We start from the raw sequence: 72,089 nt of genomic DNA, 5'->3' as shown, positions 1-72,089 counted from the left end.
CTAGTAGGAGAACCACACAGGACAAAACGCACCAAATTCTAGGTGAATCTAGAACAAAATTAAGCACTCTTCCCCCACCCATCTTTCTTCATGCTCTAATACCAATTTGATGTGGATGTGAATCAACACTATGGTTAAGTTTTCAAAAATCCAAGCAACCTGAATAAAGATGAGTTCTTGATGGTTTCTTGGTTGAATCTTTAAAGAACACACTCGAGCACAATCAATAGAATTATTTGATTGAACACTTGTACTCCCCCACAATTTTAAAGAATTTTTATAAATATATTTAAGTATTTATGTAGTTATATTTAAATCCAAATGAGTTTGGAAAATGGTTTGACTTTTAAATAGGGTTGACTATTTTAAAAGTCAAGTGAAATTATTTTTCATAGCTTAATAAAATTAGAAATATTTTAATTAAGCATGTTTTAATAAAAGTTTTAAATATTCAAAAGTATATTGAAAAGGAAGTTTAATGGAATCGAAAGCCCAAAAGTGATAAAAAGGGAAAGAGTCATTTGATGACTAAAGTCTTAAATAGCCCATCTTATTAGTCATCAAGTTTCATTAATTAAAATCTCTTTTCCTAAGCCCACAAGTAAAAGCCTTTATATAAATATCCTAGAAACCCAAAATATTTTCACCCTACACATTACTTTTCCAAGTTTCACGTCATTCTCTCTCTCTTCTACTCGACTTTTTCTCTCTCCTCTTGGTTGTGCGTCGTTCTTCAGTTTTCTCCCAAAAGTTCGTTTCTTCTTCTTCAAGTAACGTTTCTTGTTCAACAAGAAACGTCACAAATCTTTTCAAGAGCTGAAATCTTGCTGCCGCCGGTTACTCCTTGCTGCCACTGTTGTCCGGCACCCCTTTTTCCTCCATTGTTGTGGTTGTTTTCTTTCTTCCTCTCTAAGATTTCATTAAAATACTAGTTTTTGTTATTTTATTATTATTTAGCATGTTTGTGAATTAAATTACTGTTTTATTTATACAAACAATTTCGGTCATCATGTTTATTAATATAATAAATTTCAGATTTATTATGTTAAGTTTATTTTTAGTTTTAATCGTGAAAATAATAGTTTCTAGGGTTTTAATTGCTAAAAACTAAATATATATATTATAAATCATGAAATTTATGTAGTACGTAATTTTAAATATGTTTTATATGTTTTAAGGATGGTTATTAAATTTTATAAGTGCTGTAATTTCATAAAAGAATGATTTTATGGTGTTTTAAGGATTTTTAATTGCTAGAATAGTTATACTATACTAGGAATTAAAAATAACGTAAGTATGGTACTTAAAAACGATTTTTAAAATGTGTTTCATGGGGTTTTAATCGTTTTAAAGCTTCTGGAATTTTTAGTTCAAGTTATTAATTTTCATTACGTTATTTTCTAGGCGGAGATTACGTTGTAGGAGACTTTTAACGACTTAAAAGTGGCCTACAGGCTAGTGTATTCAAGGTACGTACTTTTTTTACGTGCTATGTGATATAGAAGTATGCTCTAAGAGTATTTTAATATTAGTATCATGTATAGGAACTTGTTTGTTCATATATGTGGATGCTGGAATTTATTTTACATGTTATGTGCCCTGTGCAACATGTGATTTGGAAGTGATTATATTATCAGGTTATAAATGTTTGTATGGAATGTTTGATGCAAGCATGTTGAGTTAGTTTATTTATTAATTCGTGAGTGAATTAATATAAGTTAAAGTGAATCATGTATTACATGTAATCTTTGAGTATTATTTACTATCTTATAAGAACTGTGGACCTTATTTGGTAAGTTACAAGTTATACCTATATAAAGGTAAAGTTTATTGTTGGCTAGGTTCAACAAGTAAGTTAGTAAAGTATAAAAAGGAAGTTAAAGGAGTCTTGATTGATAAGTTGTGATCACTTGTTAATCCAAAGATAAAAAGAAACTCTGTTATGGCTGTTTGGTTATTAATTATGTGTTACCTGCTTGTTGGTGTCAACACAAGTATTAAAATGTAATTAATGTAAAGTGCAACGAGAATAAGTTATAGACTTTAGACTGGTGCACGTCTAGAGTTGGACATAAGGGTTGGGGTTATGGTGAGTGTGCCATAGCATTTCTAGGAATGGATTGATCACCATCCCTCTTTATTTCAAAGGTTCCTCGATATCGCAGGTCACTCTGAAATGCGGAGTCGCGCCCGCATTTCACATTAGTAGGCAAGACAACTCGTCCCAATAACTATTCTATTTAAGTGATAAAAAGTTAGTTTAAGTTTAGTTCAGTAAAAGTTGTCTGCAGATTATTATATACTTATGTTATTATTTATTCCTGCATGTTATTTTTGTAGTATCATGTTTAGGATTACTAGCTTATGTCTGATATGTAGTACTCAGCTTTGCTAATTACGTGCTTGTTTGTGTGTGTGATCATGGCTTTGCCTATTGATCCTGTGATGATCCTTCTGGAGAGCAGAGTCAGTATTGCATTGACATTACAGGTTCGCAGATGCATTTCATTGGGAATCTGGAATGAAGAGACTACTTATATACCTAGCATAGTTTAAGTTCTGTTTTCGTAGGAACATCTTTATTTCAGTTTGTGGTTTATTTAAGTTGGTGTGTTTAAGATACAAACACTTGTTTTTTTATTTAGTGAGTTCTAATAAAGTTGGTTTTTAGTAAATTGTTTTCCGCTGCAAAATTTTGAGTAAGCCGATACGTTATCACACGGGCGATAATGCCTGGGTAATTCTCTAAGTTTTATATTATAAAGTTATTTCTAGAAAGAGAGAATTATCAGGGTGTTACAACACTGCTGAACAATCAAATAGGGTCTTGAATCAATTAAATCACCCCTAACATAATTAATCAATCATTAAACTCAATTCATTGATGAATTAAATTCAATGGTTTGTAAGCAATAAACTTAAATGCAAGTATAACTCCCGAAATTATGAAATTCAACTAACTATGAAAAGAAATACAAGTCTATAAATACTCCAAAGAAACTACTACTATCCTTAGGACAAATTACTAACTCATACTAACAATAAGACTCTTAAAGATAATAAAACAAAATAACAAGATAATATAAAAGAGTTCTAAGATGCTCAAAATAAGAAAAACCTATTCCAAGTGGAATAGTAAACTTATGAGCCAAATCTATGAAATGAGATGTGCCTACATTCCTATATGCAATAGGAGTGTTTCATGCCACCCTTAATTCCTAACACAACTAGGAATCTATTCTAAACATCTATTTCTCAAGTATGGTCGAACGCATCCAAGTAACACAAGTGAGAAAATCTTGTTTAGAAGCAAATAAGTTGAACCCCATAGTATCCGACTTTAAGGTAATTGGTTCTTCATGTACTAATTCCTTTGAATCCACATCATCTACTGTGATTACTTATAAAATTATTGTCTGCTAGATCCACTTGGAAACATATCAGATGATCAATCAAGACTCTCTTGACTAAGTGATATATGAGAGCTAATCAGTCAGGTTGACACCCCTCTATATTTTGGGGGAGGGGATTTCGGGGGTGGCTAAAGAGAGGAAGGCAAAGGAGTGGTAGGGGATGAAGGAAAGAGGAAAGAGGAAGAGGAGGAAAAAGAAATCAGTTTACGAAATTAAAAATAACTAACTTAATAAACAAGTAACCAGTTAACTGGGATCCATTTTGTAAAAAGTGATGCGTAGTTGGAACTAGGGATGGCAAATGGGCGGGGCGGATGCGGATACCCCTAAATCCACACCCACCTCCACCTAAATTTTCCATACCCACCACCTACCCGCCAACCATGGCGGGTACAAGTTTCCATATCCACCTCCGCCCACGTGGGTATAAGGTTATACCCACATCCGCTCCACCACCCAAGTGGATATCCATTACCCACTTATACCCACCCATCACCTAGGTGGATTTTCCACCGGCCCACCTGATTTATTTTCTATATATAGCCTATTATATAAATTAATTATTAGAAACACCCATTTCAAACAAAAAAAAGTACACATTCTTAGTATTCATATTTCTTAATTATTTTTTTTCAATTTTTTAGATTTATGAACATAATTCTTTATTTTATAAAGGGTAAATTAGTAAATATTATACGGGGCGGATGGATATGGGGCGGGGCGGGCGGATATGGGGCGGGCGGGTGGATTTGGGGCGGATGTGACCTCATATCCACCACCTACCCACCACCCATGGTGGATTTGACTTTTCGTATCCATACCCACCCACTACCCACCAAAGTCATATCCATACCCGCCCCAACTGGGGCGGATGCGATGCGAAACCCGCCAAATTATACCCATCTGCCATCCCTAGTTGGAACTTCGAAAAATTATCCTTAGTTGGGACTGAAAATGGTGGAACATCCATAGTAAGGACTCTTCTTACCAATTTTTCCAAAAAACAAGGTCACCATCTGGCATGGATGACTTTAGTCTACACTAATATTGGCATAGACTAGGTCTATGTAAGATCTTATAGCATTATCATCAGCATTAATTATGTGATCAATTCTGTTAAATATTTAGCTGCACATGAAAACAAATAAACAATGCGTAAACATAGCTTGAGTTTTAATGTCAGTGGACGTTTTTGTTTGAAAAAATTAATTCTAATAATCCAACCTTTGGGTCATTCGCTCGAAACAATCCCACCTTTTGATTAATTTTTAATAATCTAACCTTTTAGCATCATCTACTCATTTTGAATTGTGAGACCAGTAACTTGCTGAAGTTATTAAATTAAATATTTATTTTTCATTTTTTTTCTAATCTCTGATCTCCCTTTGTTTTTCCCTCTTTCTTCCCTTTCTCTCTTCCTCCCTCACCACAACTCACCAACGCCTTACCACCTTTTCCCCCACCCCACCCTTACGAACGTCCACCACCTCTTGCAACCCCCACCTTATGTAAAAACCCTACCACCCCTTATCCCATGTAAACACCCTACTACCCTCTCCAACCTACACCCCTTGCGACCGCCTTACCACCCCCACCCTTGCAAACGCCCTACCACCTGCACCCCCTGCAAACGTTCGACCTCCACCCCCTGCAAACAACCTACCACCTCCTCCCTTGTCCACAATGCACTACCACCCCCTACCCCCTCTAGACAAGGATAACGCCCTATCACCCCTACCCTTGTGAACAACGCCCTACACCACTTCCCTTTCTCTTTCTTTCTCCCTAATTCGTCTTGTGCTTCTAGGTCCAAGAATTCATCTTCTCCTCTTTCTCCTCTACTTGTTGAGATCCAATTTTTAATTTGATCAGTTACCAATCACTCTCTCCCTCTCCTATTCTTGTTGTCCATGGTTATGTCGAATCAAAGCTCGAAGTTGTGCCACTATTCTTCGGTTTGGGTTTGTGTTCGAGCATTTGGTTTGTGTTGAAATCTAGGGATTTGGAAACTACTTTAATCGCTTGCACTACTATTTTTATAATTTAGAGAAAAGAGAGAAAGAGGGTATGGAATGTGGATGGTAAGTGGTAGTTGGTGGCGATGTTAATGAGTTTTGGTGGTTAGTAGTGGGTGATTGGTAGTGATGGTGGTGGGATATGGTGGATGGCAGTGGGTGTTTGATGGTGATGGTGGTGAGTTGTGGTGAACGACAATGGTTGGTTGGTGGTGATGGTGGTGAGTTATGGTGATTGGTAGTGGGTGGTTGGTGGTGAATTGTGGTGACATGGCATATGGTTGTTGGTAATCAATTTAAATATTTTGTGCTAAGGTTTTGTGGTGGTTGGTAGTAGTGCAAATGTGTGGTGGTGGTTGATAGTAGTGCAGCTATGTGGCGGTGGTTGGTTATGGTGTGGGGAGAAATGGGAATGGTTAGTAGTGGTGGTAGTGTTGTTTGGTTGTTTTTTGTTATAGTTGAAGTTAATTGAAATTGAAATTGATTAATTAACTTAGAATAAGCTAAGACACGTATCTAATTAACCATTATGCTGGTCACCAATCTGTCTCAACAAGTTAGGGTTCAAAATGAGCAGACGATGCTAAAAGGTCGGATTATAAATAAAAATCAAAAAGTGGGGTTAATTTGAGCGAACGACCCAAAGGTTTGATTATTAGAATCAATTTTTCCTATTAAAAATACAATTAATTATCAGGAATAATTAATTGCACCTTTATAATTGGACGTCGATTTAGTAAATAGACTTTATTTTTCCAAAACGCTTTTGGGCTTAGTTTGCTGAATTGCTCTACCTTTGGACTGGACCAATTAGGATGAATGTATGTTTCACCCTTGGGTACAAAATTGGGAGGTCTACAGAATCCCTCACTTTGACTGAGGTTCAGGAAACCGAAAGTCATGGTATACGGTGTCGGGGTGGAAATCAATTCTAATCGCTTTACGATTTAGAACTGGTCTATATATCTTTGCAAGACAATAACTACAAGTAACCTGATTACCTGTAGGAGAAGATGTTAGGAGATAGGTGCAAACAACTTAGATAATGATGCACATAAAGACGTAAAGATGCATACTTCGACTCTCTAAGGATGCATGAGATGTTATGCAAGGATCAGGGTTATGCAAAGCTATAGAGACATTTCAGGGTTTTGCAAAGATATGAAATCTGGATTGATAAAAGGAGATTGATTGATTTTTGAAAATTGTTTTGGTCAAAATCGAGGTCCACAAGAGAGATCCGCAGATTACAACTTTTCAGGAGTTTATAACCAACTACTAAACAGACCGTAAGAAAATATGATAAACTTTTAAAACCTCAAAGGCATTTCATGAAAAAGCCGTAAGATGTATAAAAAAAATTAGGAACTTGACCATCACCAAACCAGAAGCAGAAGCGGCATAACTAGAGCTGTCAGTTTGGTTAATGAACTGTTGGTTGAACTGAACAAACTGAAATTTAAACTGAATTAAACTGAACTGGGAGTAACTGTAACTGAAATCAACTGAAAAATGCTAAACTGAAACTGAAATAACTGTAAATGAAAAACCAAAACTGAACTGCAACTGAACTGAAACAAACTGTAACTGAAAATAACTGTGAAAAACTGAAAAGTTGATCAATCAACTGAACTGAACTGAACTGAATATTTAACTGAATTAACTAAACTGATTCAAACTGAAACTGAACTGAAACTGATTCAAACTGAACTTTTTTAAACTGATTTTTAATTGTACACGAACCGAATTCACATATTAGCCAAATTCATGATAGTACCTCCAATTCACATAGAAACACAGAAAACGAACTCACACTGTGTCAGCCTTTAATATATTTGAGCGTCAAAATAAAGCGTCGCCCATGCTTTAATTTTCAACGCTCAAAATTGGGAGATAAATTATATTTTGACGGTAGGTTTGTCGCTCTATTAGCGTCGCTCCAAGGCTAGGACGTCTAAATATCAGATTGTGTCCCCACTCCCCCATACTAGGAAGCATGTGCCACGAAATCTATATTTGTTGCCCATCTTGGGGCGTCACATTCATACACTACGTCGCCCATCTTGTAAGATTTTAGGATTTTACAGTTTAATTAATTTTACAGTTTTTGTTTCTCAAATTAGACAAGGATTGCTATTACCTCTTCTACTTTTTAGTTGAAATGATTTCAAATTGTTTGTTGTCAATATACATTATACATATGAAAAATATGTAGTGAGGAGTGAGGAGTATAGTACATACAATTGAGTCTCAAAAGAATTGGGAGGATATAATAAACTAATTTACAGCATAAAATTTTTACAAATTAATGTCATTTATGGATAAAATAAGAATTCAACTTAATCTCTAGAAATCCCAAAAGAAAAAAAAAAATTAAAGAAGAAGAAATAAGAATACTGAACAAAAATAGAACTCGGAAACTAGAAAAAAAAAGAAAAGAAAAAAAACAACTCCATCCATCATTTATCTTTTCCAAACAATTACTAGAGAAACCAAGAGATATAAAATTAATCTGTAAAAGAAGAGAAATAAGAAAGAAAGAAAAGGTTTATTTTGGTGGTATAGGAAAAGAAGAAGAGTAGTATTTTGGTTGCGTAAATCAGCGCACCTAGGTTGGGCTCTTTCTCTCTTTTACTTAGAAATTGGAAAGTTTCATTCTTTCTCTGCCAATTACCATGGAAGGTTGATGAGAGAGGCGCGTGAGATAGGCAAGGTCATACATATCACCAAAAACAACCAACAACGGCGAGTATAAATATCCAATTCATTTTTAGGAGAAAAAATCAAACAAAAATAACAACAAGACATGTAAATCTGAACAAAAAAATACTAACAAAAAATTGAAAAATATAAACATGAACTCTAAGAAAACTAGAGTTATCCTAATATTTAGATCTAACACTAAGCATTATATCAAGTATATAAACAATGAGATTTTCATATTTTCAGAGTTGTTGTTGGTGCTGTGGTGGTTCCCTCCCCTGTCCCGTGATTCTCTCTCCTCTAGTTCGTGGTTAGTTCTGACTTGCTGCTGCATCGAGAATCGACGAACAGCCACCGGAATCATGCCGCTGGTGTCGCGTTGCTCCTGTTCAGCCTCGTCGGCTCGCCGTCGCCGTCGCCACTCGCCGGAGGCCCGAACTCCCCTCCCCGGTTCTTGCTCTCGCGGCCGCTGTTATTGGGTTTTGATTATGAAAGTGTTCGATGGTTGATTATGTGAACATATGAAGGTAGGAGATAGAGAAACTGAGAGGTTGAGAGTGAGAGATGAGAGAGAAAATAGATCTGAGATTCAATGGTGTGCGTGAAGATGAAAGAGAAATGAGGAAAATGAAGAGGGAGGTTGTGAGGAACGAGTATGAGAGAAAAGAGGGAGGGTTTAGGGATAGGGAGGGATTCAATGGTTGGATTTTGATTTTTTAAATCAATGGTCTTAATTCATGATCCATGACATTCTTTTTTGACCAATGAGAATTGAGAATGTCCAATCACATGGATTGCTAACTTAATCAATGGTTGGATTTTTATCTTTCTAAAATCAATGGCCTAAACTACTAATAAACTAATATTGTATTTTGATATTATTTTGATTTGAGTGTTGTAAATTTCTAAAACTTTTTTTTTTTTTTTGAGGGGAAAGAGAAGTGCATTAATCAAAGGGACAAAGTGTCCATAAGTACATAAGGTGTTACAGTACTAGGGCTTGATGCTCCCAACACTGCTCAACACCAAAAGGCACAACTCTAGCAAGGTTATGGGCAACAGTATTCCCATCCCTTTTAACATGAGAAAAAGAAACAGAAGAAAAAGCATTACACATAGGAGAATGTTCCCAAGTATTGCATCCATGTCAGAGAAGAAAAATTGCTGCTTTCGATAACCTTTTCGTTACTACCAGAGAGTCGGATTCAAAGATCACATCAGCATACCCATGAGCTTTGGCCAAGCGGGTTGCCATGTAAATAGCCTTGCATTCAGCTACCCCGGGAGGCCAGTAGGCACGCACACGTCTAGTTGCAGCAAAGCACACCTTACCTTCCGAATCGCGGGCTATCACTCCAAGTCCCACCCATCCTTCTTCAGCCAAACTTGCATCCGTATTCAATTTAATAGCACCGACCGGGGGAGCATGCCATCGGCTTGGGCTCGGATCCGCGGGGGAACGCACTCCTCCATAAATCTTCACAGCATATGTATTAAAATCATCAACTTGTCTCATAATTCTCTGGCACACAACAGTGGTAGGGTGACTTGTATGCTCAAAGACTCTCCTGTTTCTTTCAACCCAAACGTTCCATAGGATATAACAACCCTTTTGAACCACCTTTGCATCCATCTCACTCCATCTGACGAGGGTATCACACATGGCTTCATCTTCCACCCCTGTCACTAATATATGACTGCCCAGCTCTTCCCACAACTTCAGCAACATCGGGCAGTGATAGAATAAATGTAATTGCGTCTCATCCTCGCTATCACAATAGGGGCACCATGCTTCATCGATGAGGTGGCGGCTCTGAAGTGTTTTCCTTACTGGGAGAGAACTTGTGCAGGCACGCCACATGAAATGACGTACCTTAGGCGACACATTTAAGCTCCATAAAATATTCCACACTCTATGAAAATCATCCAGGTTCCCCCCTTTTCCCAACATATAAGCAGTTTTCACCGAATAAGTGTCATCCTTAGAGTACGCCCAAGTTAAATCATCTTGTAGACATCTAGTGCTTAAAGGAATGGCCAGAATACATTGTTGGTCCCGTTCATTGAAATGGCTCTCAATAAGTTCCACATTCCAATCCTTCCTCTCAACATCCATTAAATCACTCACCACTTCTAGTCCCTCCACTCGAGCACTCTTGATGAATCTACCTTCTTCATCCCCCACCCATGATGCACTCCATATGTCAATTTTCGTACCATCACCAACCCTCCAAATTAAATCCTCCAAAACCAAACTCTTCGCACCCCAAATACTCCGCCACGAGTAGCTATGCGAGTATCCTAGCCGCGCTTGACAAACATCACCATGAGGATAATATTTGGCACTTATTACCCTGCTCAAAAGGGACTCTTTATTATGTAATAACCGCCAAACTTGTTTACCCAATAAAGCATCATTAAAGACCGCGAGGTCCTTAAATCCCATACCCCCCATACACTTGGGTTTGCACATTTTCTCCCAACTTAGCCAATGCATTTTCCGTTCATCCCCTTTCCCTCCCCACCAGAATCGAGCCATAGTAGAGTGGATTTCTTGTATGACAGCAACAAGAAGCTTATAAACCCCCAATAGATATGTAGGCAGTGCCTGGATAACAGACTAATATTATAATTTAATAGAAATTATAAACTAATATTATTAGTTTAGTAACTTTAAAAATTAGTAGTGTTATTATAACTTAATAGAAATTATAAACTTTCAAAATTAAATTAGTTTTATTGATTTTTAAGAAATTATTATTCTAAATTTATAAATTAGAAATATGTGAACATGTTACATGCAGTGATTAGGGATCAATTTAATGCTAACATGTAAGACGTAACACAATAACAGTTAACCTACTACTACTACTACTACTACTTGTATAGATCTTACATTAATACTTAAGTTATTGGTTATAAACTTATATTAATCTACGGTTATTTCTTCTATTGAGGTAGATTTCTTATAACCTTACTTATACATTATTACTATTACTCAGCTATAATTTGATTGTATTCAGTTAAGTGAACTTATATAAGTTATAACAAGCCTTAATCAGTACTAGACCTTAGCTTATATTATACTACATATACGAATTTTCGCTTTTCATATCAGTATCTTACTGATAAGCGATGAGGTTTACTACGACATAGTAACAAAATTAACTACTTGTTTCAATTCAATTAGATGATTTGGGTATCGAAATGAATTTAACTTAAAGACGATTACTTAACTTACATTGATACATTTGTTGATATTATCCAATATCCATTATCTTAAACGAACTTATGACATCTTGAATTAGCTAATCGACTTACATCGATCGATACATCGATCTAATCCAATATTAACTTGTTTCAATTCAAATTAGATGTTTTGAGTTTCAATATGAATTTAACTTAGAGACGATTAACTTAAATGAAGCATTGTTATATTGAACCAATCTACTGAGTTATACTGTTCTACTTCTGTTTGAATTAGATGGTTTCGGTTCCAGAATGAATTCAACTTAAAGATGATTAACTTAAGTAGAGTACTGTTATTATCTTGAATTAAACTTAGGGCACTGTTAAAGTAGATGTTTTGAGTTTCAATATGAATTTAACTTAGAGACGATTAACTTAAATGGAGTATTGTTATATTGAACCAATCTACTGAGTTCATTGTTCTACATTTGTTGCAACTCAATTAGATGCTTTCAGTTCCGAAATGAATTCAACTTAAAAAGATGATTAACTTAAGTAGAGTACTATTATTATTATCTTGGACTAGTTTATCGACTTACATTGATACACTCATTCAAATAACAACATGTTTCAATTTAAGTAAACGTTTTGAGTTTCAATTACTTTATCGACTTACGTTGATACATTCATCTAATCTAATATCAATTGTAATTTCTTTTAGTTTGGATAAGATATGTGAGTTTCAAATTGAATATAACTTGTTAACGATTAACTTAAAATGGAGTATTGTTATCTTGATTTCACTTATCGATTCACATAGATATCTTGAGCTAATCCATAATCAACTTATTTTACGTCGATTATAGATGTATTAATCCATTGAACTAATACACTAAGAGTAAGACATTAACATAAATTTGTCTTATTCCAAATCATATATATTAGTAATAAAGTACACTTTAACCGATGTCACTTTCATTCACGTTTTTATGAAGTACAACTGTTTTTTTAAGGCAATTGTGGAAGTGCCGACAACACTTATTTGTTGCATTAATTTTTAACCGGACCCGAAAAAACACTTGGCCAAAACCAACATGAAGCACAATTTTTCCCGAACAAATACAAGAGTGTGATTATCTTCTACCCGAACCGATGCGATAATCGTCGAAGTTATGTGGTTTTCGTCAATAACTGAAATAAACCAAAACGAAACTGAAAATAACCGCAACAAATTTTAACTGATATGGATTCAACCGTTGGTTAGTTTAACTGTTTGGTTAAAACTGATTTAAACTGCAACTGAACTGAACTGAAAATGGAAAGGAAAAAAACTAAGTTAAACTGAACTGAAAAGTTTGTTAACTGAACTGAACTGTTAATTATTTCAACTGATACAAACTGAACTGATATCAACTGAACTGTTTGGTTATAACCATAACTGAACTGTTGAACTGAATTGACACCTCTAGGCATAACAGTGTTCTAATCGCCAAAAATTTGACATAGATGTGTTACTTGAAATTGTTTTTCAAAATTATGTGAATTATGTCGAAACTCAAAATCCATAGTTCATACGGCTAAAAACAGTGAAGTTGAGATAATTCTGGAATTTCAGATGAATGTAGAAACAGAGCATTAGCGATCTGTGACCCCAATTGCTTTTGGTTGTTAATAAAAGAAGCTGTTTAGCTGGTATTAATACAGTGGGCGGAGGTGACAGGATAATATAGCAGAAGCACAAATGCAATGATAAATATATATACGAGCTAGTTTATTTCACCTTAAAGAACTGGAAACCAAATAGGTAAAGATACAACGGATCTTTCCCCCTTCTATTCATCCTCAACTCTCAAGCACCTTGAAACTGTGCCACCCCCAGATTAAAAGACTCCTGATGCCGATGGCGCACTTTATGCCTACGGCGAGCTCTTCTTTGTCTATGACTCTGCACTTTGGCAGAGTTTCCAGATTCATCAGGGTGATGAAGCTCCTCATTCGGTGATGAATGACCAAACAGAACATCAATAGGATCTCCATATCCAAAGACATGGATTCCAGATATTATCTGCAGAAAGTAATTACATAACGACATCACTGTTGAGAATACTGAAAAAAACAACTAACAGGTAGAACCAAATACTGTCCTTTAAGATGACAACTTCAGTTGATTCGATGCAACATAACCATAGATTAATAGAAGTAAGAAATACTAGCAATGGATTTCAACATCTGATGTTCAAATTTCGATGAAATCTATACTGGTTAATTTAGAGAAGCAAGTCCTTGTGCTCCATTGGTTAAATTGCAGTTTGAAGCATGATCATCACAATCTCTACCTTAGAAGTCGAAAAGCTGCCAAAAGCTAGTTCTCTAATAAACAATATCCTAAAACAAACAGACATGAAAAAAAAAGCACACAACAAAATGGTCTTGTTGTAAGAAAAATTTGCTTCACTTGGAGGCAACACTAAAAGATTTCCTTAAAATCTCAATATCTAATTTTCATAATCAAAATCAACATGGGCAATCATCAAACAGACAATAAGAATTAAAAATAGAAAAAGATAGGAAAGCGGTCCACAATAATCACAAGAACACTAGATAAACAAGGGCATGAAATTCTTATTTCAACATTGAAGATCCCAACAACAAATCCTCCACATCCATCTCAATTACGAAAGTTTAAGACAGCGCTCAAGAGTATTCACCATATGCAAGTGAATATAGACATAACAGACAATGAATATGACAAGCTTAATACTTGTCTTAGAACGATTGTATAGTACATGTGCACTCACATCTCTATATTGTAAGACAGAAAACATTCAAAGTCAGTTTTTCAAATGCATAATCAACTGTCTCTGAAATTTCAGAAGGTAAAAAGGCAGACATAGCATATCTGCAGATTCAAAGCTAAGTTTCCGTGTTAGAAAGATACATGAGATCTGGTGGAAATCAAGGTTACTAGGACCTAATTTGGTTATACAGGATATTGGAACAGATACCCAGAGCGATACCAATTACCATTTACTAATGAAGAAAAAAAACATTTACCCATCACTTCACCCCCCAACTGCAGCCTTGATGCCTCCTGTTCTCTCTCTCTCCCCCCCCCCCCCCCCCATTCACCCTTAGTTACTTTCACCCTCCCCGAACTCCAAATGTCCAACCTTGATGCGAGTGTTCTCTCTTTCTCTCTTGCTCTCTCTTTCTCTCCTCCCTCTCCCTCTCCCTCTCCCTCCCTCTCTCTCTCTTACACTTTCTCTCTCACTGCAGCAAGTCATTAGTATCAACAAAGGCAGTGGCTGACTAGGAGTTCTCCTTTAAGGTGAAACCCTGTACTATAATTCTCCATGCTCCACCCTTTTTAGTTCAAATCTAGATCTAATATTGGCTAGAATTATATGGAGTAACAAAAACATGGCCATTGGTTTTGGTAAAGGGTTTCGCATGCCTTCAAGGCTTCAACCCAAATCGCAAGTGGCCCATATTTCAGGATGTGTGACCCACTTTTCAATATGCAAGATTGAATCGCAACGCGGGTTATATTGATGCGAAAATTAGAGTAAGATCATTAGGGAGACAGTAAGAACATTCTTGCTTCGGCTACAAGAGTTCTTACAAATCTTGTATCAAATCTAACAAACTAACAGGCAGTTCCATAAAATACCAATTTATGCAAGTCAATAAGGAGTCACAGAAAGGCTGAATGTTGAAGCAATGGATCTTTGGTCTACATCTTTCAGCATCCCCAGAGAAAAGTAATAAAGTATAATTAAAGATCAGAATAAACCAAATATCAAGGAGATGTCAAACAAAATTTAATATACCACATCAATCGATAACATAACATGGTAAACAAAAGAAGAATAGCCAAATTTTTTTATCTTCGCAGACGGAGAATAGCAGATTTTTTTTTTACCGGAGGAGAATAGCATATATACGTATAACTGATGGCAATATCATGATCATGTACTTACAGGAACTTGCTTGATCTCTGCAGTAGGGTTTCTCATTTTGATGTTGGAATCATCATTTCTCTGGTTATGAAGCACACCTTTCTTATCAGACACCTGCGAAGAACTGCCGTCTGCTGTTCGCTGATCATCCACATACAAGTTCCGCTGCCGATAATATGATTTGGGTTGTCCCGGAGTTGAATCATTGAAAACTTCTTCACAGTAGAAATGCTTCGAAAAAAGCTGCATTTTCTCAGGATCGTTGCCAAACTTGTCCAGTATTCTGTCATTTATCATCCAGAATTCAATGTGATCTGAAATGGTGTCTACATAGCAAACATTACATGGCTACATGGAACATGGACTTCATGTTATCCTTACTGTAACGGGGGCACATTGTGCAGGAGATATCAATGATCTACTTGAGCATTAGTCACATAAGGTTCTTTTTGCGTTTTTAAGTCAGAAATGAGGAGTGTAACAATTTAGAGAGAAGAAAATCTTTCACTGGCGTAGTCCCAGCTTGATGTGAGAATAATTTCTTGAATAAGAAAACATTTTATCGTGAAACTTACAAAGACCAAATCAGACAAGTGCAAGAAACCCTTCTCCTCCGACTACTCGTTTAACCTATGCTAGAAGACAACCAAGGTCATCAGGGAGGACATTAGCAAATAGCTATTAAGTTGGTTATAAGAAAAGGTTGTTATGGCAGGTCAACGGAGTGAAATTATCTAGGGAATAAATCTAGGGGGAAGAATCTTTGTACCTGTGACTATAAATAGAGCCAGGCGTAGCGCTAATGATTATGCAATGATTAAGTAAAGGAATGGTAGAAAGGGAGAAACTCATATCTCAAACAAGTGAGTGGTAATTGAGAATTCCTAGCTCTAATTTCCTCAGTTTAGATTATTGCTCAGATCCAATCTATAGCAATGTGTCAATTTAGATAAATCATGGACAAAAAGGTACTAGCCTCATTGAAAGTTCATGACTAATTAGCTCAGCATATTCTCTCTACAACCCTAATCTAGACTAGATTATTAACACAGTAATCATAAAAGGTTCCTAATCTAGATCAGCTCTATCATGATCTTACATAAGCTATCCTTATACAATATCCAAATCATGCAAGCATGACATAAGCTTGTATTGCAAGCAGATTGTTTGACAATGTTCATCACAACTCAAAATTTCACAAAAAGCACCCTGCAGTTGATGTCAAACTCTGAAGAGGATTCATACCAGCCATACAATCAACCATTTGAAAACATCAACATCAAAATTAATAGCCACCTCCCAAGTAGCATCATGAGCACGAAGATTCACCCATTGAACCAAATGTTGGACTTGAGCTTGATTCTGGAACTTGAACTTTGCTGAAGAACTACTGTAAAATTTTGCCCTTGCAAGTTGCAACCAGTGAGGAATATGAGTAGCTACAGGTAAAGTGCCATGAAAAGCTTTGAGCTGGGACACATGGAATACATCATGTATCTTAAAGCCTGCAGGAAGCTGTAATTTGTAAGCTACTTTGCCTACCAAAGCCAACACTTGAAAAGGCCCATAGTACTTGGAGAGAGTTTATGATTACTCCTAGCCTGTACTAAGTATTGCCTATAAGGTTGAAGCTTAAGCCAAACCCAATCACCCACTTGAAACAACATGTCTGATATGCATATCAGCTTGTTGTTTCATTCTCGTTTGAGCTCTTAGTAAATGAAACTTCAGCAAATTCACCATTTCCTCCCTTCTTTATAGACTCCAATCTACAGCATCCACATTGGAGTCACCTGGAAGATAAGGGAGATCCAAAGGAGGTGGTTGGCCATACACAACCTCATAAAGAGTAAGTAATGTAGCAGAGTGGAAATGAGTGTTACATTACACCACCACTCTGCCAAAGGTAACCAAGCATGCCAATCCTTCGGCTTATCACTGCACATATTGATCACTTCAAGTAAAAATTCAGTTCCATGTAAACTGAATAAGCCATTCTAGATTGGCCAAGAAAATAGCATCTCTGTCACTCACAATGCTTCTTGGCCAACCATGCAACTTGAAGACATTATCCAAATAAGCTTGTGCTACTTGAATGATAGAGGAATAAAATGGTTGTACTTGCTTAACCTGTCCACAACCACAAAAATCACATCCATGCCAGCAGATCTAGGGAGACCAGTGATGAAATTCATTGAAATATCTACCCACGCAGCCTCACGCGTAGAAGAAATCCTCGGTGAGCAGCTGTGTCATATTTAAAGGCTTGACAAACTTGACATTGTCTCACGAATGGCCTGACATCCTTAGTTAACCCTTTCCAATGAAACAAACTCTTAATCCTCTTCATGGTTATTTCTCTTCTTGAATGACTACTTTCAGGATCAGAATGAAGCCATTTGATGATCTTAGTTCTCAAGCTGTCATCTGAACCAATCACCAATTTGCCTTTCCTTCTTAATAGGCCTTCATGCAATCCTACTGGAGAAGAGTGTTGCAACCTAGGTAGCACGGAAACGGATACGGGAACGGATACGGGACGAAAAACAGCAAAATCAAATTTTCAAAAAACGGGTACGGCATGGATTCGGCAAAAAAAAAAATTAAATCTGGAAAAAAATAGTTTATTTTTAATGAGTCAAACTGTCAAAGTATATCTAGAAAAATATTACTCCACTTTTTTTTAACATTTATCTTTTTGTTGTAGTTTATAATAAAAGCTGGCATAAAGCCATAAACTAAAAAATTTGAAAAGAAGAACCGGTCAAAAAAAAAGGGGATTCACTATACCACGTGCCAAAGGAGAAAAAAAGGGGCAATTCATTATTTATTCAAAGAGAAAAAAAGAACCGGTAAAAAAAAAAAAAAGGTGAAATATAGCTGGCAGCCAAACAACTTTTTTTTATAATGATATCACGTGATATTTTCCCCCCTCTCCTCTGACCTCTCTCCTCACTCCTCTCTATCCTCCCTTCTCCTTCAAACTCAACGCACGGCTACTGATTCTTGACAAACCACGACTTTCCGGCCAAAAGCTTCAAGAAATCCGGCCATGGCAGAATGGGTACGTCTTAAAGCTTCAAGATCCGTCTCCAAAACGTCCCCATCAACCACCCTAGCCGTCCCCTACTGAATCCGATGTCCCCACCAATCAAGAGTCGTCACGGGGACGTTTTTCCGGCGTATCCGTCCCGTATCCGTCCCCGGTACGGGAAACGGCACTCCGGGGAAGTACCCGTGCTTCATAGGTTGCAACTGATCCAAGAGATGAACCAAGCTAGCCATCATAATACATAACTAGCTTTAATGAGGCTAGTTGAATCTGAAGAGAGAACTGAAATAGCCAAGCATAAGATCTCTGCTCCTTGCACTCTAGAAAGGGCATCTGCAGCAAAATTTTCTTTGCCACCCTCATACTGAATCTCATAGTCAAAGCCCATGAGCTTAAAGAGCCAGAACTGCTGAAAGGGTGTAGAAACTTTCTGTTGCAAGAGCCACTTTAAGCTCTTCTGATCAGTTCTACTCACAAAATGAGTGCTCATCAAGTATTGTTCCCACTTTTGAACGACAAAAACAATGGCTAAAGGCTCTTTTTCATAGACAGAGAGTTTCTTCCATCTAGGACCAAGTGATCAGCACCTATGCACTTATTGGAAGCATGAGTCTCAACTACGAATTGCTTATCAAAGTCAGGAACAGCAAGGACAGGATCAGTCACTTTAAGCTCTCGCATCAGCAGGAATGTATCTAAAAAAATTGTTGCTTCTAGGGTTAAATTTGGTTAAAGACAACTACTTATTTGGTTTCATAAGAGAAGTAGGGAGGAGAGGTGGTTCATTACTGTTTAGAGCTTGGATAGGTTTATATGAAAAAGAAGAGGTAGGTTTAAATGGTTTTGTGTATCAGCCAATGCTTCTTCTTGCAACCTGGCAAATTATACGGCTTGTGCTAATGTAGCAGGTTTAAAGGCTTTGACAGATGGTTTAATTTCAGGCCTCATTTCTCCAATAAAGCTATCTAATATGAATTCTTCAGGAAGAGTGATGTGTTTGTGAAACATCAGATTTAAGTGCTTTATAACTCTATATTAGATTGAAGTGACTTCGGGAGGCTTACATAAACATACCAGATGCATGTGGGGAGCATCAAAAATGCACAATCCTAGTTCTGTTAGAATTCTTTATGAAGTGTCCTAGTTCTGTTAGGAGACTATGTATTTTAAGTGTTTTATAACTCTATATTTTAGGTGTCTGAGTGATGAAGCAATCCTATTATATTTAGGAGTCTAATTCCTTTGTCATTGAGTCTTATTAGGAGTCTTTTTGGTTTATCTTTTAATATAGGCGTGTGTTTAGGCGTGAACTAGCTAGGATGTTTATCTTGTTTTGTTTTATGCTTTATCTTTAAGCTTGTCAGTTGCATTAGAGTTAGGACTCTTGTATGCTTTATATATTTTGACTACTACGATGAATAAGAGGAGGTTTTTTGTTAAAAGTTAAACATGAGTGTGCTATTGAATTTGGACGGATTTTCCAGATTTGTTATTGTTTTTAGGGAGTGAACCTGAAATACAAGATCCTTGATTTAAACGAGTGAAGTTTAGATTAAGCTTAGGTGAGTTGTTTAGTGAGTGAAGCTAAATCAATCATCTCAATACCTTCCTAATTCAAGTTTAAGGTGAGTGAAGCCCTAAAAGTGAATTAGAACCCTTAGTGGAGATTAACTGAGTGAAGGTTATTCGAAGCTAAGCAGATTTCGTTCACGGAATCATATCAATACCATATACCGTGGCATGGAAAAGTGCCCCAAACTGCCATGATCATAGCACAGTAATGTACAGAATCAGATATTTGATTTGGCGCACGATCATTTAAGCCAAAAGAAGTGGAGGAATGATTATATATAGAGAAGACAGAAAGCAGAAAAAGAAACAGAAGATCAAGTTTGGTACCAGTCATTACCCTCGATATGTCCAACGAGGCTCCACCTTGAGAAGGGTGAATAGGGTCATATAAAACAAGCGAACCCCGCATGTAATCTCTTGTTCAAACAGGCATAAGTTCAAAAAGCTGCAACATAACCCTCCCACCTAACTTGTTTCCACCAGATCTTTGATAGGAATGTAATCTAAATGACAAACTATAGAACTGCTTTTCAATAGATAAAAACTATGCCAGACATTTGATTCAGTCAAATGCCAATGATTTCTTCAAGTTTGTTAAAATAGGACAGTAGAAAGATCAATGCAGAGACATATTACGAAATAGATAGTACTTCCCCTGTTTCGAATTGCTTGCAATGAATCTCCTTGACAAGCAGACTTAGAAGGATGATAGACAAATAAGTGGATGAATTAATCAAAAAAAAATCTACAACAGTAAAAGGAATGATTGGATTATTACGGGTTTAGCTTGATTTAATTAATTTGTCCATTTACCCTCTCTAACATCTTCCTAACATTGTATGCTAAGGAGAGGAATCACAATTTAGCACCTGGATAAAAAATAATTTGGAGCTATGCATTAAGATTTACCTATTAGTTAGTAAAGTAACCCCTCCCATTTGCCTTATGATTTTTTAAAAAAGAAATGGCAAAAGTAGGAATATAAGTTTCCTCAGACATCAATTGGACCCAATCTCTTAAGCCTTATGGGAATATGCTTTCAGAGATGTGTGTGTCATAAGGAATAATTTGTGCTTTTCTGGTTTTTTTCCCTTGCATCCTTCATAACCTACACACTAATATTAAACATTAATGATGATGATGATGAATAACTTTTGGTGGTTCGTGAAAGGGTTGTTTTTGTTTTGGTACTTTTCAGGTGGGTTTTTTTTTTTGAGAAACAAGGCAAAACCCCCTGCTACCAAACACGGGTAGGGGATAATTAGAGAAGGGGCATGGCAAAAATTTCACCATAGCATGGAACCTCACAAGCCATTAAAATTAATGGGAGAATGTGGGTAAGATACTTGTTATAATGGGTTGGGCCTACTATCTAATCCGTTAATGTTATTCAAGAAATTTTGTTTTGAAGCTTCGGGAAAAATTAAGAGTTTTAGTTTGCACTTTTTGTTTTAGAACAGGTAATTTGTAATGCTATGTGTCGATTATAAAATAAAAAATAATAATAAAAAAAAAAACAATGCCGGATTCGTATTACAAGTCTACTCACTGATTAAATTTCATTTCATTTTACAATTTTTATATTTCATAGTTTATAAAATTTTGTTGTTTACCGTATAGAATGTGAGTAAAACTTCTCTTTTTTCTAGAAGATGATAATTATGAAGTAATATTATTTTTTTAGAGGACATTTAGGCTCGTTAGCCCGTGGACAAGCCCCGCCCATTCATTAGGCCGGTATAGACAATGTGTGGAGACTCGAGCAAATTAAAAAAAAAAGGCTTGGTTTTTTTTTCCAGATAGCCCCATTGGAACAAGGCCCTAGACCATGTTCGACCCAAACCAGCAAATGATCACCTCTACTTGAATCTCCCCTCATACGGGGATATATGTAAAGATTAGATTTGAGTTAGGGTTTGATCAGATACATAGTATGTTCTGAATTCTGTAAAAACATTATAATTTAGAACTTTGAGTAGTTTGACATATTATATGTAGTGAACCCCCTCCCCCCATGCTATCATATCCTTTGAGGCCCATTTGATAGGCTGTATCAAATGGTTGGCATGCAATGAATTCTACCATAATCTTTACAAGGAAAACTTCATGTCAATATCCATATAAATTGGTGACATTTCTCCAACCCAAATACCTATATAAAATTTAATTATCTAGTACCACTTTGGAACTCAATATTGAGTGGAGATAAAACCTACATTTCTCCGACACCCTCTTGCACCCCGCGTGTCACGTGTCGACTCGACACGACGCGCGACATGCCTGGAAATGGGCGTCAATACACATATCGGAGAAGTGTAGCCTATCGGACACTCATTTGGCAAAAGTGAGAAAAAAATGAGAAAGCAATGCAGAGAGAAAAGGGGGAAAAAAAATCAGATCTAGGGTGTTTTTCTCAAAATTTTCGAACTCTCTAACCTGAAGTGAGAAACTAAGTCACCTACCGTCGTCGACCGCCATCTCTGGCAACTCCTCCTTCGCATTCCTGCTTCCTCGCACGATTTCTGCCATGAGAGGAGAAGTCCTTGTTGTAGAAGATGATGCGTGGTTTTTATTTTTTTTGCTGTAGATGACCTAAGTGTATTGTACTAAATTTTTAAAGAAAACGAGATGCAGTACACTTCATTTGACAGTTGTACTCTTTCTTTTAAAAGGTGATAGCTTAACTCTTCTCTCTTTTTGATTTCTTGTTAGCTTTCTTCACTCCTTTTTTCCTATGTTACTCCGACAGGGATACGGGTGTCGTATACAAGTAGGGATCGGAGGATCCAACACCCTACTTCATAAATTTGGCCAATACTCCGACACGATCAAGAGAGTGTGTTGACCAATATTATAGACACGTCTATCATTGAAAGTGTTGGGAAAAATTTCCCGGCACGTTATGTTGATAAAAAAAAAGTTAAATTGTAATAACTATATTATTTTAAAAATTATGAAATTCAAAAAAAAAGATTTGATTTAATAACTAAATTGTTATTAAAAGGGTTGAAAAGTCAAAGATTAAAGGAGTGAAGAAAGCTAACAAGTACACAAAAAGAGAGAGGAGTAAAGCTATCACCTTTTGCCTTTTGTTTTTTTTTTTAAAAAGAGTACAGCTGTCAAATAAAATAAAGTGTATTGCATCTCCATTTCTTTAAAAATATAGTACACTACACTTAGCTCACCTACACACTTAGGTCACCTACAGTAAAAAAAAATAAAAACCACGCATCATCTTCTACAGCAAGGACTTCTCCTTTCATGGCAGAAATCTCCAGCAGATACGAAGAAGCACAAAATGCGAAGGCGGAGTTGCCGGAGATGGCGGTCGACGACAGTAGGTGACTTAGTTTCTCAGTTCTAGATCCGATTTTCCCCCCCTTTTCTCTCTGCGTTTCTTTCTCATTTTTTTTTTTCTGACTTTTGCCAAATGAGTGCCCGATAGACGACACTTTTACGATACGCGTATCGACGCCCATTTCAAGGCGTGTCGCGTGTCGCGCGTCGTGTCGAGTCAACACGCGGGTGCAAGAGGGTGTCGGAGTCAAGTAGCTTTTTTTATCTAATCTTTGACTTTTCAACCCTTTAATAACAATTTAGTTATTAAATCAAATCTCTTTTTTTTTAATTTCATAATTTTGAAAATATATTAGTTATTCCAATATAACTTTTTTTTATCAACATAGCGTGTCGGAAATTTTTCCCGACACTTTCAATGATAGACGTGTCTATAATATTGGTCAAGACACTCTCTTGACCGTGTCGGAGTATCGGCCAAATTTATGGAGTATGGTGTCGAATCCTCCGATCCCTACTTGGATACGACACCCGTATCCGTGTCGGAGTAACATAGGATAAAACTATATGGAGAATAAGACATGGTTGAAGATGGAGTTTATTTACAAGGACATCACCACGAAAATGCTCTTACATGATTGAATTCATTTCATTACCTTTACTACTTTTTACCGCCTACCAAAAGAGGCAAAGAACAGAAGGAAAGAAAGAAAATGAAGAAATTTCAGAACTTTGTGATAAACATGCATGAAAAGTCATTCTGGCTCTAACAAAACAATGGGTCTTATTAAGGCCTAGAGCAATTATAAATATCTATTTCACCGCCAGATTCAATTCCTATATGGCAAAGAAACGGATTTTACATACCCATTTGGTAATTCTTCCCCTTCACCTCAAAATCTATGGAAGCAAGTCATTCTGACTAACTGTGTGATAATCCATCACAATGTAGCAGCATAAAGGTAATTTTTACTAATCCTAAGTTCATGACAAACCTAATTAATATCCGTTTGGTGATTCAACCCCTGCACATCAAAATCTATGGAAGCAAGTCATTCTGACTCTTAACTGCGTGATAATCCATCACAATGTAGCGGCGTAACGTAATTTCTACTGTTACTCAGTGCTAAGTTCATGACAAACCTAATTAATATAGTTCATTCTGTACTTCTAGAGTTGAGTACCTCCTCCTCACCCCCTCTCCCGAAAACACACACAAAAAAAAGATGTTAGAAATCAAACTGGTAGATGGAAAAGGAATATCACATTATCACCATTGACCAAGTTACGTACCAAAGTAAACACTAGCACAAATCTAGACACAAAGACCAGGAATACTGTCGTCTTGTAAGTTGGTCAATGCAACATCATGACTCCCATTTCAAATCAAAGATCATATGTTGGAAACATTCTAAGTAGTGTCCAGTGTGTGACAAAATACCTACATCTTTTTCAGCTCATACTGCATCCGACTCCCATCCATTGCAAGAATATGGTCAACACACGAGTCTACTGATTTATGTAAGCTCCATATTGCCGTAAGAAAACTTGCTCCTGAAGACAGTAAAGACAATGATTTCTCATGTAAGATGGCATTAATGCAACATTAGCATAGAAAGCTATGATGCCAATGGGAAATATCCAAGTCATGTAGTTCACCAAAGAATTAAGCACGGACAAACAATTTTAGTCGTCATAAACATAGACCAAAATCAGCAAAAAATGTCGAATTTGAAGCAACATGAACATAATATTTCGTCCAGTTACTTTGGAAGCCATTGCCATACAAGTGCAAGGGTATAGAATTTCATGGAGACATTAAAGATTTGCCCAAAATAATAGATGTTTATGCTGATTAAGTTTAACTCAAATGTCAAAAATATTTCAAAGATTTAAATCTTTTCACAACTGTAAAGAACAATCAAAATAAGTGGCCGTATAGGTTTGAGACTGAAAGAAAGTTAAAGTCATATATAAATTACATGTCATACCAGCAATATAATTATCTATGGGACCCAAGAATATTCTGGATTGAGAAATGACTAATCTGGCTGGAGCATCTCCAAAAAAGTCAAGTTGACAGCAGTTTGGCATACTCCTTAGTACAGAAAATTTAAAATTATACTCCTTAGTACAGAAAATTAAAAATTATAGCTGGTTCTATATGTTGTCTTTTTTTCTTGTTGACAATATACTCCTTCTGGAACACTTCCCTTTTTGTTTGTCCCGTATTAGTTTGAACATTTCCACTTTAGATATGGTCCCACTTTTATTATATTAGTTTTCTGAAACCCTTTTATCCCAAAAGGGCAAAGGCAACTCTTTCATTATAAATACTCAACATTCTCTCATTCTCTCTCATCCAATAAAAGTACCTGACAAACTCCTATCACATCTATCTCTATTATATAAGGCAACTCTTGAGGACTTTGGTGTTCACTTTAATACCTTAAATGCCCTTTATTTTCTAAAATGTTTTACATCTTTCAAAATATATCTCTATTATATAAGGCAACTATTGAGGACTTTGGTATCCACGTGAAATAAGTTAAATGCCCTTTATTTTTTGTAATATTTTACATCTTTTAAAATATTTTTATAACTTAAAGCACACATTGCGTGCATTTAAATCTAGTTTTTTAATAAAACAACATTTGATAACCACTAAACAACTTTCCTTATATTATGTGTGTTCAGATTATTGTGTGGGGCAGAGGGAGTACATTTCATTATCCGTAAAAGGATTAATATATAAAATGACAAATGCATTTTAAATCTCATCAAAGGAGTATTTATAAATTAAGGTAGCTGCTTTCCAGAATCTTTGGCTGCAAGCTAGAAATCTACAAAAACTAAAAAATGAACTGACTCGAAAAAAAATAGCAAGCTTGGGACTATAATGACACTATACAATAATCCAAGAGAATATTTTGTGAAAGAAATTTGATAATCATCACCTAGCACATCAGTGAAGAATTAAACATAAGAGCTAGAGCATCAACTACCTCCAGCAAGGGCCAGACGACTAAAAGAGTTCAGCTTTCTTGTTGCTGCAGAAACAAAGAGATTCTAATTAGACAGCAAACAGAATGAGATAAGATCAATACACTTCCTGTTGTTTGGCTTTGAATTATAATGGACAAAGTCAACATGATTTACTATGTTGCCTGTGCTTTCACTTCTTGTGAAGAAGCAAATGGTTGCTGCCTTTTGGAACAAAGGTCTAACAGAATAGTCTCTCTTTTATTGCAAAGAGTAGGTTGCAGACATCAAACCTCTTACATTGACTTTGGCGCATCTTGTAATGGAGTTGGAATAATGTAATGCAATACACATAGCTAAACAAATAACAAGTCGATCAAATCACCACACAAAAAAATTGCCAAGAAACAAGACCATGCTCTCATGTACTCCCTCTGTGTCTCTTGTTAATCTACACACGTTGTACTTTTGTACTCTTCATAATGTTCACATATACTTCACTTTTACCATCGTTAATTATACATGTAGGAGAAAGCGTAGTCTTATGATCTTGTTAGATCTATCTCAACTAGACCTGTTCAAAAATGACCAAACCCGAGAACTCGACAACTCCTCATCCGATTATCTTAGGTTTTAAGCCAGAGTTTCTTTCAATGGAACCCAGATAGAAAGACCTGAACCCGATGATGAACACACGAGTTTTGTGTTAGGGTTAGGGTTAGGGTGAGGGTCCAATCGAAACCCGACCCGATTGACTCAAAATTTTAGTTGAATCTTACGGAATAATATCTTTTAAATGTAAAATATATATTTTAAATAATTTAACTAATGAATGATCAAAGGTATTATATAATTACATGAAATAAATGTTTATTTTCGCATCAAATTCAATATCTTTAATTTGTTATGATAAATTGTCATTTAGATTCATTGACATGCTTTCTTGGGGTAGAAATCACAGGTGACGCTCAAATTATGGATGTAGTTTAGTCTCTTGGATTTTCATGAATTAAACTTATGGTTTCTTGAAAGGAATTCTAATTCTTTTGGTGTTTTAGGATTATAATGAACGAAATAGTAAAAGGGATATGGAGATAATCAACTTTCACACTTTAATATTAACTAGGGTTTTTGCCTTCTCAGCAAAATGCTGCTTTCTCAGTGAAACCTTAACTCACAAAAGCAATTAACTTTGATCAAAATTCAACTCTCTATTTATTATGGCCGAAAATCAGCAATTTATACATAAATAATCCTAATCTAACTCTAACTAGGAAAGCTTAAAACATAAACATAAAATAACTAGATAGAAGATACTTGGGTACCAAGTGTAGTCTCCTTTACATGCCTAACTACTAGGTGATAAACATAAAGAAACCTAAAGCTAATGAAACACCTAATAATAATTAAATAAAACATAAATCATATAATTCACTCCTAAAACAATTAAAACGTTATATTACATAGGACTAAAAATAGGAAACTACATATAGAGTCCTAATGGACTAGGACTTGTAGAAGAAAACTCCAATTCATGCTAGGCATCATACTCACCCTCTTGAAAAGAACTTGTCCTCGAATTCCAAAGTAGCCAAGCAACCATCCACATGTAAAGCCTATGATTGGCAAGAACAAGCGTGCCATGACCCAATTACCGGTTCCTCACAATCACTACTACATACGCCATTAATCACATATAAGGTGATGCATAACCATCGTAGACACTGGAGGAGAATCATAGGGAACAATCCATGAGTTGTCGCTTATGTTACCCAAAATAGGAGAAGAACGTGGGTAGAAGGCGATTCAACAATGGTAACAACCCAAGTCCCAAGGTTTAGTTTGTGTCGCATCTTAGAATATCAAAGATCAGATCTTGGTGAGTGACAATTCGAAGATTCAATCTTTAAGGGATCTTAATCCAACGATGAGTGAACTATAGAGTCGGAACCATCCAAAGATGCATTCTTTTCTTCAATCACTTGTGCCATTCCTTTAGTAACGTACTCTTTGTTGGAACATTGTTGTTGCACGTGACCAAGTCCTTGACACTTCAAACACTGCAACAACATTACAGGACCCATTTTATCGATCGTTGGAGTACATTCATCCGTGTTTGCCTTGCCTATCATGACTCTCTTTGATTTCCCTAGCAATTTCGGCAATTACTTGTGACTTCTCAAAAAATTCATCTATGAAAGCTCCTCGAATGGTTTGACGTCAGCAAGTGCGATGTCATGGAAATTTAAGGCTTCACATAGCTCGTTAACTCTTAAAACGGTGTAAAATTTTCACACGACAAACTTCAAGATGTCAGACATCCAACGAGCCAAAAATCATTGAAATCCGTTACTACACGTTCTGTCACACGTTGTCACGAACTACTGGTGACAAACTGGTCTTCCACAAGTTTGACACAATTGTTTTTGCTTTCTACGACTTCGTTACCGCTTTAATTACACTGAAATTAACACCAAGTAAATTCCGACTTGTAACGCACCCACATGAAGTGGTGGTTGTAGTTTAGGGTTAGAATCCCACGTTATGATCGTGGAGACTTGGCTCGGATCCCAGCAACCACACCACTTGATGTGTTTTTTCTTGGGGTAGAAATCAGAGGTAATGCTCGACTTATGAATGTGGTTTAGTTTCTTGGATTTTCATGAATCAAACGTATGGTATCTTAGAAAGGAATTTTATTTCTTTAGGTGTTTTCGGATTATAATAGAAGACATATTAAAAGGGATATGGAAATAATCAACTTTCATGAATAAATATCAACTACGTATTTTGCTTTTTGAGTGAAATATTGCTTTATCAACGAAATGTTGCTTTCCAGCAAAACGTTGACTAACAAAGGAATTAACATTTAGAAAAATTCAACTCTCTTTTTATTATGGTCGAAAATCAGCACTTTATACATAAATAATCCTAATCCAATTCTAACTAGGAAAGCTTGAAACATAAACATAAAATAACTAGATTCGAGATACTAGGGTATCAACTTATCAAGTGTAGTCTCGTTTACACATCCAACTACTAGGCGATAAACATAAAGAAACCTAAAGCTAATTAAACTCCTAATCACACGCCTAACATTAATTTAATAAAATAATTCACTCCTAAAACAACTAAAATAATATACTACACGGGATCCTAATAGAACTAGGAAACTACATCATAGAGTCCTAAGTGAACTAGGACAAGTAGGAGAGATTCCAACTCGTGCTACGCGACATACTCCCCCTCTTGAAACGAACTTGTCCTCCATTTCCAATGTTGCCAAGCAACCATCCACACTTGACACCTATGATTGGCAAGAATGAGCATGCCATGAACAGTGAGCGGTTTCTCACAACCAATCATATATACGCCATTAATCAGACATAAAGTGATGCCTAACCGACGTAGTCACCTAGTCTTGAACGAGAACCATAGGGAGCAATCCATGAGTTGTCGCTTATGTTACCGAAAATAGGAGAAGAACGTGGGCTAGAAGCCGATTCAACAACGGTGACAATTCAAGGTGTAGTTTTTGACGCATCTTGAATGTCAAAGATTGGATCTTGATCCAACAACGAGCGAACTATAGCGTCAAAACCATGTAATGACACATTCTTTTCTTCAATCACTTGTGCCCATATCAAACATGTTCTTCCTTCGAAAAGTACTCTTCTTTGGGACATCGTTGTGCCACGTGACCAAGTCTTGGACACTTCAAAAACATTGCAACAACTTTACAGGAAACATTGTATTGACCACTGGAGTAGATTCATGCGTGATTGCCTTGTGAAGTTCTTCATATTCAAGGCGCAATCTAACTTGCCTATCATGACTCTCTTTAATTTCCCTAGCAATTTCGGCAAGTACTTGTAGTGACTTCACGAAGAATTCATCTATGAAAACTTTTAGTGATGTGTAACGTGGAGAAGTAATCTCACACCTTACAATTCGAAAGATAAAGAATCAAAGAAGAATACTCTATTCTTTGAAACGTTTAGTTTGGGTTCAAGAACTCGATTCTTGGATCCTAAACTAAGGCTTTAAATTTGTTAGTATTGGAATACTCATAACACTCACAAACTCTTCGAAGATTTACTTGGAAACTCACAAGAAAACACTCGGTAATTTGATCAACCAAGCAAACAAAACTAGTCGCCAATTTGATGAACAAACGTTTCTTTAAACTCTTGATATTATTTCGTGTTAAAATAACGTACATTCTAAGCTATTTATAGGAAAATAACATAACCCTAATTAGGCTTAGAACATGTCTCTAAGTCCTAGACTCCTAACACCCTTAAGTCACGTAAAATCCACTGTTTTAAGAACGTAGGCAAAACCATGACTCCTAAGACTCCAAAAACATAAAGACTCTACATACTCCTAATCCAACATGGCTTAGGATTACCTGCTCCTAACAGAACTAGGAGACTAAGTATTACCTTCTCCTAACAGAACTAGGAAACTAATACTACAACCTTCCACGTCGATCTTTACCTTAGCTCCTTGAACAGTGGCTAGCACTGTATGGCGAACAGTGGTTAGCACTGTATGGCGACTACCATGCACGCCCTTGTAGCTTCCAAACTCGGACCATGTGCTTCACTAAACCTCCCTTGGCTGTCCCCCATACCTTTAGCAAGTAAAACCTCATGATCACCACTTGATGAGCTACTAGCAACCTCATCATTTAGCATGGTTTGACGTCGGCAAGTTCCGGTGTCATGGAAGTTTAAGGCTTCATAAAACTCGTTAATTCTTAAAATGGTGTGAAATTTTGACATGGCAATCTTTAGGAAGTTAGAAATCCAATGAGCCAAAATCATTGAAATCGGATACTACACGCGCCTTCGCAATGTGTTGGTGTCCAACTGGTGCGGTAGAAATTTCACGCAAATGTTATTGCTTTTTGAAACTTTGTCAGTGCTTCAATCGCACCGAAATTTTAACACATGGTAGAAGTTCTTGTTAGCTTTCCAACAAACCAAAAAAAAAATCTCAATTCCGAGTTCCAACGCACCCGCATCAAGTGGTGGTTGTAGTTTAGTGGTTAGAATTCCAAGTTGTGGCCATGGAGACTTGGCCTCACTTGATGTGTTTTCTTGGGGAAGAAATCACGGGTAAGGCTTGAATTATGGATGTAGTTTTTGGATTTCTTTAATTAAACATATGGTTTCTTGTAAAAAATTCTAATACCTTTGGTGTTTTAGGATTTTGATGGACGAAATTGATATGGAGATATTCAACTTTCACGGTTAAATATCAACGAGGGTTTTTGCTTCTTAGCGAAACGTTGCTTTCTCAACGAAACTTTAACTCACAACAGAATTAACTTTAATCAAAATTCAACTCTCTTTTTTCAATGGCCGAAAATCAGCAATTTATATTTCAGTAATCCTAGTTTAACTCTAGCTAGAAAAGCTTAAAAGATAAACATAAAATGACTAGATAGGAGATACTTTGGCATTTAGAAAATTACATCTGAAATTTTCTAAATGCCCAAAAAAATAATTACATCTGAAACCACATTTTAATTACATCTGAAATTTTCTAAATGCCCAAAGAAATAATTAAAGGTTGTAAGGTAAACCGCATTACGGCTTTGATTATGAAGTGAACTATTATATTATAAACATCGAAAGTCAAACCCGGATACTTGTGTCTTATTGATGCAGTTCTTGGAGAGAGAGAGAATTGGGAAGACAAGTTGTCTATGGATATTGCTCCAAAGTGGCTTCAAATGCGGGAAGGCCTTCCCATTTGATTAACACTTCCACTGCTGTAGTCTGGGTCTGCTGAGTGTTCAAAGCCTCCTACCACTTCTAACACTAAAGCAGCAGAGAGATGAGTTGTCAATTCTGTAGAGACAAGGGCACTGCCAATGACCTTCTTCAACTGGAAATGTGAAAAACATGGTGAATTTTGGCAGAGGGAGAAGTTGTAATTTATAGGCCACCTAGACTACCCTTTCAATTACTTCATAGGGTTCAAAATACCTAGCAGCCAGTTTTGCAAAAGTCTCTAGAACAAGGATTCTGCCTGTAAGGCCACAATGTGAGGTACACCATGTCAACCACCTGAAGATCTTCTGCTAGCATCCACTTGCACCTTCATTTTCTGTTGAGCCCTCACAAAAATATGTTTTCGAAATTCAAATCCTCATGAAGGACGTCTCTTTCAATGAGTATGTCTTCTAAAGTGAAAACTGTAGTAGTAGTAGTACCCTTTTCAAACCCAAGTGAGGGGAATTCTACCATAAAACGCATTAAAAGGAAAGCATTGAGTTGACATATGGAGGAAAGTGTTGTACCAGTGTCAAATGAGGTTTTCCAATACCTCATTTGAGATTTTCCTTCCATCTTCTATAAATAGACATAGCTGGCAGAGGGCCTATCGGAGAAATAGAATCTTCCTGGCATGTTTCCGAACTAGAAAGAAGAAGTTGAAGATTGGGGAGGGAAACAGAATGCAGTTTTGTATCGATTAAGTGAAAATTACAAAAACTAAAGATAGTATCAACCATTGTTCCATTCTATAGGCTTGAATCGCTTCAAAGAAAGCAAATGAAAGTAAAGAAATTCTCACAAAAATCAAGAACCTTTCCCTCTCTCTATATATCTATAATTTCTTCTCTCTATCTTCTTCTTCACGCCACTAATAACTAACTTATAAAGCTGCTGCCTAAAATGATCCCCCCCCCCCAAGATCAGTTCATTGCAAGCCACCTGTGCCAATCCCCACTGGTCAGAAACCTGATCCAAACCAAAATCCTATCCTACGAAACCTTACTCCATTTCAGTAACTTTTCTCTCCACTCAACTCCGCACAGTAACCCCTGCTCTCCAGCCTTGCCAAAACCTCCCTATGTCATGATATTATGTTAGTGTTGTATTTACTATTTAGCATAAAAATTGCATATGTGCCGGACAATTTTATGTATATTGGAAATTATATATTTCTCATAATACAACCTAAGCCTTCCCAAGTTCTTGACAGCTATGAACTCCGTTGCTAACATCTTTGTAATTATATGTTAAATTGCAAATTTTGTGCATTTCAGATCACTAATGTTGTATATTTATCATCAAATTAAAACTCTTCCGTTCCGTTACAAAATGGTTGTTCTACAACAGATTTTGGATTATCGCGTTATGGAACGCCATAATAAAATTCACATACTTCTCGCCACGTTATCCCTTCCTAACGCGAACTCGCCACGTCAAAACGTTTTTATCCCCGTTACCTCTGTTCTTCTCAAACATTGGCCAGAACTATTTAATGAATTAATTATATAGCTAATGAAACATGATATTTTGATAGATTTGATAATATTATGTTGTATTAATGCTTCATAAGCTAAAACAATGTAAATAAGGTTAGAACATATTAATGTGAATTTTTTCAAAAATTCACGCTGCATAGGACGCAATCCGTTCAATTCATTCATTACAAGTCGCTTCCACAACAACGCAAACGTTACCGCGATCGTGTCCGCAATTTTTTTCCTTGATATTTATGTTTAAAATAAATATTACCCATACAAAACTATCCTAATATAGTTTGTGAGTAATAGATTTGACGTTGAACATTTCTAATTTAATATAAAACATTAGCAATTCAACACCCAAGATAAATCCTTCCTCATCGCTAAAGCTTTTAACCATTAGGAATTTCTCGATATAACAGTAGCAATTCAACATAACATAAATCCTTTCCAAGTTCTTATTGTCTTTTCTCCTTATCTTTTTCATGTTGATTTAAGGGAGAGTTTATCTTTCAAGTAGCGGCAATAAGGCAATAACTAGATGGAATGGAAATTCATTAATCATTAGCAAAGATTACCAACAAATTAATCAACTGGCACAACTGCAAACATTATTGAACCCAATTATAGAAAATGAAAACCAGTGTTTAGGTGAAATCCTAATTTACCCATCCAAGAAAGACCTGTAGCAACTGAACCTCCGATAGCACAGTTCCTAAAGACCTGAGACTTGCACCGAGCAAAGACAGCCGCTTCTTGCTCCGTCAATTTCTCTGGCCCCTATTAATTAACATGAAACAGATTAATATAAGTATTATATCAGATTTATACAGAAAATTGCTAAATTGAAAATGCGGCATCAAATTACGGTATTAGAAGTAAAATCTACAAAATAAATATGAAGGAGAAATTTTGAATTGGAAGCAAAGGAAGAAAGTTTAACCTTTTTGGAGATTAGGGATTGGACGAGTTCATCTAATACTATCAACGACATTTTGAATTGCCGAATACAAACAATTTCATGAAGGTTGAAGTTGCCCTAGTAATACGAAGGCACCGAGTTGTGCTGCAATTCGTTTTCTATTTGTTGCTCACAGTCACACTGACCATCACTAGATTGCAGTTCGTCACTAACAAAGAGAAAGTAAGAGATTAGGGGGGGGAAAAAAAGGAAATAGTTTTGAGGTTTGGCTAACTTTGAAAATATGGTATTAATAATTACTATCATTTGTTATAAATAATTATTAAGAAGATTGTTTTTTATAACTAACATTTTATACACGTGATGCATGTTAAATTTGAGGTTTTGTGCTATAGTTTTTAAATATAAAGGTCACTTGATAATTTTTCATAAGGTTATCGTATATCATATCATTCCTTTCTTTTATATTAAAGAGTTATGCACGTAATATATATGTCAACTTATTCGTGATTAACATATACTTTTTCATGATATTTAGGCTATAATTAGAAAAAACAATGATTTCGTACATGACAATGTTCAGAGCGATCAAACACAATATATACGGAGCAATAAATTGCCAAAATTTCGACTGTGTTTCCACTTGAAAATGTTTGATAATTGTTATATACCCCATTTGCACAAAGTTGAACGAACTTCTTATAGGGATGGCAAATAATGAATGGATTTTGTCTAAGAATTTAATTTAATTGTAATTCAAATTTTAAATAAAATAATGGTTTTTATACTGTATGAAGTAAAAAATTTGAATCGTATGTAGTTTCAAGGTTCTTTTCCCTTCATATAGCAACTTTCCTCATCATGGAATCAATGTTAAATGGAATATTTTTTGAAAGTTGTATTAATTGACAATTATGTCAAATAGATAATTATTTGACATATTAACGATAGTTGATTTTCTTTTAAATTTATTCTTATTATTAATTAAATGATTCACTAGTGGAATAAAGCCCATCTGATATGGTCAAAATCGGACTTACTGATTCGGTTCAGGTGGGCTCGCAGCAGCTATGAGAAATAATCTGATGCGGTCCAAAACTGCATCAGATTCGTTAGATACTAATGCGGTTTTGAACAAGACCGCATCAGAAAGTACGGGAAGGTTTCCAAAAAAAAATAGCGTCTGCTAACAACTGGCATATCAACAGCAACAAGTAATAGCGAGTATCAACAATAAAAAAAAAAATTAGGTATCAACAGCAAAAAAAAATTACGAAATTAATCAATAAAAAAAGGACAAATTTACAGCAATTAAACATTAACAAAATAAAATAAATTTCGAAAAAACCCAGATCTGCAAACTAAATTAAAGAACAAATATTCTATAAACAAAAAATAAATTAGATTATACAAATTAAAAATGAATTTCATTATTATATTATATACAAATTTCAAAGCGGAACAAACGAAATAAAAAATCGATAAATTGATGGCTTCGTGATAAAAAAAAATCGAAATGAAAATATCTGGTGAAGATGATGTCTTCGATTCGACGATGAACGACGAGAACGACGACAGATTCGACGATGAATTCGACGAGAAGACAATGAATTCGACGCGTGGCTGCGGTGTTAGTGGGTTTGAGAGGGAGGGGGGAAGAGCAGATCTAAAGAGGAGAGAGCGGAGAGATTAGAGTTGGGTGTTGTGTGAGGAGAGAGAGAGAGGAGAGCGTTGTGGGTTTGAGAGGGAGGAGAGAACAGGGTTGAGTGAGGAGAGAAGAGGAGAGGAGAGATAGAGGGATTAGGGTTTGAAAAGGCGCGAGTCTGAGAGGGCGCCTAAGGAAATGGGCTAGGGTTATAAGGTAAAGAAATAGGCCACGAGTTTACTGGGTCGCGATCTCCGATTTTTTTAAGAAAAATGAGAAAATCTGATGCGGTTCTAGAAACCGCATCAAATTTCAATAAAACTGCATCAGATTTTTAATCTGATGCGGTCTACAAGAGAATCGCATCAGATTTTTCTCCCAACTTTCCTTCTTATTTTTTCATTTAATTTTCTGATGCGGTTTTGTAGTGACAGATAAGATTTTCTCCACTAGTGATTTATTATGAGAATAAGGGTAGGGGATCATTTTATGCGGACACCATTGCTCCCCCTTCCCTTTATATAAAATAAATTAAGTTCTCTACTGTATAAAATAACATAAATTGTCCTTGACATACTTTCTTTTGTTCATATTTTTTGTAAAATCGAGTGAAAATAAGTTTTTAATAAGATACAAAGACAAAAATAGATTTTATAAAGAAAACTCATATTATTCTAGCTTATGGAACCATACTTAGTTTAAAAATAACCCTTCCAACAATACTTTTTTACGAAAAATCGTTATTAATGTGGTATTTGGCCAAAACCTCAAGGTTAATTCTGATAATAAATTTTTTTAGCTACCAATGATAAAAAGCCAAGTTGAAGGCTACCACTGAGAATTTCCCTTTTATACTCACAAAACCAATAGCTGAAAACCTATAGTGATGTCGACACAGGACCTTAATTAGCGGTTTTTCTCATAAATTTTAAAATAAAAGTCTCTATTTTATGTCCTATGTGGACAATATAGAAGAAATTAATTTTAATGTTGCAACATTATTTAGGGAGAAAATTTAAGTATGAACTGTAGCTATTTATTTTGGCAACAAGTATAAACAAGAGGAAACAAGAAAAGCTACAATTAGAGCTACCTTCATTGTCTTGCCTTAACAGCCATGCAATGGGCCGATCGCACCTCACTTCTATGGACCTTGCTAAACTCATAGAAACAAAACTTACTACGGGGGGGTTTGCTTTATATAGTGGTATGGGTTCGGAATCAGGAATGAAACCAAAGTGGTATAGGTTTAGAACTTGAAACCTGATACCATGTGTTTAGTTTTATTTGGGAATGATTTTTTTTTCTTCTATTTGATACCTTGAGGTATTAGTATGAAGGAAGTTCAACGTCTAACGGGGTGCTTACCAGCCCTAGGACGATTCTTGTCTAAATCTGGGGATAAATGTCATCATTTCTTTTCGACCATTAAGAAAAAGGCAAAGTTTGAATGGACAGAGGAAGCTGAGCAAGCGCTCCAAAAAGTAAATGAGCATGTCTGTCAATTACCTCGGTTGGTCAGTCCAGTCAGGGGGCAAAAATTGTTTGTATATTTGGCCGTCTCGCCTTAAGCTGCGAGTGTGGTTCTGTTGGCTGAAAGAGAATCAGTGCAAGTTCCGGTCTATTTTGTGAGTCATGTACTCAAGGATGCAGAATGCCAATATTTGTTGGTGGAGAAGTTCGGCCTGACACTCCTCATGGCGAGCAGAATGTTGAGGCCGAATTTTCTGGCCCATAGTATACTAGTCTATACTGACCAACTTCTAAAACAGGTTCTGCAAAAGATGGACGCCTCAGGGCGAATGCTCAAATGGACAATAGAATTGAACATGTTTGACTTGACGTTTGAACCCATAAAGGCAATCAAAGGGCAAGCTTTGTCCGACTTCATAATAGAGCTTACCCGGCCAACTATAGAACCTGTAAAAGATCGAGCTAAAGGAAAGAAACATTGGAGGCTTATGGTAGATGGTTTCTCTACAGTTAACGGATGTGGGGCAGGAATAATTTGTCAATCTCCAGAAGGAGATAAGTTTGAATATGCACTCATATTTGAATTTCAAGCATCCAATAATGAAGCAGAGTATGAAGCACTTCTAGCTGGCATTAAAATGTGCAAGGTGGCCGGAGCATCAGAGATTGAGGCCAAGTCAGATTCTCTGCTAGTCGTCAGCCAGGTTAATGGGGATTTTGAATGTAAAGAAGCGTCTATGAGCAGATACATGCGTCTTATCAAAGAATAGATCGAACCCTTAAAGTGATTTGTTCTCGACCAGGTTCCAAGATCAGAAAATCACCAGGCTGATGCTCTCTCAAAGTTAGCTAGCTCGGCCGAAGGCGATGCTCCAAGAACAGTATTCTGGGAAGTGAAGTCAAAGAAAAGTATTGATCAGGAACAAGTATTGGTCCTCAGTCGGGGGCAAGTTTGGATGGAACCTATTATAGAGTTCAAGAAAATAGGTCGTTTACCTTCGGATCCTGTAAAGCTAAGTATGTCAAAGGTAGGGACAAGTGGTTTGAGCTTTGGGATGAAACTCTTTACAAGAAAGCATTTAACCCCCCTCTTCTCAAGTGCATTACTAGAGAAGATGGATTGGAGGTATGAGAGAACTTCACGAGGAGCCTGCGCTTCCCACATAGGGGGAAGAGCATTGGGGAAAAAAGCGTTAAGGACTAGGTATTACTAGCCCACCTTAAAGGAGGACGCCTTTTACCTATGCCAAAAATGTGATAGTTGTCAGAAGCATTGTAACGTTCCCCAGAAGCCGTCCAACTATTTGACCTCAATCTTGTTTTCACTTCCCTTTGCTAAATGGGGCATGGACATTCTGGGACCGTTTCCCATAGCGGCCGACTAGAAAAAATTTGTGTTGGCAGTAGTGGATTACTTAACCAAGTGGGTTGAAACTGAAGCAATGCGGGGAATCACTATTGATGATGTCAAAGAGCTTCATTTGGAAAAACATCATAACTAGATTCGGCATGCCTCAATCCATTGTCTTTGACAATGGCCCACAATTTGAGACTCTTAAACTCAAAGACTGTTTGGCTGAACGGGAAATCAAGGCTCACTTCACGGTTATTGCTCATGGGTAGGTAGAAGCATTCAACAAGATCTTATCAAACGACATTAAAAAGAAACTAGACAATGAAAAAGGCATATGGGTAGAAGAATTACAGTTGGTATTATGGTCCATCAGAACAACGACCAAGAATTCAACTGGGGAAACTTCGTTCATGCTTGTCTATGGTTCTGAATCCGTCTGGCCCATCGAGATAGAGGAACCTACTATGAGAATCATGTTATACTCAGAAGAGCCCAACTCGGCTTTCCTGCGTACGGATTTGGATCAGGTGCTAGAGATCGGGGGTAATGCATTGCTAAGAATGCAGTTGTATAAGCTTCAGATGACCCGTGACTTTAACAAGAGGGTCACCAGACGACCACTCAAAGTAGGGGATCTGGTCCTAAGGAAAAAGAAAGCTATCGGCAGAGCCAAGGAGTTAGTCAGACTAACACCAAAATAGGAAGGACCTTATCAAATCATCCAGGAAGTTCGAAGTGGTACCTTTCGTCTTCAAGCCATGTATGGTCATTCTATTCCTCAAACCTGGAACTCAATCACCTTGAAAAAGTACCACGTCTGACTTAATTAAGGAAGTTTGTTAGATCCTAAAGAAAATGCTGCGGCATAGAAATGAAAGAGTAGATATGTATACATGTACCTTAGCAATCAGCCAAGCAAAATTCATATGATACAATTCTACATTCGCCCTATATTTGTTTCTTTACTTGTTATTTAATGTTGTTTACTTAGGGGAATCTTACCATGGGCCTGAACAATTGTCCAAAATAAGTAATTTTAATTAAGTAACAAAGGAAATAAAAAACGAAAGCGTCCACAATATCAGTAAAACAAGGGAAATTTTATTGACGCCGAGTGCTTCTACAAGGAGACAGGCCAAACATGTTACAGATCTATAAGGTTTGACACATGAAGAATGGCATTTAATTGATAAACTCTAAAAAGAGTAACATCAAGCTCCTAAAATAGGAAGGTCGGAATTAAGAAACCTTAGTAATGGGATCTTACTTTCAACCATAAGGTCACCCAAGTAATAACCACCTTAGTAAAGGAATAAGTTATTACAAATGAAAAATAAAGAAAGTAGGACGGACTACTAGTCCACTGAATGCTTTTATCCCTCAGAAATCACCATTTGTTATGGCCGTTTTTCTTCTTGGAACAAAGAGGATTCATAGTATACACTTCGTCCAAGAAGGGGGGGGGGGAGAGCCAAGGCATAGTGATTCAGGGCTTCGACTAAGATTGAATCCGTCCAAGGTAATGATCAATCCATGATATTGGACCTTGGACGACTTGGTAACTGGTAGGACGGCTTGATAACTGGCTTATAAAGCACAGAGGCAAAACCATCTGTTGATTACCCTATCAGTTCTCAATTCTCGGACAAGTAACACCAATGGTTGTAAAGTCCATAAATCAATGGGCTAGATAATCATCAGAAGTCATGTTTAATTAAAGTGAAACATTTCTATAGTCAAGGACGAGTAACTGCAACACTTGAGAAATTGAGTAAGTGTTGGAGTAAAGTATGGATTCAATTTGTCCATCAGTGGTAACAGTATTGGAGCAATTGCATTTATTCAGAATTAGACGAGGCATTTTGGTATTTAACAAACAAAAACAAAATCGCAACAAGGCAAGATTGAAGAAAAAGTTATGATATATATTCATTTGTCCAAAAGGATTACAACATTGAAGAAAGAAAAACAAAATAAACTAAGTACAACATGGCCTCCGGCCAAGCTACAACAACGGGGAGCTTAAGAAATGAGCTATATTCAGTAAGAGGGATGCTAGCGCCATTGGGCTGAATCTCTTCTTTGGCTATCTCCTCCTCTTCTTCGTCCTCAGGCGACTCCTGAAAGACCGGAAAGCTACCTACGCAAGGAAAAGGAATTTTTTTATATATTAAAGTTATATACTTTACATTATACAAGTGTTACAAGTATCCAAGGAAGGTTTATAAAAATATCTTGAATGTTTAATAGAGTATTTAAATTTTCGCATATACATGTACTCAGTATTTTTACTGACACGCGTTTTGTTTGTTTGTTTTATGGCTTTGTCTTTGTGATGACCCTTTTGGCGAGCAGAATTTACAGGTTGATTTGATGCATATTTCGCATGGGGGAGCTAGTGAGGAGTAATACATACCTTAGTTTAGTAGTAGTTATTTTTATAATTTCCTTTGTCATAGTAGTAACAATAAATTCTATTTATCAATAAAGATCTTACGTTTGCCATCATGAAGGAATTCTCCTTCAAAGGCTGTGGCAGTATACTTGCTTGGAAGAGGCTAGGGTTCCTTTCCAATGGAAACATGAGGTGGGCTGTTAACGAGCTGCATTGTTAAATTAGTAGCTAGTAGTTTTAGCCTTTAACGTTATCACATGGCGGTAATACTCTCAAGTTTCTCAAGTGTTTTATATTAAAATATATTCTTCAAAAAGAAAGAAATTTGAGGGTGTTACATCTTACTTTATTAGTTCAAATAGAGTTATTAAGTATGTGAATTTCTTTGGCAAACTTTCGACTTGTGACCTAATAGTCTTAAGGCCTAGTTAAGTCTTTTTTGTTAAAGAACTAAAGAGAAGAACTATGATCAAAGGGGACCATAGTTTGAGACTCCGGTTCATAGAGCAACTTGGAGTAGATTTTAAGATGTGAGGAGGATTTCAATTAAAAGCCAACGAGAGGTTTTTTTTCTTCTCAAGGAGTATCAACAAGATTCTTCATATAAATTTCCACGTGTTCGTATTGCTCTTTCAGTTTGCTTTATTAATTTCAAAAAAAATTCTATAAAAACTACAAAGTATAATTCATCCCCTTCTCCCTTGTAATGTTCCTCTTGAACGTTATATCCTTACTTAATTTGAAGACATATTAAATTGCAAACAAAAATATATATACATAAATTTAATTAATTACAACCTAAAAGGACAATAATATCAAAAATTGGTTTTTAACATCAAAGATCTAATATTTAATGACCACTACATTACCTATTCGGTTGTGCAAGTTATCTTATTTAGTAGTTAAAAGATATATTTAGGTCATTATTAACAATAGATTGAAGGTGAACTATATTGTGATCAATCACGCACACAAAATAACACGTGAAGAAGCAGTCAAAATAAACAAAAGATATATATATATATATAATATATATATATATATTATTATATTATATTATATATATATATATATATATATATGGAGGGAGTTAGGTGGAATACTAAAACCTTAATAATGGTGAGTAGTCAAAATCTAAAAAAAAGAGATATATCATGAAAAGTAGAACATTTGTAACAAAGAAAATAAATTGGAATTGAAAAAGAATGACCTTCTGAAATTATATCTTATATGTCTAGGTCTTTTATTTGTATGGATTTCAGATCGAACTATAAAAAAGACTTAGAATACTATGTTTTTGTGAAACAATAAAAACCATTTGCCTTGTATTGTAAATTATTGTGTGCCTCCAGGAGCACCATATACTATGTGCTCCATAGCACATTTTCTTTGCATATCAGTCACATATTTTGCTCAAATGAGTAATAAGTAAAATATGCAAATATAAAATGTGAAAAATAGTGAGAAGGAGCATTTAGCTTTATTTATAGTAAGAGGTTTCTATTTTTAAGTAGGTGTTAATACAAAGGTTTTAGAGATATGATAGTGACACGTGGCACTGGAAAATTGAAAAGGTGACCATGATCTAGTGATGTTGATAAGTTCTAGGTAGTAAGTTTCTAGTTAAATTGAACCCTTGTATGAATTCATTGATGATTATTTCTTTAAATTTTTAAAGAATTTTTTTAATTGTTCTTGCTTAATTGATTGTGCATATTCCAATACTAGAATAAAGATGTATTTTTATGATTCCTTTGTCTTGATCACGACGGGACTTGGATTTTGACGAATTTGGATATTTCGATTAAGAGCATGAATTTCTCTACGGGTAAATCAAGTAGATTAGATTGTTAGGAATTTAATTGTGATGTTATGGTTAATAAGTGTCTCTTTCTTGCATGAATCCATTGGAATATGTATGACCGCTTCTTTAAGGAAGTCATATATACTCGGGAGATGTTTATGGTGATTCGGGACGCATTACTCATCGTGAATGTTTAACCTAATTTAATTTGGGGCATTAACTATTATTTTATTGATTCATACTAGTGGAACTAATTAACTATAAAGCTTATATTCATTTTTTTTCTTTTGTTAGCTTATTATATATAAATCTTAATTTTATTTGGTTTTACCATTGTTTAAGAGCTAATCATAGAATAACTTTTTATCTATAGGATCAACCTTGACTTTCTTACTACATTGTTAGCAGGTTTAGTTAGATTATTTATTTTTCCTATCAAATTTTGGCGTCGTTGCCCGGGAGATAGTTTGTTTTTTTTTTTTTATTAATGGTGAGATTAAACTGTATATAATTTTTTTTTCTTTTGTTAGTAGATTTATTTCCTTTTTCATATTATGAAGTCATGGTATTGTTATGATGGGGATAATTCTTTTGATAGGCAACATAATCATAATTCTTAGGTAACTAATGTTTTTGGTTCTCATAAATCATATCAAAATACTCTCAATTTTTGTAGGGACGGATGAACCCCATATTCATTTCATGTATGCTACTAATTATAGAGCAACTTTTTTCTTTTCCTCAATATGAGAATGAAATATTTTGGAAATACTATCATAGAGTTAGCGATTTTATTGGTCCTCATCATAGAATTGAACCATGAGATATGTACCTAGTGAGTTATGAGGGGTTAAATGAAGAAACTAGGATGGTGGTAGAATATATATCTAATAGAAGATTTTTTTTCCAATCTCCTTATTGTTTTTGGGATTTAATTGAGTGGTTGCCTGAGGATACTTATGCATGGGAGATGCCTTTATCTACTAGACCAATTATTTCACCCCAAACTTACATTACACCACCTCTTTATTGTTGTAATTGTCACTCCATTTCTCATGACATTTCTTCTTGCAATGTGATAAAAGTGAATGATTTCAACCCTTTTTCCAACATGGCTGAATTCTACTCAAAATTATCACCCCCGATCATATATTTATGATGATGATGATGAGGAGTGGATAATAAATGAGAGTTATCTAGATGATTAGAAGATTGAGAGAAGGACCAATATCATGGAATTTTTACAGGAGGAAGAACCCATGGTTGAGATTCTCCCTTTAGAGTAGCATAAGGCTGAAAGTTAACTGATCCACGAGTTTTTGTTGGTTACACCTTCTATTTTTTTAGTCTCATATCCGTTTCTCTAAAAAAATTTGACACATTCTCTCTTTCCCTATTTTATATCCCTCACCATTTCTAATATCATCCATTAAGATTAACTCTAGTGTAGTTAATTAATCTTATGATGTGTGAGGAGGTTTCAATTTTGGGTTTCCCTAGGCAACACCTTTGGTATACTCTTTCTTTTCTCTCCATTAAATTTTTGAAAGTTATATCTCTTTTTGCTATTTATTTTTGTTTTGACTTGATTTTGTGATTGCTGAAGTTGTTTTTGTCATGTAGTTGTGGATATTTCCAAACCTATCCCCTCCCTATTATTTTTTGTCACATTGAGGACAATGAGTGATTCATCTTGGGGGGAAGGATTTGCTTTTTTGGTCATGACTTGTATATATTATCCATTTAGGTTATACTTTTTCTTTTGCATATTTTCATGTTTTGGCTTCGTGGGTATGTCTTATGAAAACCTTCACCAAACCTTACTCGTCCACTAGGGTAACATAGGGGTTTAAAGGACTTGTTACACAAGTTAAGTACAATCGTGAATCCTACGAAATTGAATTATGATTTATTATTTTCTTAGTATTAGGTGCAATATTAGTTTAGTTTTTGCATTCATATATGACATATAATTTAGGAAATTCTTTCATAATTAAATGAAATATAAATTTTCATTTATGAGATTGATAATTCACGAGATTTTGGCATATCTTAGATATAGTAGTTAAATATTACAAGATTGAGTTAGACTTTATTCACCCCTTCATGGTATGATTGTGTTTGCAACTTGAATGGTTTGTGGTAAGTTGGTTGACATTCTCAAAGAAAGACTATATTTTGCTTGGTAAGCATAAGCCTAGTGAGGATTTTTCAAGCCTTGTAGATAGAAACACATCTACATCAGTATTGTATTTTTCTTGTATGATAGTTCCTCCTCAAATAGGATTCTTGAACTTGCCTTAGCACTCATTAAGTCTTATGTGACATATGCATGTGTTGATATTATTGTGGCAGTTCTTTTTGTTGTTTTAAGCCTTTAGAGATTTTCTTTTGATATATATTATTTCTTTTGATTAGTCCATGTTGAGCTTTTGATATTTCATCCTCTTAATCAACCTACATTACAACCTCTAACCTTCAATGATTTCTCTACCCAACTTTTGCTAAGTGAAGTAGCATTAAAGTTCATGTGTAAGCGTGTTTGCGATAATTATTGGAAGAAAACATGATGAAAGAAAATTTGCTTGAAATAGTTAAAGTATAAAATGAAAAGAATGATGAATAAGTTGAGAAAAGTAATCTGAAAAAAATTCAAAAAAGAAAAATAAAACAGTGAAAGTAAGATTGGATAAAGTTAAGGATGAATTTTTTTGGAGTTGATAAAAATGGGTATTATCCTGACTTATTGGCAATGTGTTGTAGAATTTCTAGTTGCAGTTTTTGTGGTGTTCACATCTACTAGCCATAGATGTTGAAGTGTTATTCCCTCCACTACTTGGCTTTTTACTCCATGTTTTCAAATATTTTTTCTACCCTTACCTTAGAAAACTACAATCTTTTGTAAGTCCTCATGATTTATAAGCATGTTGTCACCTTCTTAAGAGAATAAGACGATAGTCAAGTTTAAAGAAAAATCCTCCATTCGAGTCGATTTGGTATATGTTTGAGTAAAAATTTCATAACCTATAAACACGTGAGAGAAAGAGTGCTCGACTAAAGTGAGGTTTATCGAGTTTAATTGAGTCTAGTTTAGGGGAAGGTTTGTGGTTTGTCAATGTAAGTCAAGCTGCGAGTACATGAATTCTGTGAGGTTCGATTTATGTTCTATTTTAGTTTGACCTTATAATTATAAAATCTTTCGTATGTCTGAATAACATGTCCTGGAGATTGAATGGTTGAAATGTATAAGTCTTGTATAGAAGGATATTGGGTCGCTCCGCAACCTCATTTATGTCCCCTACTAAAAGATGATGTGGATTTTACAATCCATCACTTTATCAATAATAGAAATTGGGACTTATCCTTATCATCTATATATCTCTTTGCATATAGTGTTAACCGAATTTTAGCAACCCCTATCCCTGTACCAAACCATACCATATACCAACCTTCCCTAACTTTGTCATCGACCTAGATTTCTCTGTGGCTCAGGCCTATCTAGAGGCCCTAAAAAGTTGTCTCCCCCACCTACATGGTCTAAAAACCCACCCTCTCACCTAACCTCGACTGGATTTGGAAAGCTAGGGCCCCCCTAAAGTCTATTTCTTCCTCTAGATAGATAAAATCCCTCCTAAAGCCCATCTTCACTCTCGAACCCTTTCTCCCAATTCTTTATGCTCTTAGTGTAATATTTTCCTGAAGTTTCCCTCCACATGTTAGGGATTCTAATTCTACTCGTCAGGTTTGAGAGAGTCTATCCACTCCCAGGACCCTGATGCTTGGTAATCATGAGGTTTGGATTCAAACTAACCTTACCTCCCAACTTTTCATGCATAATTTGCCGTGGAAATCTCTTTTTCCTTTTCTTTTGCTTTGAGATTTGGAAAGCTAGAAACCAAGTTGTCTTTGAATCAAAAACCTCAGCTCAGCCCAACCAAACTACTCTCCTTACAAAAATCTCACCTAGAGCTTCCTGAAGGCTATAAGTAGGCTTGATCCTAATCAAGTGTCCTTCCCTAGTCCGAAGTTTCATTTCCACCCTCCATATTACTTTATGAATCATACTGATGCGTCTTTCACTTCCAATTTTCATAACATTAGCATAGGGGGAATTCTCAGAAATCTGGATGGAAATTGGTTTGTAGGTGTGTAAACTATCCTTTACCAGAACCTTTTGTTTGCTAAAATTCTAAAAATTAGGGAAGGTCTTTTACTTGCAAAGAAAGGAATCCAAAATTGTATCTTGTATACGCATAATGCTTGAGCTAATAGGATGCTAAAAGGAGATCCAGGTTATCTCAACATGTTTCTAGTACGGTGGACGAGTGTAGGGTTCTTGTCATGAATTCAGCAATACGTGGATATGCTACACTTCTAGCGAAAACAACATGGTTGCAAATGCTCTAGCTAAAGCGGCAAGGATATTGGACTGTAGGTCTATATCTACGGTAAAGGCCCATTAGGTTAAATTTATTAGGTTAAGTTTATGTTATGTTCAATATATAAGTAATGTAATGGTGATTAATGGGGACACGATAATACAACATCTATTCTCCCTAAATTTGTCATTGTATCAAAGCGGGTTAAATCTTGAAATCGTCGAGAGAAATTTCCTCTTGCCGGTGGGTTAATAGACTAAACCTACCGACGGGATTCACAAATTAAACCATCACAAAAGCGCAAAATTTTATTTTTTTCGTTGGGACGTATGGCACTCAATCACACTTCCACTATTATTTGTCTAAAATTCTTGCGCCACCAATCTACAAACTTGCAATAAGTGTTTGTTGATCTCATCTTGCATGCAGGAGATTATGTTATATTTTACTATTGCGACACTTTTTCACGATTAGCAGTCCAATTCTTGATCTACAACTTCCCTTTATTCTAATTTGTCACTATGCAATCCCCTTTTCCATCAATTTTGGGTAATATTTTTTTTTTTTTGGTTTTTTTTGTTTGGTATTCTATTCAGATCTGTTTCAAAACAAATCAGTTTCTTTCAAACTGTCGATGATGTTCATTCCATCGAAAATTTGTTCTTTTGTTTCTGTGATGATGATCATTCTATCACAACTTTCACAAAAATTGGTTCTTTGGTCTCCATTTCGGATCTGTTTCAAACAGATTGTGAGACATATTTTGGCTCTCCGTGTATCGTGAGACACGGTTTATGGGTTCTCCTTGTACCTTGAGACGAGGATTGTTCATTGAGGAATTGAAGATTTGATGAATTGAAGAATTGAAGAATTTGAGTTCGGTTTTATTTTTACTGGTGTTTTATTATTGTTATTTGTCCAATTGTAACGTTCGTTTTACTGCCGTTACAATTGCGGGAGGGTGTTAGAGGATATTGGACCGTAGGTCTATATCTACGGGAAAGACCCATTAGGTTAAATTTATTAGGTTAAGTTTATGTTATGTTCTATATATAAGTAATGTAATGGTAATTAATGGACACACGATAATACAACATCTATTCTCCCTAAATTTGTCAATAATTGCATGAATGTATCAAGGAACTTTCTGCTCCCCCCTGATTTTTGTATGAAGGTTTATGTTTTGGATTGTAATAGATTCTCTATTATATATGAATTAATCTAATAGTATCCGTATTTCACCAAAAAAAACCCTAAGGGCATATGATATTATACTAGCAGGTTCATCATCATAGACAACCAAATCGCTCTGGCTTGTATGTGGAAGTGGTAATTGAGGACTTTCACTTACCATTTACAACATATCCAGATATCCTATACCATTGTTTTAGATTTGAGCAAATAACTGGGTTTGTTCTTATCTTCTACCCGAGTCAAGACCATAATTCATAAGAACTTGTACTACTGTCAAGTATTAACTTATATACAATTGAAGAGTGACCACCATTTTTAGAAATTTCCTTTTAATCTTCTTCTAGGGCATGAGAGATGTACAATTTGATACTATGCTTAACAAGCTCACAAGGGTGTACATTTCCATTTAAGTTGGGATGCTAATATCAGTAGCTTCTGACGTTGAAGCTATATGATATTTGAAGTCATGCAGATACCAAAGATGTTGCTTCATTCTTTGCATGATTTTCAACGTTCTGAACTTGAAAAACTCCACAGCAACCAACAAAATACTCTGATTCTCCAAAAGAGCATTTCTTTTGTACTCAATTATCCAAGTGTTTGGTTCGAATTGCACAACTGAAGCACTCCATTTTCTTAGAATCCATGAATTGTTCGCCTCTCGAACCACATAGATCATCCTGCCCTCAGGCCACTGTTAAATGAAGAGAACATATAACAAATTTCAGTTCTAAATTCACAAATCATAGTAGGACATATTATCTTATGGATTTTGCTTGTAGTTTCACTTGCACTAGCTTAGTATCTCTCACTAAGAAGGAACTATATTACTGATTATCTGTTTAATTCTTCTGTCAGTAACCTGAAAAAGATGCTATTGCGCCACCATTCATTGATTTTTGAATTTTATGCAGCCTCTTCTTATCCACTTTACCTTTGGTCAGCTAATAGTATTAATTCATGCAAATTGCAAGTTCTGTTTTTCAAATCATTTCACAGAACTATTTTTGAGCTAGTGAATCTTTAAGCGCATTAAGCTACTGCTGACTGAAAGTCATAACTCTTTCCAGGTATGCTTTCCTCAATTAGAGGTTCAGAAAAGCCGAAAATATGACCAGATTATTAGTGTTAGCCTGATGATTGAGTTTATTTTCTAATCTTACCAGATAAATCAGTGTTAGCTTGATGATTGAGTTTATTTTCTAACCTCTGTGACTCTTCCAGATAGCACATTGAATGATCGCGACGAAAATCCCGCTGTAAAAAGACCAGCAGTCTGCAGAGGCCAGCCCAATATACACACCTCCTCTGCCGCAGATTGATACAATATGCAGTAGGAAATCAATATCAAACCATCCTGAAAATACCCACCAAATTTGAAACTTAGTTTTTTTTTTCTTTCAATTGTTTAGATATTGGTTCATTTCCTTCTACCTCATGATCAATATGAAAGAAGAGTATGACAAGAATACACCCCACACTGTGACGCTGTCATTGACGGTCCATATAGCGACTGACTATAAAAGATTGAGTTCGGTTATAAGAGAGCATAACTCAATAGAACAAAAGGAAAAGGTTGATCCATTTGAGTGGGTCCTTCGCCATACTTCTCTCCCTGGTTCTATAGCAAACATGTTCTCGAAATGTGCTTTGTCTATAAAAACCTACTAAAATATCCTCTAAAAATGTTATGTAATTTTCGAAAGAGAAGATGTTTGTATTTAATAAAAGCAAGGAACGAAGTGTCCATTAGTACATATGAAGCAACTTGAGGAGGGACATGACACTCCGACAATTGTTCAAAACCAAGAGGGACAAGTCTAGCGAGCGGGTTAGCTTACGCAAATGTGACCAAGACACAACTAAATTTTTTTTGCTAAATAACAAGACATCTCCAAAATCGTATCTAAAAAAAAGAGAGCTTCTTTAGATAGACGAGGACCAACTATTGACAATGCGTTTCAAAGATTACTCTAGAAATTGCGGGCACTAAAATAGGTAGAGAACCATTTTACATGGGACTAAATTCTTGAAAGTAGCATAACGTGATATACCATCAGAAATTCAACATTTCCTAATTTAAATTGAAATACAGATTACCACTTTTAACAGAAAAGGGCACATATATTCCTTACCTTCTCAATTAATTAAATATTCCAACAAAAAATAAACCTTAAAGCACGATTATGCATTTCTCAAAGATTGAAAGATGAGATTGTTTACCTGATTAACTTTCCAAGTAGAATCACCCAGAACGCAGCTTGACAATTGACCATTAACAGACATATTTAGATTTTTCTGAATCAAATTCAATCTTTCACTCACATTCTCAACACCTGAAGACTCTACAACAGCATCTTTCACTATCTTAACTGATAAATTTGGTCGTAAAACCCCGAGAATTTCCCAAGAAATCCCAAATTCCAACCCAAAAATCAACCCCAAGAACAAAACCCACTTGCAGAACATCAACCATGTCCCAAATTTCCTCTTCTTTATCTCGACCTTTTTCGAGAAACCGGTTTTTGCTGTGGATTGAAGAGCAGTTTTCAGGGATGTGGATGGAAACTTAACAACCGGAGGAGTTCTTGATATAGGAGTAGACAGAAGTGTCGGGTCAATCAACACCGGGGTTTTGTCGGCTACTGGTTTCGACGACGAAATCTTCGTCAAAGAGCTCCTTTGAACGCTCATAGACATGAGATCCAAGGTGGCCGAGATACTGTCCAAGCACATTTTGCAATTACAGTTGGCATCTTTGCGGCACTCCGGAAAATAATTGGTTCCTCGGATGTCATGCATTTCTTCGGTAGATTTTGGGGAGAGATCAGAGAACATAGTTTTCGTAGCGGCTTTTGGTTGTTTTGTTTTTGGAGTTTGAACATTCATAGGGATTGATAGAATTGCTGTGAATTTGGTTTTCTTCGCATTTGAATTCCCAACGTTCGAATCTGGCGCTTGACCAATGACGATGGAGTGGTTTGGGCTTATGTACTATGGGCCTTCCTAATTGCTAATGTTACAACAATTATTCTTTTTTATTTTTATTTTTTGATAACGAAAGATAATTGGTACGAAAACCAACCCATACTAGGCTACTAGTTAGATCAGAGGCTGGATACAAGGCTAAATATCCCAAAAGTAAATGCCCAACATACTGTTAGGATGAGAATTCGAACCATGGGCAATGTCCTAGAATTCGGAATAGTAATCCACTGAGCTACAATCTCTTGCTCATGTTAGGATTATAAACTAGGTTTATATACACCTGAGCATTGATGTACATAAGACATAATTGGTAAAAAAAAGCATAAAAATTTATGTAATCTCTAAAACAATGACATTGTTTTAAAAAAAATTAAATATTAATCGCATAGGGGTATTTTAGGCATTTCAGCGGATACCAAAGTCCTTAGGTTTTCCTTTATAGATAGAGATGCTCTCCCCTTTTCTAATATTCCTTTTCTTTTTCGATTTTTCTATGTGGTACGCCGTATAATTTAGATTTTCTATATTGTATCCTTAATGTTTTTTCTTCTTCCATGTAGATACCTTGACTTTCTAGTTGTTCTATGTTGTGCCTCTCTGTTTAGTGATTGTTAATTTTTTCATTTTTTATTTGCAATTCTTTAGACTTATTTCTTTTCCATTAATTTCAGAATTTTTTGTTGGAAAAATGCTCTTTAATTGTAGTTCTAAAAAACTGAAAATAAGAAAATATGAAAATAAATAGGAAAACATAAAGTTTTAATGGAGGGATACAACACATAACAAATAAAAATTTCAAAGATATAACTTGAAAGAAAAATAACATTGCGGAAACAATATAGAAAATGCAAAAACACAAGGTCACATTAAAACTCTTGGGTGTAACAGTTACATAATAACTTATTATGTAACGAAATATTCACACATGTGAATCCACTACCAATTTCAAATATCAAAACCCCATCTAATCCTTCCTACTTCACTTTATGCAGTTGCTCTGCTTCTCTTCCATCTCCACCTCCTCCTTCTCCTCCTCCTCCTCCTCTCTCTCTCTCCCTCTTCCATCCCCTTCTCTCTCTTCCATCTCCTACAACTAGGTTTTTGTTTATGCTACTTTTTGCCTTAGCAACATAGATCGATATTAGAATGTCAATAACCAGATTGTAACGATTTGAGGAATAAAAATTCAAGGGGGTCCTAAGGGGAATGACACAAGGAAATTGTGATGCGGAAAAACCCCAATGAAGACGGATAAAAAACAGCGGGTGGAGATGACCAATCTACTATATGCAACTGACGCTTGGGATGAACGACAATCAGTACACCCTAGGATGATAGATCTAAGTACAAAGTAGGAAATGTAAATAACAATGTTGCAATAATATAAAGTATGGTTATGGGAACACTAGTTTGCTTGTAAATGCTTTGTGCGTATTAGTATTGTAGAAGCTCGTAACCCTTTTCCTTTGATTAGCCTTATATACTCCTCAATACTCAGCGCCATCCCAAGAATCTCGATGGTAGCTAAAGCAATCTCACATGATCTTCCAAATTTGATGCCACTACACTTAATCGAACGTTTGAATGCTGAATTGACAAAGAATCAATGATTAAGTCTTCCTTAATCTTCGATGCCTAGTCAACTCTTTGACCCAGGCCAATCTTAACGTCATCTGCCCAATGCTTACGTCAACATCGCCTATCCAATACGTCAGTGCCAACCTGTAAAATAATCTTCCAAGTTTGAAGGGTCCTTAGCTCTATTAACAGAGTGACTGTGTCTTGGGATGAGCCCTTTACCCTTTAAGACCTTATGCATGTACTGCTATGAGGTTAGGTACAAGATTAGTAAGAATAGCTTAGCGCTTCACGTAAGAGCGAAGAGGATGCATTGGTTGAAGGGGTTCAATCAAACAATAGAGGCTGGAAGAATCGATATATCTTCGTCAAAAAATCATCTTTGCAAAATTTAGGAAGTTTTTAAATCTGAGGCTAGAACATAGAAGGTTCGTGAAATTTATTGCGGTTTTCCTTAATGTCCTGTCATTAACACTATTCTTACGTCGCTTTTTTAATAGATCTGAATCCAAAACTGTTGGAGTGCGGAGTTATTTGTGAACAAAGGTGCAGGAAATTCTTAGAAGTGGGAGAAGAAGAGTGATCATTTAAGAAGGTCGTTGTCGGTGACCAACGTAGCTGCTCTTGAAGGGCATCAGGTACTTATTCTTCTATGTGAACTGTCAATCGCTCTTCTATTTCCATCGTAATTTAATTCTAATGCGTCAATGTTTCCATATGACATATTCTACTCAATCAAGACAGAGAGGGTCCATGAACCAGCGATCGATTACTGAAGCTTTAAGGAAGAGGAAGAGAGAGAAAGAACGCTCAGCCATGTCGTCTCCCACAGACGAACCTTAATGTTGTTCACGTAGAGGATGATGATGTAGATACTCAATCATAATAAAATTAGCAAGCCTGAATTCGCTGCTCCTCCTGACAAAGAGGGACTGTCATATACTATAACGGTGCCTAACGTCTTTATGTCGTTAGATCGGTCAATTTGGCTTGCAGCAGAGAAGTTTATTTTCCCTTGCACCAAGGATCGTCTGCCGGAGAGTACTATGCCAGGGGTGATTATTATTATGCTGATTGTACTTAGTGTGTTATTTAACTATTTGAGTATGTACTCAGCCTAGCCGATTATCTGTTATTTGTGTTTTCTTGTTGACCTGTGATGAACCATTGATATTTCAATGGGGAGCAGATTAGGTATGCCGATGATGCTGCATAAGTTCAGGCATGAAGGGGATACTCTTTGTTTTATGAACTTTAATAATGTTTTAGGGTGAATCCTCTAGAGTTTATTTATAATCCACTTAGTTAATGGTTTGAATAAAAGGGGTCAATTGTGATTCTCGAGTTATAGTGTTAAGTTAACAATTTTTTACCGTTACAATTTAGTGTTCATGATAAGGAGTAAAGTTAATGTTTTATTTTTAAATAAGTCTTGCGTTTGACCGCGATGGTAACACTCCCAAAGTCGATGCAAAGTAGTTTAGACTTGTAGGACCTTGCAGAGAGATATGAGACCTAGGAGTGATTTGGAGAAAATAAATTTTATGCTTCGATATGTCCCTAAGAAAGAACCCTACCTTTTCGTACACCATAGATATGGGGATATGTGGTCCGAAGATGGAGGTTTTAATGTATCCAAACACACTTACTGGAACCAATACCTTCCTACCGTAGGGAATTTTGTCACTGATCTGAAATATTGCGAAAAGGAATGGAGAATTCGTGAGGAAAGAAGTTGAGAGCCCTTTAGCTCATCACCTCAACTTAGAGGAACCTATCATGTCAGAGAAAGTTCGGGAACTAAGGCTGTAGATGTGAATTATGAGAACCCTAGATTTAAAAACGAGCCACAAATGCCATCTACAACTGTAACAAGAGAAGGTATCAGACTTTCAAGGATGAGTTTATACCCGAGGATAACCAATGCAAATATGGTCAAACCTTAGAACTTTTACCTACATTTTCGATGATGAAGGGAATAATAGGACATTTATCGTAATGGTTGAGGAAGATCATGTTGCACTTATAATTGACTTAGAAATTGAGGAAGATCCTAATGAAAATGAGCTTGTCAAAGAGGATCTGCTTGAGGAAAATGACCACGAAAACGAGGAAGAGCCCATAGAATAAGAAGAACCCATAAAAGAAGAAGAACTCATGGAGGAAGATGAGCCTATGGAGGATGAGGAGTCTTTTGAGGACGAAGCCGACATGGAAGAAAGAATAGAAAATCCTTTTGTCGTGGAGCAACACTTTGGCTCAGATGAAGAAGCTCACCATCATATATAGTCCTTAGTTTCTTTTGAAAGTGTATTTAAGATTAGAATATTATTTTAGTTGTTGAATTTTAATTTATTGAGGCTTGCATGCCAAGTACTCCCTCCGTCCTATAATACTCTTTACACTTTTCTTTTTTATGTGTCCCATAATACTCTTTACACTTCTATTTTGGAATATGATCTCCTATTATTTTAATCATTCTACCTTTTAACTATTGACCCACACTCTCTCTCATCCAAATAAATAATACTATTCTTATTTAAAATAAAATAATACTACTTTTAGTAACTACTAACTCCGATCACATCTACTTTTCAATAAAATAACAATTTATAACCAAACAACAACTTATCATATAAAACTACGTGCCATGATATGTGTCAAGAGTATTTTGGGACAAAGGGAGTAGCATAATTAGCATTTGTGATTCCTTTATTTTATTCATATTATGTTTTCTTTGAAACAACGATTTTTCCCTTTTCAATAATAATGCAATATTTTAATCCTTTTATTATTTGATGTAACATCTTATTTTAAGATGTTTATGTTGCAAGTCAATAGAGCCTTAATGATTGATTGTAATAAGAACGTGTTGTATGAACGAGCAAGTGTGTAACAGTTAAGTGAATAAACGACTATGTGTATGTTACTGAAACAACCGCTGTGTCATTTTTTAGCGCATAATGGCTCGTTAGGCCGGCACGCCTGAGACCCCTTTGAATGTCGAGAAATCGCTTCATGACTTAGTGCAGATCACAACTAACCTAGCCCAAGGGAATAGTCGGGATGAGGACTTCTCTAAAAAGGTTACGCGTTGTAACCCACCCGTACAGAATGGTAGGGGGAGAAGAATTGGAAATTGGACTAGGGAGTTTGATAAGTTTTTCTTTACCCTCAACTGTCCTAATGACAAAACTGTACCCTTATCAAGCTACAATCCGACTTGCATGGACCCGGTTCACACTAAAAATAGTGTGGACCAGGCCCAGGCACGTGACCCGTTAAACATTACTAACTTTTAATTACCAAAAATGCGCGATTTTCTCTCTCTTCAATACTTCCAAAATCCGCCACTTTCTCTCCATTCAATATTTCCAAAAACCATAGATTCTATCGCTATTAAATTTCTGCAAATTATTGTTTCTCTCCATTGAAATTATTTGTACAAACTAAATTGATTCTTCAACAATTGCGAAAAATTCATGAAAACTTCAGGTTTAATTGATCAAATAGATCTCAATCAGAGTATTGAAGCATATAATATAGACAACCTATATCACTCGACGACGACGAACATCATTGAAGCACTCGACGACGAACATCATCACAATTCAATCCAAAATGAGCATCAAGATTCACTGATAATAGATCTCAATAATACACCAAGTGTTGAAGGTAACAACATCCAAATCAATAATTTCATTTCTTTCATTAAGCAAAAGAGTAACACTATAACTTTATGTAGGTAATGTGGTTCTGTTTCATGATGAGATAGAAAATGAATTTGGCGAGCAATATCCTACTTCATTTGTTTCAAGTGATGAATCTAATTCAGCTGTCATTCCAGGTAAGTAGTTACACTATATCAAAAATAGATACACTATATGATACAGAGATACACTATATCATACAGAGATACACTATATTCTATAGGAACACAATAGGAAATATAGAAATTATTTACTTAGATGCATTACAGAAACATACACTATATCAAACATAGATACACTATATCATAAACTACGTACACTATACCATATAGGAAAGTAATAGGAGATATAGAAAATATTTACTTAAACGCATTACAAAAACATACACTATATCATTTTAACATACACTATATCATATCAATATACACTATATCATTTTAACATACACTATATCATCACAAAATACACTATATAATTTAACATACACTATATCATTTTATTATACACTATATCACTTTGACATACACTATATCATTTTAACATATACTATATCATTCTAACATACACTATATCATTGTAACATACACTATATAATTGTAACATACACTATATCATTTTAACATACACTATATCATTTTAACATACACTATATCATTTAGATATATACACTATATCATATCAATATACACTATATCATTTTAACATACACTATATCATCACAAAATACACTATATAATTTAACATACACTATATCATCAGAAAATACACTATATCACCACAAAATACACCATATCATACATACGTACACTATATCCTATAGGAACACAATTGCAGTTATATTAGAACAGAAGCACATACACTATATCATTCAAAACTACACTATATCAAAAATACCAACACTATATCAGTCTAAAAAACAATATATGAAATAGAACACAATAATTCATATATACATAACAGAAAAAAAACATTAACCAACTTCATATATATATATATATATATAGCATTCATCAATTAATTACAAAAGATTTGTCACTAATATGACATAACAATGTCATTATTTAGTGACAAATAATAATAGTTTAAAGATTCTTCATCATCCAAAAAATGAGTTGTTTAGATTAATAGGGCTCTTTTACTTACAGTGCCAACCAAAAAAAACACAATAAAACCCCTAGCCCTAATCCCCTAACTAACTCTAATTAATGTTTTATTCTTCACCAAATAAATCGGGAACCCATCACAGTAAGCCCTTCACTCACCACTAATGTGAGCCCAAAAATCAACAGCATCACCAAAAATTATGGACTTCAGAGCCCACGCCTTCATGGAGGTGTCCTCCCTCTTGGGCGTCCAATGAACTGACTCCCTTACTTTCCACATCTTCCTCCATGTTTTACAAACATTCATCACATCTTCAGAATACCAACATGAAACTTTAGAGAACACATGAAAGGACATAATCTGTTCCATACCCAACAGTTCGTGGGCATCTTCTAAACCATACCTTGCAATGGTCCTCCACTCTCTGCACACACTTTCCACACACTCTCTGTCCTTTGGGTCAGAGAGTCGAGGAAAAATATGGAAACGTAGAATCTCATGCATTGAGAGGACTGGGTGAAGTTGATCAAGTGAAGCCATATTTAACCTTCGAAAAAATACAAAAAATCAGCATAAAACAAATTTCAAACCACCACTACACTACCCCCTGTTTTACCCTCTGTTTTACACCTTCTTTTAATTTTAAATTGTTGAGTTTCACTTCATCAATTCACAGCAAATAATGTAAACTATACTTGTTTACTAACAATTAATAACAATTTGCTAAAAAAATTGAAATAATTATCACAAAAACCTAAACTCTATGATAAACCAAAAAAAAATTCACATAAAATTTAACCTAAAAAAAAAAAGAATTATGAATGTACCTTGCTAAAGTAACAAAATGAGTTCAATGGCTTCAAATCGCCTTGCTTAGTATGGTGGGTTTCTTAGTGGAAATAGCTGAGAAGAAATGAAAGGGTGTCATTCTTTTTAAATGAAGTGACTGCAGCTCAGGAAATCATCAGAAGATTATGCGCGCTACCCAACACAAGTAATTATTACTTTTTGTCAATAAACCATAGCTTAACTACAGTTGGCTTAGTTTTATTTAATAATGGCCATACTAATAAAACGTTACGTACATAAAGTTATAAAATACCAAATGTTAAGTCACTATATTATAAATAAAACCTTACATACACTATATCATACATAAATAAACTATATAAAATATAATTACACTAAATCAGATACACTATAACGTTCATACACTGTATTAATACATAGGTACACTATAATATAAATACAGTTAATACACTATATAATATATACATACACTATATAATATCCATATACACTATATCATTTTAACATACACTATATAATAACCATATACACTATATCATTTTAATATACCATGAAGCTCCTGTTAAAAATCATAGCCAAAAACACTATATCAAAATGCACATTATTGTAATATACACTATATCACATTTATATACACTATATCATTTTAATATACACTATATGATTTTAACATACACTATATGATTTTAATATACACTATATGATTTTAACATACACTATATCATTTTAACATACACTATATCATTTTAACATACACTATATATTTTTAACATACACTATATCATTTTAACATACACTATATCATTCTAACATACACTATATCATTTTAACATACACTATATCATTTTAACATACACTATATCATTTTAACATACACTATATCATCACAGAATACACCATATCATCACAGAATACACTATATCATTTTAATATACACTATATCATTTTAACATAATATATACACTATATTATATATACAGTTAATACACTATATAATATGTACATACACTATATGATATCCCTATACACTATATCATTTTAAAATACCATGAAACTCCTGTTAAAAATCATAACCAAAAACATTATATCAAAATGCACATTATGATTTTAACATTTACTATATAATTAATTTTAACATATACTATATCATTTTACACATACAATATCATTTTAACATACACTATATCACTGTAACATACACTATATCATTTTAATATACAATATATCACTTTAACATACACTATATCATTTTAATATACACTATATCATTTTAACATACACTATATCACTGTAACATACACTATATCATTTTAAGATACACTATATCTCTTTAACATACACTATATCACTTTACATACAGTATATCATTTTAACATACACTATATCATTTTAACATACACTATATCATTTTAACATACACTATATCATTTTAACATACACTATATCATAAATTGATACACTATATCATATATACATACACTATAATAAAAGTGACAAAAATATCTTCATTCTTTTATAACAGGTTCAATTGGCCAATCACTGAATAAACATGAAATTGGAGGAGTTTTACTTGGTCAAGTAAGATCAACATTGGATGATATACATGAGCTATATTGTCAGCATGCTGCTATAGTAGGATTCAGTGTTAGAAAATCCAAAAACAGAAAAAAAGGGACATCAGTTGTGCATCAAAAGTACTATATCTGCTCTGCTCAAGGGAAAAGAAATACCAAAAGCAAAGAAAAACAGGTAGAGAATAATACAAATATAATAATACAAGATAGCAAATCAAAGAAACAAAGGACACGAAGAGTTATGATCACAAGAACTGAATGTCCGGCGCTGATTAGAGCAAGGATGAACACTGAAGGACATTATGAAATTGTGCAGCATGTTATAAAACACAATCATCCACTTACTAGAGAACCATTAAATTACCTTTATAGATCTGAGCGTCAGATGAGTGATCCAAAGAAACAAACCATACAAGCTATGCAAGAGTGCGGACTGAGGCCGATAGATTCATTCAGATATATGAGTACAGAAGCAGGTGGTGAAGATTCATTCCATTAAGGACCACTTCAACTGCTGTTATAAACTCAAAATAAAACCAATTGAGGGAAAGGATTCACAAAAAGTTGTTGATAACCTTTATGAGCAGATGCAAACAGATAGTAACTTCTTCTTTAGAGTAAAATTAAATGATGAAGGAAAGGTTTGCTGTGTGTTTTGGAGAGACTCTATGATGCTTGAGGGCTATACAATCTTTGGAGATGTTATGGTTTTTGATACTACATATAGGACAAACAAGTATAATCTTATTTGTGCACCATTTGTAGGAATTAATAACCATTGGAAAAACACAATGTTTGCATGTGCATTTCATTTTAACATACACTATATAATTTTAACATACACTATATCATTTTAAGATACACTATATCATTTTAACATACACTAGAATTTCAACATACATTATATCCTTTTAACATACACTATATCATGCTAACATACACTATATCATTTTAACATACACTATATCATTTTCACACCCAGTATCATATAGAATGATATGTATAGAATAACACTGTATAAAAATATACACTATATCATGTAGAATAACACTATATCATTGAAAACCACACTATATCACTACAAACTACTGTTAGAATACTAACACTATTTCTAAAATTATTCAAGACTACATAATTACATTGTTTGTAAACCTATTATATCAACACCAACATAGTACTAGATTAGTAAGATTGTTTGTAAAATTAGTGAAATACATCAATATAGTTTTACTTTCCAAATTTGACAGTTAACTTTTTCTTTGCTGTCTTCTTCTTCTTTGCATCCTCAACTTGTTTCTTCTTCTTCTCCTGCTGCATCACCTTTCTCAACTCCTCTTCTAATCTCTCACTCTCTTCAGCTTTCTTCCTTTTATTTTCTTCAATAAAAGCAACAGTCTCTGATCTCTTTGATCTGAATGATATCACGTTTTGCACAAGCTCACTTCTCTTCTTATTCAGATCAGAAAAAAATCATGCAACCACACAAAGAGACTCTTGCTGCTTTCCTAATCTTCTCCTGAAAATAAAATAAATAAGCAAGAAACTATATATAAGAAAAAGATTAGATAACTCACTTAAAAATAATTATATTAAACTTACATCATTCAAATATGGGCATTTAAACTCTTCAGAGCCTTCAAAAAGTAGCATAAGGACAAGTATGTACACACCACAATCCAAATCATATGCACCTTTTTTCCAGCTTCCTTTGACTTCTGTCATTCTCCATAAACCCATATCATCACCTTGAGATTATGCGATTTCATAAGATTGGAAAAGACTTGAAACTCCATCATCAATGATTGAACTGAGAGTCTCCATCATTTTCTTACATTCCTCATCATCATCCCAAATCTTATTATCAATATAGAAAACAGTCCTTTTTGTGTCCAACACAAACAGGACAAAATGATTACCTTCTTTCACCAAAACAGGGAAAAAAACCTACAAAATGAAAACAAGTATAAACTACACTATATCATATACAAACATACACTATTTCTTTTTAATATACACTATATCATATCAATATACACTATATTATTTGAACATACACTATATCATTTAAACATACACTATATCATATCAATATACACTATATCATTCAAATATACACGATATCATTCAAACATACACTATATCATATCAATATACACTATATCATTTACATACACATTCAATCAGTACACATATCATTTTAACATACACTATATCATATCAATGTACACTATATCATTTTAACATTCACTATATCATATCAATATACACTATCATTTTAACATCACTATATCATATCAATATACACTATATCATTGTAACATACACTATATCATAGTTCAAAAACAGAATTTGTCTCACCAATTCAACACTAGCATCCAATTTTGAAATGTTATTCAAATCTTCAATTTGAAACTTCCAGCATGTGATCAAATCATCAATGCGTTTAGCATCATTTTCATCTTCAAACACATTGAATAATGCAGCCTGCAACATAAGAACTCATATTATGATGAATAATGCATCCAAAGATAAAGAAATAAACAACATAAAAATATATTACAATAAAGTTCTTACACTCTGAGAAGAAGTAAAGTAAAACTTTTTTCGAGGACTGAGTTATTTCATATTCAACATTCTTGACCAATTATCTAAAACTGATTGAAACATCTCAGTCTCAGTACCAATTGTCCAAATCTCACTCCGAGGTATACAGAAGAAGTGTTCATCCAGCTGAAAGATCTCTTCACTGCAACAAGCAACACAAATTGTAAGAATATTTTCAATAAAAAAACATTAAACAAATTTCTCAGTCAATAATTTACCTCCCATCTAAAGGATGTTGATTTTCAGAACAATAATCAACAGCCTCCCTTAAAAATATTGGAAGATCTTGCATCACATGTTCAAAATCTTTCATCATCTTGAAAGATGAGTGAATGGACCCCCAACTGCATATTCATCCAGCCTTAGAGTTGACTTGCTGGACCCCTAGACAAAACATTCTGGAAAGCAGTCCATGTATTTTCCTCAATAATTAATTTTCAGCTGCCTCATTAAAAAGCTATTGACAACATTGTTGATCACATCATTAGTTCTCTAAGTCACCTGAGTGACTATAAAGTTAGGGAATGCAATAGTAGAAGGATTAGACACTTCTTCCCAACCAGTTGGCAAATCCTTCACAGCTTCTGCAATTGATACCATCTCATCAAAGTACTTCTGATAAATTGAACTTGACAAAATTTTGTCAAGATCATCTTGGAAGGATTTTCAGAAGGAGGATCGCCAACCACATGAGAGGCCTTCCAACTCTTCAACGAATCTATATGGCAATGAGAGACAGCATCCAAATCCCTCTTCCAAGCAACCACATAGCATGAAGCTCCTATTAAAATCATAGCAAAAAACACTATATCAAAACGCACATTATTGTAACATACACTATATCATTTTAATATACACTATATCATTTTAATATACACTATATCATTTCAACATACACTATATCATTTTAACATATACTATATGTTTGTAACATACACTATATCATTGTAGCATACACTATATCATTTGAACATACACTATATCATTTTCACATACACTATATCATTGTAACATCACTATATCATTGTAACATACACTATTTCATATACACTATATCATTTTAACATACACATATCATTTTAACACACACTATATCATTTTAACATATACTATATCATATCAATATACACTATATCATTCTAACATACACTATATGATATTACTACACTATATCATACCAATATACACTATCACATATAACCAGGCTATATCAGTCAAAACTCTACTATATCAGAAAATTGAACTTACATAAGCTTGAGAGTTATTTCTTCATCAGTCTGACTTCCTGGCGGAAGCTCAAACTGAATATAAAGCTTGCCCTTCACCTTCCTCTTGGGCGCCTTGTTTGTTGCATCACCACCACTACTTCCACCACTTCCTGTATCATCACTCAATACAGGACGTGGTACATACTGAACTTCAATTTTCTTTTGAACCGGCTTCATCGGTTGAAATCAATTTGCCCATCCTCAGTGAAGTAAAACTTGGCACTTATTGGATAAGTTTCATCGAGCAAACCACTCCCAAACTTATCACACAGTACTTCACGACGAACTCTCTTGAAATTGACTCATTATCCCAAAGAGCCAACAGAGGGAGTTGAGTTGGAGGCACCCCATCACCAATTTGTAGGTGATGGAAGTAAATCAACTGCAACAATATTATACAACCACTATAATGCGCCCGACCACCTTTAGACCACATCGAGTTCTTGAACATAACATTTGCATACATCAATCTACCCAAAATATATTTACACCAATTGTAATGAGGAATTTTCCGAACCTCATGTACAGCTAGAACAAGTCGCAAATCAACGTGTTATTGCAACTGGAGCTAAAAAAAGAAGAAAAGGCAAATAAAACATAAACTTTTTAAACACCTCCCCACATCCACTAACTTCTTTAGCTCAGAATATACAGCATCAAACCAATCTGACCTTTCTCCCGATCAACTTTAAAATACTCCCTCCAACTTGCTTTTAAATCAAAATGCGGATTATCCGCATTAGGTCCCCTAGAGACATCCAGCACATCTTGCCTTCAACCATAGGGAACTGAAAGACATCATAAACATCATATTGGTTCACTCTGAACTCTTTCCCATAACCCACCTTAAACATCCCCGAACCACCATCGAACCTATCCACCAACCATGCACTCAAAGCACTGTTAGTCCTCGTAATCTTCAAATGCAACAAAGAACCAAAACCTAATTCAGTAACAGCTTTTTTATGCTCAGAAGTAAAAGCTTCATTCAACTCACAAAACCTTTTACCACAACAATTAGTTCTGAACGGGTTTACTGTATTTTCTTGAGCAACACTGGATATTATCTTCTTCTTCAGAGATTGCAAGGTTTCATTTAGACTTGAATCTCTTACCCTCTTCATGACTTTTGGTACTTCTTTTATTACTACCATTTGACCAACATTAGTTCCTTCACTAACACCAGGATCACTTCTTCTATCCTGCTGTCCAATGTGCTCTGCAATAATAATTGTAACATACACTATATCATTATAAAATACACTATATCATTTTAACATACACTATATCATTATAACATACACTATATCATTTTAACATACACTATATCATTATAACATACACTATATCACTTTAACATACACTATATCACTGAAACATACACTATATCACTGAAACATAAACTATATCACTATAACAGACACTATATCATATCAATATACACTATATCATTTTAACATACACTATATCATATCAATATACACTATATCACTGTAACCTACACTATATCATTTTAATATACACTATATCATTTAAACATACACTATATCATTCTAACATACACTATATCATTTTAACACACACTATATCACTTTAACATTCACTATATCACTGTAACATTCTATATCACTGTGATAAACACTATATAATCTTAACACACACTATATCACTTAAACATACACTATATCACTTAAACATACACTATATCATTATAACATACACTATATCAATTAAACATACACTATATTATTGTAACATACACTATATCACTGTAACATGCACTATATCACTGTAACATACACTATATCACTGTGACATACACTATATTATATCAATATACACTATATCATATCAATATACACTATATCACTTAAACATACACTATATCATTGTAACATACACTATATCATTATAACATACACTATATCACTTAAACATACACTATATCATTATAACATACACTATATCACTGTAACATACACTATATCATTTTAACATACACTATATCACTTTAACATACACTATATCACTTTAACATACACTATATCACTGTAACATACACTATATCACTGTAACATACACTATATCACTTTAATATACACTATATCAGTTTAACATACACTAAATCACTTTAATATACACTATATCACTTTGACATACACTATATCATTGTAACATACACTACATCACTTTAACATACACTATATCATTTTGACATACACTATATCACTTTAACATACACTATATCGTATCAAAAACACATAATCTGATGTCAATATACACTGTCAAAGAACTATCACAACAACACTATCATTTCAAAATACACTATATGATGAGAAAATACACTATATCATATTTAACATACACTATATCATGAAAATACACTATAATGTCAAAACACATACTACTATATCATATCATCACAGGTATCACACAACTACAAAATATTAATTTAAAAATAAACCTAAAAAAAAAGCAGAACTCCAAAAATCGAACAAAAATCAACAGAAATTTATCATGCAAACAATAAAAATCGCACAAAAAATGAATGATGAGTAATTGAACTACAAAACATCAAAACTACAAAAATTATAAGAAATTATAGTAAAAACTAAAATCAACAACATAATTACCATCAGCATGAGAAGTTCCAGTAACCTCCGGAACTTTTGCACGATCACCAAGACCAAGCGATGGACGCAAACCTCTACATTTTGGAGCATTTCGGTTACCAATCGTCTTCTTTCCCATCGCTAAATTCAAGATTAACCAGAACTCAAACTGAAAAAATTATGGCAGAGAGAGATTACACAAAACTGAACTTTAAGAGAGAGAAAATGAAAAACTTAGGGCAAAGAAGTTTTAATTGAGAGAAAAAATGCAGAAGTTAGTGGGAGGAGGTTATGACGAGAGAGAAGATGAAACAAGACAGTATCTGAACAGATCTGAGGAGAGAGAAAATATTAGGAGAGATAAAAACCGAACGCGCCAAAAACTGAAAAGTGTATAATAAACTCACGTGATATGGATCGGGTGCACACTAAGTTAGTGTGCACCGGGTTCATATTAGTTTTTTTTAATCAAGCTATTACCTCCAGGGGGATGCCCACTTTTGGTGGATCCAAGTTAAGTACAACCTCCTAAAATAACCTAACTTTGGGTGGAAAACCATTAAGAAAGCATTAAGGGATAACTATTACCCACCTTACCTCAAAAAGCAGGAAGCTCAGGAGTTTATGATGTTGGAGCAAGGGAACATGTCTGTTGAGGAATACAATCGTAAGTTCATTGAACTAATGATGTCTGCCTCTGAAATTGCCACTACCGAGGAAGTCAAGGCCTCACATTTTCAATTAGTGCTCAGCCTTGACCTACAAGAGATATTGGGGGGAAGATACTTTCATCTCACTAGATCATGTTTTTGGCAAAGTTGTCCATCTATATGCAATAAGGAAAAGAGAGGAAGGAGGAAAACAAGGTGAAAAGAGAAAGGAGAATACAAACCCTGAATTCCAAAGATTTAAAAGGAAACACCATGGGAACATAACAACCAAACCTCCCAAGGAACACCAATGAGGGACCTAATAATAACCACAATAACTATAACCACAACAATAACACCAACAACTGCAGACCCGAGCGTGTGTACTGGTGTAAGAAGTGCCCATACAACCATCCTGGGAAGGATTGCGAGGGTAACAAGGTGGAGTGTTGTGAATGTGGGAAAATGGGACGTAGAGCGTACGAGTGTTATTAAAAGAATATGATCAACCCGAATGGTCATAAGAAAGGGAACTATGAAGACAAGCCTAGGAATGGGAATGTGAATGGTGGAAATGCATCCAATGGTTCAGTAATCTCTAATTACTCCAAACCCATAACCAATGCAAATAATCAGGCACCAAATGAGAACCATGTGACCAACAACAATGATAATAAGGGAAAGGGAAGCTGTATATGATGAGGGCTAGCGAAGAGGAAGCTCGTAGAGATGTTGTCACATGTACTTTCTAGATCTATCAACTAAATTTCTGTTAAAGTATTGTTCGATTTTGGAGCATCTTTTTCTTTTATGGCCCATACAATTGTTAAAACTGTAGAACTAGTCGAGTCCGAGTCAATTTTCTATGCCTATAGTTATTCCGTGTGGAGATACTGTTAATTGCTCTAAGAGATTTCTGAATGTCTCGCTAAAAAATAGCGGAGGGATTCTTTCCTTCCGATCTAATAGAGTTTAATATATCGAACGTAGAGGTCATTTAGAAATGAATTGACTTGGGAAGTACAAGGCTAAGATAGACTATGGTGCAAAGAAGGTGGAATTGAGAGACTCTTCGGGGAAAAGGGTTTCATATAGGAGAATATCTCGAGAACCAAGGATTAAAGTAATCAATGCCTTGCAACTTAAGAGTTATATAGAAAAAGGATAACCTCTATCTTTTTGTTCCATGAGAAGGGTTGATATGGATCCATTGAGACCTGAGGATGTGCCTATAGTAAGAAAATTCCAGGATGTTTTTCTTGAACAAATACCTGGTATTCCGCTAAGGAGAGATGTAGAGTTCATTGTTGACCTAGCACCTATAACTAGACCTATCTAAAAAGCTTATACCGAATGGCTCTATTAGAAATGAACGAGTTGAAGAACCAGTTGGAAGAACTGTTGGAGAATGGGTACATTAGACCTAGTATGTCACCGTAGGGGGCCCTTGTTTTATTTGTGAAGAAGAAGGATGATAGTTTAAGGTTGTGTATAGACTACCATGAGTTGAACAATGTCACTATGAAAAATAAATATGCATTACCTAGGATTGATGACTTGTTTGACCAACTTTAAGGTGCAGGAATGTTCTTTAAAATATTCTTAAGGTCTGGTTACCATTAATTGAGGACTTTTGAGCAAGATCTACCTAAAATTACCTTTAGGACTAGGTATGGACACTATGAGTTTACTGTCATGCCTTTTGCCTTAACCAATAGACCTGTTGCTTCCATGGACCTCATGAATAGGATTTTTCGACCCCTACCTCGATAAATTCTTAGTCATGTTCATAGACAATATATTGATCTATTCAAGGAGCAAGGAGGACCATGAGGGACATTTGAGGCTTATTTTACAGACACTTAAGGAGAACCAACTGTATGCAAAGTTTTTCAAGTGTGAATTTTGGTTAGAAAAAGTGTCATTTTTGGGTCTTTTCGTCTCTAAGGAGGGTGTGTGAGTAGATCCTACAAAGGTTAAAGCTGTGAGTGAATGGCCTACACCAAAGAATGTCACAAATTTCTGGAGTTTTTTTTGGTTTAGCTGGATATTATAGGAGGTTTGTTAAAGAATTTTTGAAGATAGCAAAACCCATGACTAACTTAATGAAGAAACATTCCAAGTTTAACTGGAATGAGGATAGTGAGAAAGCATTTCAAATACTCAAAGAGAAATTAACTTCAACACCTGTTCTAACCTTGCCTATAAGGAATGATGGGTATGATGTCTATAGTGATGCGTCAAAGAATGCGTTGGGTTATGTTCTTATGCAAAAGGGGAAAGTCATAGCTTATGTATCCCATCAACTGAAAGCATACGAGGTTAATTACCTAACACATGACCTAGAGTTGGTCGTAATTGTATTTTCCTTGAAAATGTGGAGACATTACCTTTACGGTGTAACTTGTAGAATTTTCACCGACCATAAAAGTATCAACTACATCTTCACCTAGAAGGACCTTAATAAGAGACAATGCATGTGGCTAGATCTCATTAAGGAATATGACCTAGACATACAATACCATGAGGGTAAAGCAAATGATGTTGTTGATGTATTGAGTCGCAAATCTAGCCATAGCCTGAACACATTGGTAGTTGCCGACAAAATTTGTGAGGAACTTTTTGAACTCCAAATAGAAGTGGTTGATGACGGGGAAGTGGAAAAGTTATTGAGTGTCCTAACCATCCAACCGATTTCCTAGATGAAATAAGAGAGGGTCAGCCTGGGGATGTGAAACTTGAGCGGGTCAAAGCAAAACTTAAGGAAGGAAAAACATAAGGGTTATAAATCCATGAAGATAAGGTTATACGATACAAGGGTCGGTGGTGTGTACCAAAAAATGTGAGGAGTTGACGCAAAAGATAATGAGTGAAGTTAATAATACGAACTATTCTATCCACCCGGGGGGGGGGGGGATAAGTTATATAAGGACCTAAAAAAGATAATGTTCTAGTGGCCTGGAACGAAGAGGGCTATAGCCGAATTTGTTTCCAAATGTTTGACGTGTCATAAGGTTAAGAGTGAACACAAGAGACCTCAAGGCAAAATCCAACCTCTAGACATTCTAACATGGAAATGGAATTTAATTTATATGGACTTCGTCGTAGCTTTACCCAGGAGTCGGGGAGGCAATAACACAATATGGGTGATAGAGGACCAATTAACCAAGACTGTGAGGTTCAAACCCATGAAAGACACATGGTGTATGGAAGCCTTAGCCAAAGCATACATTAAACATGTCATTCGTTTGCATTAAGTACCCCACGAGTATAGAGTCTGATAGGATTCACGACTCGTTTCGAAATTCTGGAAAAAAGGTCCAGGAAGTATTTGGTAGTGAACTATTGATGAGTATAACCTTTCACCTAGCTACAGGCGTTCAAATAGAATGAACCATCAGGATTCAGGACCTTGGAAGACATATTAAGAGTCTGTTCCATAGAATACCAGAGATCTGGGAAGACCATTTTGACCTTATAGAGTTCTCATACAATAATAGTTATCATGCTAGTATAAAAAGTGCTCCATTCGAAGCATTGTATGGGAGGAAGTGTAATGGGCTGACTTATTAAGCTAATATTAGAATCGATAAACCACGATCATTAAGCTAATGAAGATTAATTAAGTTGTGACCATTATGTTTTGAAATTTGAGAATTTAAATGACTGTTATGTGAATTTTGTTACCAATGTGGATACTAGGTATTATTAGATAACTAGTAACATGAGATATGTGATAATTGTGTAATTCATGAATTAAGTTAGGAACGTTGAGTATCGTTTCAAAATTATGAGCTTTGTAGTAGTTATTGATATCATTTGGGGAAGTGAGTTTAGGATTGATTAAGTCAAGATACTTCCATTAAGGTATATAATATACTTTTTAGAAATTTAGTTTATAATAATTAGGGATTATAAAGTACTTAAGGAGAGAATCCAAGTTAAAAGCCTTGGAAATTCTGGTTTATTCATAAGTAAGAGAAATAACGATTATACCCTTAATACTGAACCAAAAATTACATTTTTTCCCTTATCCATTCTCCATAATTGAGACTAAGATCCTCATTCATTTTAATTAGAATCATTCCACAAGAAACACAATAAATAACACATCTTTTCTCTCCTCCTTCCTAACGCCATTTCTGGCGAGCAGCAGGGGTGCTGTTGGTAGCTTGCTTCTCTTGGACCCTAGCTCTGAATCTTGCATGCAATAACTTACCTAGGTCTATAAAGTAGTTCTAGATACTGAGAAAGCATTACTTTTGAGGTTCTATTTCAGTAGCATCAAGAAAAACCAAGAAAGGTGAGTTGTCGCTGAATTTCAGCATTTATGAGGTGTCTAGGTTGAAACATGATTTATTTTGGTTAATTGCTAACTTTTAAGTGATGAATGTTTTGTCTAAGGTCATAAGGAGTTTATGGAGAAGTAATAAGAGTGCTTAAGTAAGATTTGAGTCCTAAGCATCAAATTAAGGTATACAAAAACCACCCTTCGAATCCTTGCTTTTTTATGTTTTTGTATAACACTTGTTTTATGGAAATCGTGGGAGCTTCGAATGTGTATTTTTTTGAGAAC

The 72,089-nt window shown here is 35.1% G+C and overlaps 3 protein-coding genes across 6 annotated transcripts in view; 1 reads left to right on the top strand and 2 right to left on the bottom strand.

Annotated features, from left to right (window-relative positions):
- LOC104906677 (late embryogenesis abundant protein D-34) overlaps window positions 1-2,675 on the top strand; it is a 14,760-nt gene extending 12,085 nt beyond the window's left edge. The window contains exons 4-5 of the transcript XR_008968797.1: window positions 1,405-1,469; window positions 2,466-2,675. The gene's annotated coding sequence lies outside the window, so the exon portion shown is untranslated. The remainder of the gene's footprint in view (window positions 1-1,404; window positions 1,470-2,465) is intronic.
- Window positions 2,676-12,936: 10,261 nt separating this feature from the next.
- On the bottom strand, window positions 12,937-34,642 carry LOC104906676 (hypothetical protein). 3 transcript variants are annotated; one of them, XM_019252454.3, is made up of 7 exons: window positions 34,393-34,642; window positions 34,133-34,229; window positions 26,206-26,250; window positions 24,646-24,754; window positions 22,366-22,425; window positions 15,301-15,562; window positions 12,937-13,385 (listed from the first exon to the last, which is right to left on the bottom strand). In XM_019252454.3, the coding sequence occupies exons 1-7, from the start codon at window positions 34,441-34,443 to the stop codon at window positions 13,170-13,172; spliced, it is 840 nt and encodes a 279-aa protein (XP_019107999.1). In that variant the 5' UTR covers window positions 34,444-34,642; the 3' UTR covers window positions 12,937-13,169. The 3 variants fall into 3 exon arrangements, with proteins under 3 accessions (XP_019107999.1, XP_019107997.1, XP_010693764.1); XM_019252452.3 differs by having other exon boundaries at window positions 34,118-34,229; window positions 34,393-34,641; XM_010695462.4 differs by lacking the exon at window positions 22,366-22,425 and having other exon boundaries at window positions 34,118-34,229; window positions 34,393-34,640.
- Window positions 34,643-48,646: 14,004 nt separating this feature from the next.
- LOC104906675 (uncharacterized) lies at window positions 48,647-51,576 on the bottom strand. Of its 2 annotated transcripts, XM_010695460.4 has the most exons (3): window positions 50,839-51,575; window positions 49,823-49,972; window positions 48,654-49,309 (listed from the first exon to the last, which is right to left on the bottom strand). In XM_010695460.4, exons 1-3 carry the CDS (start codon window positions 51,502-51,504, stop codon window positions 49,022-49,024), a joined length of 1,104 nt encoding a protein of 367 aa, XP_010693762.2. In that variant the 5' UTR covers window positions 51,505-51,575; the 3' UTR covers window positions 48,654-49,021. The 2 variants fall into 2 exon arrangements, with proteins under 2 accessions (XP_010693763.2, XP_010693762.2); XM_010695461.4 differs by lacking the exon at window positions 49,823-49,972 and having other exon boundaries at window positions 48,647-49,309; window positions 50,839-51,576.
- Window positions 51,577-72,089: the final 20,513 nt, after the last annotated feature.

This window comes from Beta vulgaris, chromosome 3 (assembly GCF_026745355.1).
Source record: "Beta vulgaris subsp. vulgaris cultivar EL10 chromosome 3, EL10.2, whole genome shotgun sequence".
Lineage (NCBI taxonomy): Eukaryota > Viridiplantae > Streptophyta > Magnoliopsida > Caryophyllales > Amaranthaceae > Beta > Beta vulgaris.
The sequence above is the reverse complement of the archived record's forward strand: the minus strand, read 5'-3'. Positions and strand labels throughout refer to the sequence as shown.

Excerpts from the sequence above, each read along its gene's own strand:
- LOC104906675 (XM_010695460.4), bottom strand. The coding sequence starts at position 51,504 with ATGAATGTTCAAACTCCAAAAACAAAACAACCAAAAGCCGCTACGAAA. Across the intron at positions 49,973-50,838 it reads CTACTTGGAAAGTTAATCAG|GATGGTTTGATATTGATTTC; the intron begins GTAAACAATCTC and ends GGGTATTTTCAG. Across the intron at positions 49,310-49,822 it reads TATCTGGAAGAGTCACAGAG|TGGCCTGAGGGCAGGATGAT; the intron begins GTTAGAAAATAA and ends TTCATTTAACAG.
- LOC104906676 (XM_019252452.3), bottom strand. The coding sequence starts at position 34,443 with ATGTCGTTGATAGTATTAGATGAACTCGTCCAATCCCTAATCTCCAAA. Across the intron at positions 22,426-24,645 it reads CAGTATGAGCTGAAAAAGAT|AAATCGTGCGAGGAAGCAGG; the intron begins GTAGGTATTTTG and ends CTCTCATGGCAG. Across the intron at positions 15,563-22,365 it reads AGAGATGGCGGTCGACGACG|AATACTGGACAAGTTTGGCA; the intron begins GTAGGTGACTTA and ends GATAAATGACAG.